The 70,420-nt window shown below is 51.8% G+C and overlaps 5 protein-coding genes across 5 annotated transcripts; 2 read left to right on the forward strand and 3 right to left on the reverse strand.

The window, feature by feature from the left end:
* Positions 1 to 2,472: 2,472 nt before the first annotated feature.
* On the reverse strand, positions 2,473 to 3,432 carry LOC135577968 (olfactory receptor 14J1-like). The gene has a single exon (XM_065048121.1). It carries the CDS (start codon positions 3,430 to 3,432, stop codon positions 2,473 to 2,475), a length of 960 nt encoding a protein of 319 aa, XP_064904193.1.
* Positions 3,433 to 16,673: 13,241 nt separating this feature from the next.
* LOC135577970 (olfactory receptor 14J1-like) lies at positions 16,674 to 17,588 on the reverse strand. Its single transcript, XM_065048124.1, has one exon. The coding sequence runs from the start codon at positions 17,586 to 17,588 to the stop codon at positions 16,674 to 16,676; it is 915 nt and encodes a 304-aa protein (XP_064904196.1).
* A 9,045-nt stretch (positions 17,589 to 26,633) lies between these two features.
* On the forward strand, positions 26,634 to 27,764 carry LOC102086266 (olfactory receptor 14J1-like). Its single transcript, XM_065048116.1, has one exon. The coding sequence runs from the start codon at positions 26,634 to 26,636 to the stop codon at positions 27,564 to 27,566; it is 933 nt and encodes a 310-aa protein (XP_064904188.1). The 3' UTR covers positions 27,567 to 27,764.
* Positions 27,765 to 45,623: 17,859 nt separating this feature from the next.
* LOC135577967 (olfactory receptor 14J1-like) lies at positions 45,624 to 46,583 on the forward strand. The gene has a single exon (XM_065048120.1). It carries the CDS (start codon positions 45,624 to 45,626, stop codon positions 46,581 to 46,583), a length of 960 nt encoding a protein of 319 aa, XP_064904192.1.
* Positions 46,584 to 57,300: 10,717 nt separating this feature from the next.
* On the reverse strand, positions 57,301 to 57,852 carry LOC135577965 (olfactory receptor 14J1-like; the record flags this gene model as incomplete). Its single annotated transcript, XM_065048119.1, has 1 exon — positions 57,301 to 57,852. A coding segment is annotated over one exon (552 nt), but the record flags the coding sequence as incomplete, so codon positions are not given.
* Positions 57,853 to 70,420: the final 12,568 nt, after the last annotated feature.

Consider the following 70,420-nt stretch of genomic DNA (forward strand, 5'->3'; position numbering starts at 1 on the left):
TGCCCAGTGCTGCTGCCCTCCCAGCAGACCAAGCCATGGTCCAAATTGCCATGTACTCGAGGACCTGTGAGCATGAAGCTTCCTCCAAGGCAAGGCTCTGTGCACACCATGCTCCCCTCTGCACAGAGCTCATCTCCAGCTCCTCATCCACCCGCCTGCCTTCCCGAGGAGCCCTGACCACCCCTGGCTGCCCTCCCACCACTGAGCTGTCCCACCAGGGCTCTGCAGTCCCCATGGGGAGCACGGTGCTGCCTGCCCAGTAGAAACAACAGTGCTGGGTGGGAAAAAGGAGAGGCAGGTGCAGGGGAAGTGTCTGGAGGTTGGCTGTGAGGTGACCCCTGGTGCCAGAAGAGGATGATGCAAGGTGAGGTGTCATGGGAGGGAGGTAGATTTTGAAGTCACATCTTTGGAAACAATCCAACTGGGCACGTGGTGAGTCTGGCCTAGTGATGTCACCTGGATGCTGGAAAACACACCCAGCAGTGCTGAGAGCCTGGGAGACGGGAGATGCAGGAGAAGGGGAAGATGACACGGCTGGAGGTGGGTTGTGATGCCACTTCTATTGCAGATACATGGGGTAGATGTAGGCCAAGCAAACATGGCCGGATTATCACTGGTGAGGTTACCTCATGACAGCAATGTGATTGGCCAGAGTTAGGCAGGTATGATGAGGTCATGAAGGACACCAGATGGGAAGGCTGCAGACAAATGACTGTGCCCCTGGTGAGGCCCTGCCCTGGGTCAAACCACCTGTACATGCCATGGGAAACTGTGGGACCTGCATGAGAAGCTGAGGGATGTGAGGAGGGACCAGCAGTGTGGGCAGCTCCGTGTGTCCCAACTGGGCCTCACAGGTGGCTGTGGATGTGACCAGGTTGGCCAAACAGCACAGACAGGAGCACTTCCCACAGTCTGGGCAGTCAAGTCTTGCCAGGCCATCAGTGCTTGGAGGAGCCACCAGTGATGCCGCTGAAGTCCCAGAGGAACAAGGCAATGGCATCCAAACTATCAAATTTGAGTAGAGGTGGAAATAACCTGAGCCCACTGGGGAAAAACTAACTGATGATGGTTATGAACTGGGGAGGAGACTGGGGCAGAGAAAGCTGGATCGTGGAAGAAGCAGCCTGTGGAAGGGGGAGAAGGATTCAAGGGACCAGCTGCCCATGGGGAGGTGGCTGCTCAGCACTGCTCTGGCCGAGCCCCCTGCCTGATCACCATGGTCTGTACTGCTTACTAGACTGGTTTCAGCTGGGATAGAGTTACTTATCTTCACAGCAACTTGTATGAGTCCATTTTACATTTGTGATGGAAACAGTGTTGATCCCACCCCATGTTTCAGTCATTGCTAAGCAGTGCTTGCACAGTATCAAGGGTTTTTAGGGTTTTTCTGCTTCTCACACCAAACCCACCAGCATGGGGGCCGGGGATGCACAAGAAATTGGGAGGGGACATGGCTGGAACAGCTGAACCAAACAGACCAAAGGAATGTTTCACAACATGTGATACCATAGTCAACAATAAAATCTGGGAGAGGAAGGGAGGGGAGGACATTCGGAGAGATGGTGTTTGTCTTCCCAAGTAACAGTCACGTATGATGGAGCCCGTCTTTTCTGAAGACAGTTGAACACCCTCCTGGCAATGATGCAGTGAATGAATTCCTTAGTTTTCGCTGACTACATGCATAGATTTTGCTTTACCTATTAAACTGTCTTTATCTCAACCCATGAGTTTTCTTCTGTGTTTCCCATCCTCTGCACCATCCTGCTGTGGGGCAGTAAGTGACTGACCGTGTGGTGCTGAGCTGCCTGTCAGCGTTAAACTACAGAACTAATTAAACTGCTCCTGGCTCTTTGCTGTGTGAGTGGGCTCACTAGTGTGTGTGTGTTTGGGGGTGATGGTATGCTCACATCTTCTTGGTCAATTCTAAGAGGCTAGCAAGAAGGAGGAGGGCCCCAGGATCTGGAGAAACCCAGGGTTAGGATGGCTAAATGGGTAATATCTCTGAGTCTGGGCTGACCCAAACCCCAGGTCCACACTGGAGGGACCACAGGAGCATGTGTGAGACTGTGGGTAAGTTCTACCTGGGATGTACAGACCACTCGTGCAACCTTCACACCAGACCAGGGAGAACTGGACACGGTCAGTACTGTTGCTCATGGTTGTGTAAGTGCTGCTGTTGGTGTGGTGGCCCTGAAGGTGCTGTTGCCTGTTGGAGCTGGTCTGCGTCAGATTGTCTGTGTCCATCTTTGTTTCCCTGAAGATACCTGGTTTAGCGTGACAAAGAGGATTTTTCTCTGGCTGTTTTTGAGGTGAAACTCCTGGGCTTGTTGTTGATATCAGCTTTAAAACAACAGTCAAATCTAGAGGAAATGCAAGGGAGAGAGATCATTTTATTACAGAGAGGCAATGAAAGGAAATAAAGAGGATAAAACAATAAATAGAGTACAGGTCTGCACTGGGATACAGTAGAAGTCATTTGTGTAGAGTCATTGAAAGTTTATCAGCATCAACAAACACCCATGAAATCCCTTTCCTAATGGACTCCTTGAGCTCCTGGTTCCTCATGCTGTAGATGAGGGGGTTCACTGCTGGAGGCACCACCGAGTACAGAACTGACACCACCAGGTCCAGGGATGGGGAAGAAATGGAGGGGGGCTTCAGATAGGCAAATGAACCAGTGCTGACAAACAGGGAGACCACGGCCAGGTGAGGGAGGCAGGTGGAAAAGGCTTTGTGCCGACCCTGCTCAGAGGGGATCCTCAGCACGGCCCTCAAGATCTGCACATAGGACACCACAATGAACACAAAACAGCCAAAACTGATTAACAGACTAAACACGTTAAGCCCAAGTTCCCTGAGGTAGGAGTGTAAGCAGGAGAGCTTGAGGATCTGGGGGATTTCACAGAAGAACTGGCCCAGGGCATTGCCCTTGCACAGGGGCAGTGAAAATGTATTGGCCGTGTGCAGCAGAGCATGGAGAAACCCAGTGGCCCAGGCAGCTGCTGCCATGTGGACACAAGCTCTGCTGCCCAGGAGGGTCCCGTAGTGCAGGGGTTTGCAGATGGCAACGTAGCGGTCGTACGACATGATGGTGAGAAGAGAATACTCTGAACCAAGCAAGAAACAAAAAAAGAAGACCTGTGCAGCACATCCTGCATAGGAAATGACCCTGGAATCCCAGAGAGAATTAGCCATGGATTTGGGGACAATGGTGGAGATGGAGCCCAGGTCGAGGAGGGCGAGGTTCAGCAGGAAGAAGTACATGGGGGTGTGGAGGTGCTGGTCCCAGGCTATGGTGGTGATGATGAGGCCGTTGCCCAGGAGGGCAGCCAGGTAGATGCCCAGGAAGAGCCAGAAGTGCAAGAGCTGCAGCTCCCGTGTGTCTGTGAATGGCAGGAGGAGGAACTGGGTGATGGAGCTGCTGTTGGACATTTGCTTTTCCTGAGCACGGGGCGCTGTCATGAGGAAAAAAAAAAAAGACAGTGAGAGTCCAGGGCAGAGTTCTCTGACAAAAATCAAACCAACTCCCATAGACCCTCCCCTGTCACACACAGACACTCTTGTGTTTTTCTAGGAGCACCTTTTTCAGCACTGCGGGTGCAGCCCTGCTTGGGGCTGGAAAATGTGCAACCAAGAGCAGGGCCTCTGCCCATGGGCCATCGATAAGTCAGCCCAGCTCTGCAGAAGTGGGGCCACAGGAACAGTGGGGACTGTCCTGGTTCTGCTAACACAGAAGGGCTGTCAGCACTTGCTTTCCCATTGAAAGGGAACAGAGAAGGTGAAGGCAGTTTAAGAGTTGAAGGTTTTTTTACACCTCCCCCCATATTCACTGCAGAGTGTTGCTGGGTGTCAGAAACCATCAGCATTTCTGCTGCACTCAGGGAGAACAGAGCGAGTCCTGCGAGACCAGAGGTGCCTGTGGGTCAGTGCAGAGTGAGGGCAGCTGCTCTGTCCCTCTGTCTTGCTTCATCTGCCCTGGGCTGGCACCTTTCTGAGATGGAGGGTGATCACACTCCCATGTTACCCTGAAAAGCCACCAGACACTGCTGAGAGCAGAGGGATCCACCTCAGACCATGACAGGTCTCACCCTTTCCTGAGGTCTCAGCAAACCACATTTAGCCCAGGACACACACAGCTCATTCCCCAGCCCCACAGACTGCATTGCCCACAGCCCACAGGTCAGAGCAAAGCTGGGACACGTGTGCCCATGGACACACCTGCAGGAAAGGACTCACAAGCTCAGGCTGTGACTCTGCAGCTGAAACTGCCATCCCCAGAGAGCCTGACAGCAAGAACAAGATCCCAACAGCAGTGACCCAGAGCAGGGGAGCAAGAAGGAAAATGCGGTGAGGGTGGGTGTGAGAGAGGCCAGGGCAGAGGCAGCCGGGCACTCAGACAGCGTCACCCTTTCCCAGCTGTGCAGCCACCTCCCAGACACCAACACTGCCGGGCAGCTGCTCTCAGCCCCTGTGCTCTGCAGAGGAACTGGAGCTCTGGCTGCACAGGAGCTGCTTCATGCCTTGGAGCCCCCGGCCCTGAGGGCAGAGGCTTTGCTGGGTGGGACAGGAGCCCAGGGGGCTGCTCACAGGAGGGATCTGCACTGCAGGGGATCACAGGACTTTTCTCTCTTCTTCCTCCCATAACCATTCTGGGTTTGGTTTCCTCTCATTTCTGATCATTTCCCTGCTGCCTGAAGATTCTCCCCTGGGAGGTGTTTCTCTGTCCATGTCTCTTCCCTGTCAGTGCTCACAGACCATCCCACCCTCTGTGGCCTCCCCCTGGCCCTACAGATCCTGCCTGTTCACAGGGCACTGCATGGGGGCATCTTCCTGTTTGCAGGTTGGAAAACAGATTACAGATTAAGTGTAAGGTGTCCAGCAAAGGTGATGCTGGTTCTGCATAGGCAGAGGAGAGGCAAGGCATGTCAGGGTTCTCTTGAAGACCTACTGCAGTTCATGTGTCTCAAGTATTTGTTTAAAATTAAGAACTGCCTTAATCACCACCCATTCCCCAGAGGAGGAGACTGAAAACACAGACTCAGGGAGGTTCCTTATCTTTGTAGTACTCTTTGTCTTCTTCTCCTTGAAACCTCCTCTTGTCAATATTCTGGAATGAGCTGGAGCTGTGAGCAGCCCCGAACCACGGAGAACCCAGCAGCAGAAGGACCCTGACCTGCCGGGGGTCGCTCATCCCCCCACAGCTTCTCCCCTCAGTGTTGCCGGGCTCTCCCGGGCAGGCTGAGCGCTGACCCTGGCAGGTGGCAGAGTCGCTGCCCTGCACAGCCCTGGGGTGCAGGGACCCTGCTCTGCAGGACAGCCCTGGGCACCCCTGCCTGCACATTTACATTTACACCCCACAGCCACCCTGGGGAGAACGCAGCATTCACGTCTTGTCTCTGACAGTGCAGAAGGCAATCCCTGCTCTGCGGCACATCCTCTCCTCTGATCAGAGAATCTCTGAGAGCTGTACTTACATCTCTCGCAGGCTCTGCAATGTGACAGCTTTCTGAGATCCTACCATGATTTGCAGATTCAATGCCCTGCAGCCACAGGCTTCATATCTGAGAGGATTTCATTTCCAGTGAACTCTCAGCATCCTCCCAGCCCAGACTGCGTTTCCCTCTCTGTGCCTGGTCCTGTGCCCTCGGTGCTGCAGGCAGAGCCCTTAGCCCTGCTGCGTGTGCAGAGGAGCTGCTCCTGGGCAGAGCTGTCTCTCTGCAGCGCTGCCGCTGCCATGAGCTCCCTGTGTCCCAGGAGCCCAGCCCAGCTCAGCAGCACAGGAGCAGCCCATGATGTCCCTTTCTCTGTCCCCTCTGGGCTCCTCCAGGTGTCCCTCAGGCTCCAGGGGCACATCCTTTGAGACAACCTCAAGTAATCAGTATTGTTAGTTGGTCTGCTCTGCAGAGATACTTCTTGCCAGCATTGTATTCTTGCTAGTAAAAAATATTTTGGTATGAGAATATTCCAGGTGTGGTCTCCCCAGGGCAGAGCAGAGGGGCAGGAGAACCCCTCTGAGCTACTGACCACCCCCTTCTAACCCCCCCTGGTCCCATTGGCCTTCCTGGCCACAAGGGCCCAGTGCTGGCTCACGGTCACCCTGCTGTCCCCAGGACCCCCAGGTCCCTTTCCCCTACACTGCTCTCCAACAGATCCTTTCCCAATTTATACTGGAACCTGGGGTTCTTCTTGCCCAGATGTAAGACTCTACACTTGCCCTTGTTCTATTTCATTACATTTTCCCTGCCCAACTCTCCAGCCTGTCCAGGTCTCTGATGGCAGCACAGCTTCCAGTGTCAGCCACTCCTCCCAGCTTGTGTCACCAGCAAACTTGCTGACAGTCACTGTATTTCCTCATCCAAGTCACTGATGAATTTATTGAATAGTACTGGCCCCAGCACTGCCCCCTGAGGCACTGCACTGGATACAGGACTCAACTGGACTCTGCCCCGCTGACCACGACCCTCTGGCTTCTTCCCTTCAGCCAGTTCACAGTCCACCTCACTACCAGCTCATCCAGCCCACACTTCCTGATTTTAGCAGCAAGGATGCTGTGGGAGACTGCCAAAGGCTTTACTGAAGTCAAGGTAGACCACATCCACTGTTGTATCATCATGTATCCACCTCGTTATGTCTTCATAATAGTCAATGAAGCTGGTCAAGCACGACTTCCCCTTGATGAAGCCATGCTGACTGCCCCTAATGACCCTCTTATCCCTGATATGCCTTGAAACGGCACCAAGGCGAAGTCCTTCCATCAGTTTCCCAGGGATGGAGGTAAGGCTGACCGGTCTAGAGTTCCCCGGGTCCTCCTTCTTGCCCTTTTTGAAGACTGCAGCGACATTTGCTTCCCTCCAGTCCTCAGGCACCTCTCCCATGTGCCACAACTTAGCAAAGATGATGGAGAGCGGTCCAGCAATGACCTCAGCCAGCTCCCTCAGCACCCGCGGGTGCATCCCATCTGGACCCATGGATTTATGGATTTACCTTCAAGCAGCCTTGCCCACGGGATTTCCCCCAGCAATTGCCTGAACAGGCCAAAGTTTGCCTTGCTGAAATCCAGGGTTGCAATTCTGCTTGCTATCCTGCTCCTGCCACAGGAGATCCTGAACTCCACCATCTCATGGTCACTGCAGCCAAGGCAGCTCTCAACCTTTACCGCCTCAACCAGCCCCTCCTTGTTAGTGAGGATGAGGTCCAGCAGCTCCTCTCCTGGTCGGCTCCTCCACCCTTTGCATCAGGAAGTTCCCATGGATGCACTTGCTGAACCTCCTGGGCTGTGTCTGGCTGAGTCGTCCTTCCAGAAACATCAGGGGAGTTCAAACCCCCACGACAAGCAGGGCCTGTGACTGAGGCCGCTCTCAGCTGCTGGAGAGGCCTCGGCAACGTCCTCACCCTGAGCTGGTGGGTTGTGATGGGCACCCACAGCAGTGTCACCCTAATGCTCCTAGTGCTCCCAGTAACCCTCCCACTGACCCCACCTGTGCCCCCAGTAACCCACACTAACCCCTCCAGTGCTCCCAGCAACCCCTCCAGGGCTCCCAGTAATACTCCCACTACGTCCTCCAGTGCTCCTAGTAACCCTCCATTGCTCCCAGTAACCCCCACTAACTCCTCCAGTGCTCCAAGAAACCCTCCCACTAACACCTCCAGTGCTCCCAGTAACCCCTCCAGTGCTCCCAGTAACCGTCCCACTGACCCCTCCAGTGCTCCCAGTAACCCTCCCATTAACCCCTCCAGTGCTCCCAGTATCCCCCAACTAACCTTTCCAGTGCTCCCAGCAGCCCCCATTGTTCCCAGTAATCCTCCAAGAACTTCCAGTTCACCCCCAGTGCTCCTACTAACTGTCCTTGTGCTTCCAGCAGGCCCCCACAGTGCTCCCAGCAACCATGTTGTGTTCCCATTAACCCCCCACTAATCGTCCTACTGTTTCCAGTAATCCTCCCAGTAAACCTCCCAGTGCTCCCAGCAACCCGCCCAGTGCTCGCAGTGAGCCCCAGCAACCCCCTCATTTCTCCCAGTAATCCCCCACTAGCCCTCCCAGTGATCCCAGTAACCACAGAGTGCTTTCATGTGAGCCCTCTGCAACCCCCACTGTCCTCAGTAATGCCTCCCAGTGCTCCCAGTAACCCCCCACTAACCCCTCCAGTGCTCCCAGCAACTCCCATTCTTCCCAGTAATCCTCCAAAAATTCCCAGTAAACCCTCAGTGCTCCCAATAACCCTCCCAGTGCTCCCAGCAACCACCTAGTGCTCCCAGTAAACACCCATCAACTGGAATGTTCCCAGTAACCCCCACAATGTTCCCAATAACCCCGCACTAAACCTTCTAATGTTCCCAGTTACACTCCCAATAACCCTCCCAGTAAAGCCCCAGCAACCCCCAATGTTCCCACTAATCCTGCAAGAACTCCCAGTAAACCCCCAGTGCTCCCAGTAACCCTCCCAGTGTTCCCAGAAACCCCGCACTAATAAACCGACTGTTCCCAGTAACCTTCCCAGTGCTCCCAGTAACCACCTAGTGCTCCCAGTAACTCCCCAGCAACCCCCAGTGTTCCCAGACACCTCCCCAGAGCACCCAGTGGACCCCACTAACCCCTCCAGTGCTCACAGCAACCCCCATTGTTCCCAGTAATCCTGCAAGGACTCCCAGTAAACCCCCAGTGTTCCCAGTAGTCCTCCCAGTGCTCCCAGTAACCATCTAGTACTCCCAGTAACCCTCAGGCAACCCCACATGCTCCCAGTAACCCTCCCAGTATTCCCAGTACTCCCAGTAGCGCCCAACTAACCTTTCCAGTGCTCCCAGCAGCCCCCATTGTTCCCAGTAATCCTCCAAGAACTCCCAGTTAACTCCCAGTGCATGAGTACGCAGTACTCCCAGCATGAGTACGTAGTAACCCCCACTATCCTGTCCAGTGATCCCAGCAACCCCCATTGTTCCCAGGAAACCTCCAAGAAGTCCCAGTAAACCCCCAGTGCTCCCAGTAAACCTCCCAGTGCTCCCAACACTCCCCCACAAATGTCCATCCTGGGGCCCTGGGCAGCATCCTCTGGGCACTGTGGGGCAGGGGCAGGGTCGGTTGTACACAAGTGGGTCAGCTCTCCACTCGGGTGGGGAGAACTGCTGGGTGAAGCTGCCGGCCTGGCTTACACGAGCCAGACAAGACCTTTGCTGGTTATTCAGCATCGATGCGCCCAGTCTTTCCTGTCACTGAATCCTAGAATCACAAAGTAGTTGGAGTTGGAAGTGACATTCACAGCCCGTCTGGTCCAACTCCCCTCGGCCATCAGGGACATCTTCAGCAGCTCAGGTTGCTCAGAGCCCCGTCCAGCCTGGCCTGGGATGTCTCCAGGATGGTTCATCCACCCCCTCTCTGGGAAGCCTGTCCCAGTGTTTTACCACCCTCGGTGTAAAAAATCTCTTCCTCATTTCATTCCTTGACTCTCCCCTCTTCTAGTTTAAACCATCACCCCTTGTCCTGTCGCAACAGCCCCTCCTCTAAAGTCTGTCCCCATTGTTCTTATCGGCCCCTTTTCGGTCCAGAAAGGCTGCAATAAGGTCTCCCAGGAGCCTCTCTTTTCCAGCTGAACACCCCAACTCTTCAACAGGCAAACTCATGACATTTTAATTTTTCAATACACTGGTGTTACAAAAATATGAGCACATCTTTTTCTATAGCATTTTATATAGCATCTATAGTCCCCCGTAGAGCCCAAATGTCACCAGTGGTACAAAGTGCCCACTGAGCCAGTTACCAGTGGGATCCCTCGGGGACCAGCACTTGGGCCAACACTGTTGAACGTCTCTATTCTCCCCCTGTATGATGTGACGCAGTGAACCTTCAGCTCCTTAGTGGATGGTGCAAAGCTGGGCAGAGGCCTTGGACAACCTCACCTGGGTCACCCTGCCCTGAGCAGGACAGTGAGACAAGATGATGTTCACACCTGAGTTGCTCTGTGATTCCAGGAATCTTGCCCTTGGAAAGGTTTTGGAAGAAGGAAGAGGTGGAGGAACAAGAAAATAAAAATACAGGCAGAGGAGGAGACCTCAAAGGTGTCAAATAAACAGAGCAGTTCTGTGAAGAATGTTTCTCTGCTCAAACTGTTAGCAGGAAATCTATAACCAGCTCCCCAAACTCCCTGTTCTGCTCATTGGCCCCTGGGATCTCCAGCACATTTCTTTACATCAGATTCTGCACTGAAGTTTGCACTGATTGTTACAGCTTCTTCGCAGGGTTGCTTCATGTTTCCTTAGAGAACTGGATGTAAACTGGCACCGGGGAATTTTTAATTAGAGGAAACAACAAAGGAAAAAAAAAAAAGAAAACACAATAGAACTTAATGATGTTTCTCAGTTCTGTGGTTAAATTAAGTAGTTTCCAGCGAGGCCCATTGCCACAATTGAAGAGTTGCCTATAGGGAGTAGGAGAGCAACTGCTGAAAGACTTGACCTGCCTGAAGCTCAAAGCAGAGTGAGAGCTGAGAGGCTCTGAATGAGCCAAGAGTGAGAGGTGAAGAACCTCTGGGGAGCGATGGAAAGTGCAAATGTCCAGACAGGCTTCTGAAGAGATGAGTTCAGACACGGGGAGCTGGGTAAGGACAGGTGGAAACTCCTGGATGTGCAGGGGATTAAATACACGTAGTGATAGACAGAGTCCTGGCTCTGCAAGCACAGGGAAAGGCCAACGTTTCATCTCCCACAGTCCGTACACATTCTGAAAATTCATATTTTGGCAGGATAGAAATTCCACAGATATTTTATTGGAAATTTTGAATTATTTCATCTGATGAAAAAAAGAGTAGTGGGTTTTTTTGTTCTTTTTGTTGTTGTTGGTTTGGTTTTTAAGTTTTGAGGGGAATTCTCAGGTTTTTGTGCTGAGCTCCATGGTCTCACTATAAGCACCCAGTGCAAACCTCGAGAGGCCCCGTGTACCTGAGGTGTTTGCCTGGGACTGGCGGGTATCAGACCAGACTGATAGAGCGATGGTGCTTTCATCATTTACAATTAGTATTCAATACTTGTGCATCTAATTAGCTAAGCTTCAGGACTGTAGGTGAAGAGGCAGATATGTGAAGAGCACTTAGAAGATGTGATAGAAGAATATTCCAGTTGATAATAGAGAATCATAGAATTACTTCAGTTGGAAGAGACCCTCAGGACCATTGAGTCCAACCACAACCTAAATGTAGAACTAAACCGTGTCCCTAAGAACCTCGTCTAAACATCTTATAAACCCCTGCAGGAATGGTGACTCCCCCACTGCCCTGGGCAGCCTGTTCCAATGCCTGACAACCCTTTCCAGGAAGAATTTTTTTCCTAATATCCATTCTGAACCTTCCCTAGCACAATTTGAGGCCATTTCCTCTTGTCCTATCACTTGCTACTTGGGAGAAGAGACCAACCCCCTCCATGTTCAACCTCCTTTCAGGCAGTTGTGGACAGCGAGAAGGTCTCCCCTCAGCCTCCTCCAGCTGAACCCACCAGTTCCCTCACCTGCTCCTCATCACACTTGTGCTCCAGCCCCTCAGCAGCTTTGTCGCCTCCTCTGCACTCTCTCTAGTGCCTCAATGTCCTTCTTATGATGAAGAGCCCAAACCTGAACACAGGATTCAAGATGCGACCTCATCAGCACTGAGAACAGTGGCACAATCACGCTACTCCTGCTGGCCACACCAATCCTGATACAAGCCAGGATGCTGGTGGCTCTTTTGGCCATCTGGGCACACACAGGCTCATGTTCAGCTGCTGTCAATCAACACCCCCTGATCCCTTTCCACCAGGCAATTTTCCAGCCACTCTTCCCTGAGCCTGGGGTTGTTGTGACCCAAGTGCAGCACCCGGCACTTGGTCTGGTCAAACCTCATACAAATGGCCTCAGCCCAATGATCCAGCGGGTCCAGATCCCCCTGCATGGCCTTCCCACCCTCCAGCAGATCAACACTCCTAGCCAAGTTGGTGTCATCTGCAAACTTAATAAGGGTACACTCGATGCCCTCATCGACATCATTGATAAAGCTTAAATAGAACTGAGTCAAATACTGAGCCCTGGGGACACCACTTGTGACCGGATGCCAACTGGATTTGGCTCTGTTCACCACAATTCTATTGGTCTAGCCCTCCATCGCACATACACCCATCCAGGCCACGAGCTGCAGCTTCTCCAGTAGATGCTGTGGGACACGGTGTCAAAGGCTTTACTGCAGTCTAAGGACACAACACCCACAGCCCGTGTGGCGGATTCACTCCCCACGACAGACTTTCCCTCATCTGCTCAGCTGGTCACCTTGTCACAGAAGAGATCAGGGTGGTCAAGCAGGACCTGCCTTTCATCCAGCCATGCTGATTGGGCCCGATTGCTCGTCTTGTCTGTGTGACCTCACAGTCCTTTCCCAGCCATGTTCCTGCTGTTGGCCAATCCCCTGCAGAGGCAGAAGTGACCTCACAGTCCCCTCCACAGCCATTGGCTTCCTACTGGACTATGAGTTCCTGAGACACAAGTGACCACACGGCATCGTACCCACCATCACCCTCCTTGTGGTCCAGTGTGTGAGTAGATCAAACTAAGCTGCTTTCATCAAATGTATCTGATAGATTTCCTATCAAGGGTTTGAGTGGAGAAACGTTCCTCAGAGGAGCTGCTGTTTTTACTCTGAGGCATTTTATATCTCTGCTTCTGCACCTAATTTTCTTCTTCTTCTTTCTCTGTCTTTTCTGAGATGAAAAGCTCTCCAAGGAAAAGATTCATGGAATCCTACAATAACCCATGTTGGAAGAGACCCCTGAACACCATGTCTGTCCCACTGACCTTTATGGCACACCAAGAAATAGCTGATGGCATTTGTGCTCCCTTGGGTTCATCTCACCACATGCACACAGTGGACATGCACATGATGTGTATGTTTACAACTCATTTGCACAATGAAAACATGGACATTTGACCTAGTATTTCATAGAATCAATGAATGTCCTGAGTTGGAAGGGATCTACAAGGATCATGGAGTCCAACTCCTGTCCCTGCACAGGACACCCCACAGGTCACCCCGTGTGTTTGAGGACGTTGTCCAGTCTCTTCTTGAACACTGTCAGGTTGGGGCCGTGACACCTCCCTGGGGAGCCTGTTCAGTGTCCAGCACCTCTGGGGGAAGAACCTTTTCTTCATGTCCAACTGACCCTTCACTGGCACATCTTCCTGACATTCACTTGGGTTCCTTTACTGGTCACCACAGAGAAGAGATCAGTACCTTCCCTTCCTTCTCCCCTTGTGAGGAAGCTGTAGGCACCATGAGGTCTCCTTTGAGTCTTTTCTTCAGCTCTGATGCTCAGAAACCCCTTGGTTTGCTTTCTGAAGCAGAAAGGAGGAGCCATGACCTCCAGGCAATGGGAAGGGGGATCCTGTCCCTCACACACGGCTCAGGGCTCTTCCTGGGACCGTGGGATGTGGGTGTGCAAGGCCCAGGGAAGGACAACACTGGTACAACATCCTCCAGCTTCCCCATGGGGCTGCAAGGAGGCACCGAGGCCCCAGTGCCATGAGGACAACATGTCTTCTCCTGGGCCTCAGTGGCAGAGACAACTGCCATGGCCAAGGGGACAGAGACCTGGGTTCTGTGGGTCCCTTCCAGCCTTACAGCGCCCTTTGCCATCTCCACCTCAGGCTGTTCTACACGGTGCTACCCCTGCCCTTCTTTCCCTGCAGGCTGCAGACACCCATCTCGCTTCCCCACCTGCTCTCACCCCAGCACTTCTGCACCTTCACTGCTGTGTCTGCACCCTCACTGGCTTCTCTTTGAAACACAAACCATGGGCTGATCCAGCTCCCTCTGGGTCACCTCTTGCACCACAGCACTGCCCTTCCAGTGATATTTCTTACTACTGATCTCCATCTTCCAAGTTGCACTTTGTTACTATTTTTTATCTCTCTTGTTTTCTTTCTGCTACTAAGGAAAACTCAACCATCTCTAAAATTGTTCTTCATGCAGGGAACGCAACCCGTTAGGCTTCTTGTGGTTTTTTACCTGACCAGAGAGAGGCAACATCACCATGATCTTCTAAATCCCAGGACTGCCACTGGCCTTTCAGCTTCTCTGACAGACACGACCGTGTCCCTGCTGCTGTCCCGTCATGTTCTCAGGTGGGATGGACATGACAACCCATCTCCAAGGGCTCTTCCTGGGTAGGGCCTGTGGGCCCTTGGGCAGAGGTTCTTTCCCAGCCATGTCCCTGCTGCTGGGCTGTCACCTCCAGACACAGAACTGACCCCACTGTCCCCTTCACAGCCACACGCTTCTGACTGGATTATGAGTGCCTGAGACACAACTGACCTCATAATACCACACCCGTCCATCCCCCTCCTTAGCACCCAGGACCTCACCAGACTGAAGCATGTCCTACTCATTCCTACACCTGCCCCTCTTCCCACAGGCTGTAGACACCCATCTCGCTTCCTCACCTTGTTCAAATTTGTCAAATATATTTTCTACTAACACTGTGAGTGAAAAGCACTACTCACTGGAACTCCTGTACTTCCGTTAACACCTTCCATATCTCTTCTTCTGCCTTACTTTTTTTTTTTTTCCTATTCCTCTACCTGTTCTCTCTCCTGAAACCTCTCCAAGGAAAAATTCTGTCAAATCACAGAATAACTCAGGTTTGCAGAGAGCCCTTGTCTCACTCATCTTGTCTCACTCTCCTGCTGGGTGAACCAGGTGAGGCTGCTCAAGGCCTCCACCCAGGTTTGCATCATCCTCAAGGCACTTAAAGTGCTGTCTCTTATATCTTGGAAAGGGAGAATAAAGACGTTCAACAGTGTTGTCCAAGTGCTGGTCACTGAGGGATGACACCAGTAACTGGCTGCATGGAGGACTTTGTACTACTCATGACATTTGTGCTGGATGGTTCAGCCAACTTCCCACCCAGCACATGCTTTTTGAGCCCCATCAGCACCACTCTGGCCAGAAGGAGACCATGTCTGAGCCTTGCAAATGCCCTGTACACAACATGCCTTTCTTTCCCCTGTCCATTTGGGTTCAGCAATCCCTTCCTTGTCACTCACATTCCTGGAAATGGCTGCAGGAGGACGTGTCCCATCCCCTTCCCAGGGAGGGAGGAAGGGTGGCCAGCCTGTAGTTATCCCAATTCCTATTCCTGCTCTTCTTGAAGATGGGTTTGAGGTCTGCGTTTCCTTAGGACCCCGGAACCATTCTGGTTTCTAGGGCAGTTTTGAGATCACAATCTGGAATGACAAGAAAGGGTGACAGAGCAGACAGGAGCACTTGCAATGATCCTGTTCAAGGCAGCTGAGACGAATCTCACTGATCCAGTGGGGTTTGTTCCTGGAGTCACACACAGAAATGCCAGGGTTCCATCAGGCATCCATATCTGAGTTGGTCTCAGGACCCCTTCTGCACTCAGGGATGCTCAGAGACAGAGTCTGTCCCTTTTACACACAGAGGCAGGAGTCACAGTGTCCCTCTGGCCTCCTGTTGCCACTCCCAAAGGACGGGACACATCTTAGCCCTGTGGTGTGTCACCTGCTCTGCACTCACCTGAGATGTCCAGCGTCATGAGGAATGGACACAGGGAGCTCAGTTAAAGGAAGCACAACCCAGGGTGATTTCCCATGGGTTGTTCCTCCCAATATGAAGTGATCTCAAGACCTCGTCTGTCTCACAGGCCTTCACGGAATGGAAAAGAATAATTGATGGTGTTTGTGCTCACTCAGGTTCATGTCACCTTACGTACATGATGTGCATGCTCACATCTCATCTGTACAAGGCAAACATGGACAGCTGACCTGCTCATTCAGTGTCCGTCCATGGAGAGAAAACAGCCTCTGTGGGTGAAAGGCCAGTCCTGGAAATGGTGGTTGTGAGGGGCCAGTGCATGGTGATTGACCTGGGGCTCCTTCTATGGGGTGTCCAGTGCACAGGGGCACAGCCCAGCCCCTGCTCTGCTGGTCCTGCAGGTCTCTGGCAGGAGCCTGGCTGTGAGAGGACACTGCTGTGTGCCAGCCCTGCACACACACAATATTCAACTGTAAACTGTTGGTTGCATCTGCGGCCACTTTTGTGGGAATGTTCTTGAGATAAACTTTGTAAGAAGACATAAACCTCTGGACCTGCCTGAGGAGATCACCTTTCTATCTGGAAAGGCTGTTGTGGGGCCAGCTCTGTCACAGCAGTGCCCATTGCCTGTCCCTGCCTGCACCCACAGCACTGAAACACAGCAGGACGGTGACCAAGCTGCCAGAGCACTCAGGCCTTGCACCAACACCAGGGATGAGAAGGAGAGTGTGGGAGTGGAACCAGAACAGCTCTGGAAGAACAAGCGCTGCTGCTCCCTGGCAGGGCTGCCATGATGGACTCTTTTACCCTTCACCCATCACAGGAACTGTCCCTGAACATGCAAAAAGGCCTTGCAGGAAGGACATAGTGAAAAACAAGTCGCTAAAGGAATCTTTATTTTGTTTAGAGACAAGAAGTGTACTGTTCCTCATTTAAACAGTCAGTGGCTCTAAAGGAAAAGCAGACAGTGGATTAGAAAGGGGCTGAAAACATCATTGCAATAAGAAAACAACAAATAACAACAGAAAATCCAGATGACAGGTTGAGCCTGTAATTAGCTACATTAAAACTCCTGTGTAGAAGCAGATGGGCAGTTTATTGCTTCAGAAAACACTAAGATATGAGTTTCCTCAGGGCATCCTTGAGCTCCTGGTTCCTCATGCTGTAGATGAGGGGGTTCACTGCTGGAGGCACCACTGAGTACAGAACAGACACCACCAGGTCCAGGGATGGGGAGGAGATGGAGGGGGGCTTCAGGTGGGCAAACATGAGAGTGCTGAGGAACAGGGAGACCACGGCCAGGTGAGGGAGGCAGGTGGAAAAGGCTTTGTGCCGTCCCTGCTCAGAGGGGATCCTCAGCACGGCCCGGAATATCTGCACATAGGACACCACAATGAACACAAAACACATGAAAACTAAACAGGCATTAACCACAATAAGACGAATTTCCCTGAGGTAGGTGTGTGAGCAGGAGAGCTTGAGGATCTGGGGGATTTCACAGAAGAACTGGCCCAGGGCATTGCCCTTGCACAGGGGCAGTGAAAATGTATTGGCCGTGTGCAGCAGAGCATTGAGAAACCCAGTGGCCCAGGCAGCTGCTGCCATGTGGACACAAGCTCTGCTGCCCAGGAGGGTCCCGTAGTGCAGGGGTTTGCAGATGGCAACGTAGCGGTCGTAGGACATGATGGTGAGCATAGAATACTCTGCTGTTATCAAGAATGCAAATGAAAAGAGCTGTAGAGCACATCCTGAGTATGAGATGGCCCTGGTGTCCCAGAGGGAATTGGCCATGGATTTGGGGACAATGGTGGAGATGCAGCCCAGGTCGAGGAGGGCGAGGTTGAGCAGGAAGAAGTACATGGGGGTGTGGAGGTGCTGGTCCCAGGCTATGGTGGTGATGATGAGGCCGTTGCCCAGGAGGGCAGCCAGGTAGATGCCCAGGAAGAGCCAGAAGTGCAAGAGCTGCAGCTCCCGTGTGTCTGTGAACGGCAGGAGGAGGAACTGGGTGATGGAGCTGCTGTTGGACATTGGCTGCCTGTGGGCATGAGGACCTGTGCAAGGAGGAAAGACAGATACATGTTAGGGGAGACTTCTCTGAGGAAAATAAATAGGCTGTTTCTCATGGAAAACCCCCTTTCTGATGATTGGATGTTTCTGCTCATTCTCTCTTTCTACCAATTGAGAAGAACAGTTCATCACAGTTTAAAATGCAGCTTGGGCATCTGGTTTCCATGAACACACCTACGGGTTAAGACTCCCTGTGTTGGTGTCAGAACAAAAATTAATCCTCACTCCCACCCCAACCCCAGAGAGCAAGAGCACCAGGGACAGGTGGAGAAACAGGGAAGGACACTGCAGTGCTACCAGAAAATAAAGCAAGGACAGAAAGGCAGACGGGCATGCTGTGGAACCTTCTCCTGACCCGGCTGTGCTGGAAACCGGCTGTGCAGGAACCCTTCACCTGTAGGTCCAGCTGCTGAGGTGGAGACTCGTGACCTGGACCCCATGGCTTTGGGGCAGAGGGTCTGCTGGGGAGGAGAGGAGACCAGGGGTTGCACTGGGAAATGTGTCTGCACTGCAGGGTATGGCAGGGGGTTTCCTAAATCCTGTCCCTGGCATATCTGGTCACAGATCCTTCTCCCTTCCCATGTCTGTGCTGCCTGCAGCTGTGTGTCTGTCCCTGGTCTGCTCCCTGTCAGTGTCACAGACCAGGTCCCACCCGCTGTGTGCTCAGCTCTGTCCTGCTCACACCTTCTGGCACTGCCCAGGGGCAGCTCTGTGTGTGCAGGGGCTCAGGAGCAGCTCAGACCAGTCCTAACGAGAACTGGGGTCTCAGTGTCTTCTCCAAAGAGAGAAATAAATCCCCATCTCCCACTGCACACCCAGCCAACCAAGAGTGGAAAACTGAAAGCACAGACTCCTTCCCTTGCAGCTGTTCCTGTGTTGATGTCGTTGTTCAGAAGGACCTTCTGCCATGTCTGTGGGGGGAACTGGAGCTCTGAGCAGCCCGGACCCACAGAGACCCCTTCAACCCCACAAGCTCCCTGCCTGCCCTGCCGGGGGTCGCTCCTTCCACCCACAGCTGCTGCCATGGGATCTCCCGGGCAGGCTGAGTGCTGACCCTGGCAGGCGGCAGAGTCCCTGCCCGGCACAGCCCTGGGGTGCAGGGACCCTGCTCTGCAGGACAGCCCTGGGCACCCCTGGGTGCTCACCCGGCTTCACAGCTCTTCAACATGGCCTGACAAGAGCCCCGTCCTTACAGACCCAACAAGCTGTGCCTGTGCCAGTTTTAGGAGATGTCTCCAGGAGCTACAGCTGCACTGCCCTGCGCCCAGAGACTTACCATGGCAAGGGCTGCAAAGGTTTCTCCTCCAGTGAGCTCTCAGTCATCCTCCCAGTCCTGACCACCTTTAATCTCTCTCTGCCTTGCTCGTCTCCTGAGATCCCCAGGCAGAGCCCTCAGCCCTGCTGCGTGTGCAGAGGAGCTGCTCCTGGGCAGAGCTGTCTCTCTGCAGCGCTGCCGCTGCCATGAGCTCCCTGTGTCCCAGGAGCCCAGCCCAGCTCAGCAGCACAGGAGCAGCCCAAGGCGCTTTAATGACCCCTCTGGTGGGTTTGGTGCTGAGTCCATGGACCTCAGACCCTGAGGGGAAGCTGAAGAAACTTCTCAAGAAGTCAAAGTCAGATGGAAACTCCAAAGTTTCTTGTAATGTTAACTGGTCACACTGAGGGACGCAACTGAGAAACTGTTCCCAGGATCTGGTTAGAGAAGAAAACTGGTGGCAATGATGACAGGTCAGGAAAAGGAAAGTAAAGGTATCTCTGATGCTGCGTAACCCTGGATGTGTTTCATTAAGCAAAGGGCCAAGTCCTGACACCCAACCCTGGGGAGTCAGATCCTGTTCCTCCCACGTTGCCCAGGGCCCTTCATGGGACAGTGTGATGTGGGGCTGTGCAAGGCCAAGGGCAGGACTATGGTCCCACACCTCCCAGGTTCCTGGCTGGGGACAAGGAGGGTTTGGAGCCCATTGACAACATCTTCCTGACATGGGTGACTGAGGAGTCAGTGGGGTGAGGTGCCCTGTGGGACTTCACACTTACAAACCAGAAAGAGTTGGTCAGGATGGAACAGTCAGGGATGGAAAAGTGGAGCTGAGGCTCCTGGGAGATGAGAACAAGGCCAAGAGCAGGATTTCAGGAGAGCAAGCTTTGGCCTGCTGAGGGACCTGCTTGGGTCCTATGGGATAGGACCTTGGTGTCTGCAGAGCTTTTCTCTCCCATTTCCTCCCTTCTCTCTCCCACCTGCTGTTGTGCAGCATTTTTTACCCTTTCTCAAATACAATATCCCAGAGGTGCTGCCAGCATCACTGAGTGGCTCAGATTTGGCAAGGAGTGGGTCCATCTTGGAGCAGCTGAAATCGGCTCTGACATCAGTCAATCTCCTGTTGTCTTCTCAGAGAGGTAGCATTACAGAACAGGATATGGGTCGCTTAACCAGCTCCCTGAACACAAGTATCACTGTGCTGTGGCACCTGAGATTCCCAGGGACACCCACCTCTTGGTCCAGAGGTGTCTGACTCCTCTTAAGGTGTCCTGCACTATCTCCTGATTCACATGGTGATTTAGGCACCCACTTTTCTGACTTATTCAGTCTTTATCAGGAGACGCTCCATACGGATATGAACTGGAATCTGCTGTTACCACCTGTTCTGGAAAGGGAGGGAAGGGAGAGCAGGGAAGGGAATAGAAGAAATTTGGCTTTATTGCTATTTATTATGCAAACACTCTCTGTTTGGATGTTCCTGAATTCTCCCTAGTCATCCACACCAGCCTTGAAGCCTCTGGGAAAATGCTGCACAGAGCCTTGGCTTGTAAGAGCATTTTAGATGGTAGTAAGCCCTCTGGTGCCATGATCCTGAACTGCAGATACTGAAAGAATGAACAACCTCTGATGAAGTGAAAAGCAGAAGCAAACCCCAAGTTTCTGAGGGTGTTTGGGACCCCACGGAGGGCCATCACTGACACAGCTGTGAAGGAAAAACCAGTGCAGGTCCCTGTCCCTGGAGGCTGGTGAAGGAAAGACTTGGAGACAGTGGTTACAGGTGATGAGGGCCATGTGGAGGTGGCTCTGATGCCATGTCAGCCCTTGATGCTTGTTCATCACCAGAATGGCTGAGCCCTGACCCCTGGGACCTGGTAGATTTTTCTCAACTGATTTTCAAGGCTTTTCCTGTGGTCAGTGTGAGTGTTCTGTGCTTTGGTGGTGAGTTTGATGCCAACTGATCTTGCTTTAATGTAAGGCTCTGGTTTTCTGCAGAGCTGGAAATGCCTGTGAGTTCCTCACAACACCTCCAGCTTCTTTCATACACCTGGCAATGGTCACCAATCGCCTCAATGTCCCACTCCAAAACTTGCTTGAATCCTCTGTTTGGATCCATACCCCATCATTCCAGGAGGTTCATGCATTTAGCAGGTTCATGGATGATTTCATGTGGGCAGCTTAAGAGAAATGCAGATCAAGGCCATGACTGAGCACAGCCACCCCAGCAGCAGCCGTTCCCCATCTCCCAGGCACAGCCATGCCCACAGCATGCAAATGTCACTGCCATACATGATTAGCCCAAGAGAGGCCTTTCTTCCTTCCATATTCCCAGGAAAATCTTCCTCCTTTTCCTCCTCCACCTGCAGACATCAACTGCTTTCCATTTCTGGGCTCAGACATGGCTGGAAGGGTTCACTGAATCCATCAGCCATCTCATTGCTTCTCCCTGACATGCCCTGACCCTCTCCCACACCTGCAATGGCCAATCACGGCTGCTCAGGGCCTCCCGCTCTTCAGAAGAGGCCTTGAGCTTCTTGGTTGTTCTTCTTGTTATAAACTTATTAACTGCTTATTATGAACTTCCTCGCTCTCTCCAGAGTTCATGGTGAGCTTTCTCGTCCATAACAGCCCCTTTATGACCATGTCCTACTAAATGGTTGTGTTTGTATGATCATTTGTGCAGAAAGGGCAGTCACAGGACAGCACCCAATATGTCAAACTGATGCCCAGTGAAATGCCGCAAAGCCCTGATGAGTTCCCCCGTGTCTGTGTCTCTCCTGGAAGGAGTCTGTCCCGAGAAGGGGATCCAGCTCCTGCCACTCTCTGCAGAGGCACATGAGCAGTGTCCATCACCTGGGGACACAAAGGGTGACCTTTGCCAGACCACCCTTCATCTGAACCACTGAGATGTGTGCTTGTGGATGAGGTATGGAGCCTTATAGTGCAAATACCTATTTAATTGTCATTGCCAGAGGGGCTACCAGAGATGCAGAGTACTATTTTACAGATATGTAAATATAAGCATATACGACTGACATTCTTAGACAAATTACACAAACACTTGAAGGATTATTCATGCCTTTTAACATGATTATCCACAAAAGTCCACCAGCTTTGCATCTCAGGAAATGGGATCCAGAGTCCAAGGGCAGGATGGTTTGGGCTCTGTGCTGGGATCTGGAAACTGAAACGTGCTCCCATCTCCCAGCCCCCTGCCCTCCTCAGTGAGGGTGTGAGACATTCTGCCAGCGAGGGCTGAACTCACAGCCATGACCAGTATCTTATGTCCAATGTAGCCAGTGGTGTCCTGCCAGCTCAGCATTGGAGCTTCCATTGCTGGACGTGTTTAGAAGACGTGGAGATGTGGCGATTAGGGATATGGTTTAGTGGTGGACTTGGCAGTATTTGATTTATGGTTGGACTCCTTGTTCTTAAGGGTCTTTTCCAGCCTAAATGATCCTATGATTCTATGATTTGGGTTGAAACCATTTCAGTTCCATCACCTCCAGCTTCCCTCAGAGGCTGCTGTTGTGTGGCACAACTGTCCTGGCTCTCCAGGCAGGTTGGGCACTGGGTTGGTGTCTGCATTGGCAGTTTTCCCCTTCCTGGGGTAAAAGGCTGTTGAGCAGAGACAGTTGTAGAGATTTGGGTCACAGGGGTTTGCGGCAATCCTGTCAAACTCTGAGCAGGATGAGCTTTGGAGCCCAGGAAAAATGGAGATGCTCTGAAGGATGTTTGTGAACAGTGGTGCTGTCACTGATAACAGTAACAGGGAACTCCTTATTCTCACTGATGATTATGATGATGAACTAAACCTCTTTAATTTCATTCCTAACAGTCATTCTTACTTTTCAAAACATCTCCTATATCTCAGTAGCTGTGTCTTGCAAGAAGTTCTTAGAACAAGGATTTTTCTCTCACTTTTTTTTAAAAATCATTTAAAGACTACAACTCTTGGACAGAATTACCCCAAAATCAACCTTCTTTCATAACTTTTCTCCTTTTTTTATCCTGGTGTGCAGTGGAGGTGGTGTAGGGGAATAGTTTCTTTTTGAGACAAAGAAGGCCAAGGAACAGATCCCAGGTCAGTGCAAAGGCACAAAGGAAGCCAGAATCTGTATGTGTGTGCACTGACACACACTGTCACCTGCATTTCCAGTCTCTGCAGTCCCAACCGTGCAGCAGAGTCTGGAGTTCTGAGCTCCCTTCATCTGCCCCATGTGACACGTGTAAAATGGAACTACCCCAGTGCAATGGCTGGTTTTGATTCTCTTCACAGCCTGAAGCACCACATGGGTCAGGAGACAAGCCAGGATACCCAACCAGGACTCACATGCTCTGCACTTACAGTTCAGGCGTTCCCGGGAATCTCAGCAGACATGTCACGCTGATATCTGGGTGCAAGGATCTGATCAAGTGTTTCATCTCCATTTCTGTAACGATGGCTTTGCTGCCTGGCTGCTGTGCAGACTCTGTACATGGAGGCTGACAGCTCTTGAACAACCTGCTATGAACAGATTAACAAAGGGGGATGTTCTTTCTGCAAGGGGATTAGACCCTGGATTGGGGCAAATGAAAAGGAATGCAAAAGTTGTGGTCAGGACTGTTTAGGGGTACCTGCAAAGCAGTCCTGCACATGTGAATTATTCCTGTGCTCAGGGAGCACCTGAGAGCTGTCCCTAAATTGAAAACATGAAGGGGAAGGAAGGACAGTGCCATTCAGGCTCAAAGGGACCTCAGGAGGTGTCTTGACCAACCTCCTGCTCACAGCTGGGTCAGACCAGATTGCTCAGGGCTTTATCCAAACACGTCTTGGTCACTTTCTGGGACAGAGTGAGTGCGCACTCCTGGGAAACAGCTTCCAGTGCTGGACTGTCCTCAGGACTGGAAAGTTTCTCCCTTTCTACAGCACCTTTCCAAGCCCAGCCATCCAGACTGGTTTTTACCCATCTACTTACACACTGACACAGACCAGAATATCCTACTTTGAACACAAGAATATTGTGGGGCATGACACCGAATGCCTTGCTGACTTCCAGGTAACAGACCACCACTGCTCTGCCCACATCCACCACCCTGTCCTTTCCTCACAGAAAAAAAAGAGGATGGACAGGCACAACCTGCCCTGGGCAAACCCCGTCACCTTCTCTTCCAGACACCCAGAAATGGGGTCCCAGTGGACATGCTCTGGGGCACAGCCCTTAGTTCCCCTGCTCACCCATTGGCCATTTTGAAAAGTGCACACACTGTGTGAGAGCTGCCAGTGGTCAGGGAGTCCCCCCAGTCTCCATGAGCTTTCACAGATGGTGGAGAGTGGCCTCGCTGTGACATCGTCCTGCTGTCCCAGCTCCTGAGATGCTGCCCCTGCTGTCCCATAGACTGGAGAGGATTGTGTTAGTTCCAGTGACCCCTGACTTGATCCCCATCCACTGCTGTATGTTCTGACTCCAGCCACAGAGGCCTGGGACACATGACTGGTGAAGAGGGAGGACAAGAGAACACAGGGATTCTCACCTCTTTCCCTTATTAAATTAATCAGTGGCCACACAGGGTCTTTGTTTGTCCTTTAACTCTTCCTGCAGTAGTAACAGCTCATTATGGGGCCCTTGAATTGCCTTACAGCTCTAGACTGAGTTCTGATCTGGACTGTTGCTGTGCTTGGAGGCTGCTGTCCTTGAGACCAGATGAACTCACTCCTGCCGCCCTGCCTGGCAGTTCATTCCATCCGTGTCACAGCTCTGTCTGCAGCACTGACAGCTCCAGCTCCCCCAGTCAGGTCCTTGGCTGAGGACATTGCCTCACATCTGGGCTGAGCCACCCCAGCTGTGGCACCAGCCCAGCTCTGACCTGCCACAAGAAACCTGGTACCAAGTGTCCAAGAGACCATGTGTGCAAAGGCTTTGAATCAGAGCACAGACATGACATGGCCAAAGATTGATGAATGTCTCTCTAGGCCTAGGAGTATAAAACAAGAATAAAATGCCTGAACTCATTCAACTGAAGATATTCCTCCCCCAGCTTTGAGGAATTAGATCCTTTGCTGTAACATTCCTGGTGTCCTGTCTAATGATGGGACAAGAAAAGTTGATTCTCATACTAATTCATTGTTTTATACAAAGAACACAATGATGTGTCTCTTCAGAGGAGAGAGAATCAACATCACTGATTACTCCATGTTGTTTCAAAGGATGTGCCCCTGGAGCCCCAGGGACACCTGGAGGAGCCCAGAGGGGACAGAGAATGGGACATCAAGGGCTGCTCCTGTGCTGCTGAGCTGGGCTGGGCTCCTGGGACACAGGGAGCTCATGGCAGCGGCAGCGCTGCAGAGAGACAGCTCTGCCCAGGAGCAGCTCCTCTGCACACGCAGCAGGGCTGAGGGCTCTGCCTGGGGAACTTGGGAGACGAGCAATGCAGAGAGAGATTAAAGGTGGTCAGGACTGGGAGGATGACTGAGAGCTCACTGGAGGATAAACCTTTTCAGCCCTTGCCATGGTAAGTCTCTGGGTGCAGGGCAGTACAGCTGTAGCTCCTGGAGGCAACTCCTGAAACTGGCACAGGCACAGCTTGTGGGGTCTGTAAGGACGGGGCTCTTGTCAGGCCATGTTGAAGAGCTGTGAAGCCGGGTGAGCACCCAGGGGTGCCCAGGGCTGTCCTGCAGAGCAGGGTCCCTGCACCCCAGGGCTGTGACAGGGCAGGGACTCTGCTGCCTGCCAGGGTCAGTGCTCAGCCTGCCCGGGGAGATCCCAGCAACAAGGAGGGGAGAAGCTGTGGGGGGAAGGAGTGATCCCGGGCAGGACAGGGTCATTCTGCCTTTGAGAGGGTGCTGTGTGGATCAGAGTTGCTGACAACTCACCCCCAGGGACATTCCAAGAGGCACAACAAGGCAGGGATTATCTGACAGGGAAGCAATTATTGCCTTTTGTCCTCTACTCTTGGCTGGCTGGCTAGGAAAGGTAAGGTGGAAATATGTCTTGCAGTTACGGAGAAAGTGCTGAAACTCCAAATATTGATTTTTCTCTGAGAGCGCAATTCAACACTCTCTGGCTCACAGAGCAGCAACATCTCCTTTCCAGCCCCTTTAGGGCTGGTGTGATGTTCTCAGCAGAATCCGCACACACACAGAGATGTTCCTGGGCAGTGCTGAGCTGCCAGGAGGTTTGTGCAGGGAAGAGCTGAGCACACAGGGGGTGGGACAGACTGACACTGAGAGCAGTGACAGGGAGTAGACATGGGGACAGAGAAACAGCTCCCAGCAGGAGATGTCTCTGTGGGAGCAAATTCCCTAAGCCCATCATGCCCTGTGGGGCTCTGGGATGTGCGACGTGTGGGGCTGGGGAATCAGCCCATTCTGTCCCAGTCAGAACGGCTTTAGGACATCCCAGTTCTTCCCTGGCATGATATTGTGAATTATGATTACGATATAAGTAGATTATGCTTATGTATAAACACAAGAACTCCCCCCCTTTCCCAGGTCCCGGTGCTGTAGGGCAGGGTTGACTCCTTGGGAGCCCACAGGAAGAGGCCCTGATCCTCACAGCACAATCAGAAAGCACAAACCAGTGCTCCAGCCAGGGAGATGACCACAGGGGCTGCCAAAAAGGAGAGAACAATTTGCATTTCTGTATGTGGTGGCACAGGTGGGAGTAGAAGAGGGATGTTGGTCGAGGGGGGGAAGAGATTTTCTGGGAGAACTCTGTCCTGATTTGTCAATGTGCTCTCCTGTTTCCACAGTGCCCCATGCCCACAGGCAGCAAATGTCCAACAGCAGCTCCATCACCCAGTTCCTCCTCCTGGCGTTCACAGACACACGGGAGCTGCAGCTCTTGCACTTCTGGCTCTTCCTGGGCATCTACCTGGCTGCCCTCCTGGGCAACGGCCTCATCATCACCACCATAGCCTGGGACCAGCACCTCCACACCCCCATGTACTTCTTCCTGCTCAACCTCGCCCTCCTCGACCTGGGCTGCATCTCCACCATTGTCCCCAAGTCCATGGCAAATTCCTTCTGGGACACCAGGAACATCTCCTACACAGGATGTGTTGCACAGCTCTTTGTCTTTACCTTCTTGGTAGTAGGAGAGTATTGTCTCCTCACCATCATGTCGTACGACCGCTACGTTGCCATCTGCAAACCCCTGCACTACGGGACCCTCCTGGGCAGCAGAGCTTGTGTCCACATGGCAGCAGCTGCCTGGGCCACTGGGTTTCTCTATTCTCTGCTGCACACGGCCAATACATTTTCACTGCCCCTGTGCAAGGGCAATGCCCTGGGCCAGTTCTTCTGTGAAATCCCCCAGATCCTCAAGCTCTCCTGCTCACACTCCTACCTCAGGGAAGCTGGGTTTCTTGTAGTCAGTGCCTGTTTAGCATTTGCGTGTTTTGTGTTCATTGTGGTGTCCTATGTTCAGATCTTGAGGGCCGTGCTGAGGATCCCCTCTGAGCAGGGACGGCACAAAGCCTTTTCCACGTGTCTTCCTCACTTGGCCGTGGTCTCCCTGTTCCTCAGCACTGGCATGTTTGCCTACCTGAAGCCCCCCTCCATCTCCTCCCCATCCCTGGACCTGGTTTTGTCCTTTCTGTACTCGGTGGTGCCTCCAGCAGTGAACCCCCTCATCTACAGCATGAGGAACCAGGAGCTCAAGGATGCCCTGAGGAAACAGATGACTGGATTTCTTCTGAAGCTATAAACTGTCTCTAACTTCTTCTACATAAGAGTTATAATCGAACTCATTGCAGGTTCATCCTGTGTGCAGTATTTTTTGTTTCTCTTTGTGTTTGTTTATTGTGAAAATATTTTAATTCCCTTTGTAATTCACTGCCTGCTTTTCTTTTCTCACTGAGTGGCTGTGTCAGTGACAAATTCATGCTCTCTGTGTTTAAGTAAAATAAAGGGACCTTCCACCGTTTTTTTTCTACTGACATCGTAACTCCAAGGCCTTTCTGGAGCTGCAGGGACAGTTCCTGTGATGGGTGGCGGGGAAACGTGTCCATCCTGGCAGCCCTGCCAGGGAGCAGCAGCGCTTGTTCTTCCAGAGCTGTTCTGGTTCCACTCCCACACTCTCCTTCTCACCCCTGGTGTTGGTGCAAGGCCTGAGTGCTCTGGCAGCTTGGTCACCGTCCTGCTGTGTGTCAGTGCTGTGAGCGCAGGCAGGGACAGGCAATGGGCACTGCTGTGACAGAACTGGCCCCACAACAGCCTTTCCAGATAGAAAGGTGATCTCCTATGGACAGTACATGATGGTTTATGTCTTCAAGCATATGAGTACAAAAGTGTCCCACAGATTCAGACACCAGTGTACAGCTGAACAGTGTGTGTGTGCAGGGCTGGCACACAGCACTGTCCTCTCACAGCCAGGCTCCTGCCAGAGACCTGCAGGACCAGCAGAGCAGGGGCTGGGCTGTGCCCCTGTGCACTGGACACCCCAGGGAAGCTGCCCCAGGGCATCATCATGGACTGGCCCCTCACAACCACCATTTCCAGCCCTGGCCTATCTCCCCAGCTCACAGAGGTTCTTTGTTCCTCCTTGGAATGACACTGAACGAGCAGGTCAGAAATCCATATTTGCACTGTTCAGGTGAGATGTGAGCATGCACATCATGTATGTGAGGTGACATGACCCTGAGTGAGGAAAAATTCCATCAGCTATTCCTGGAGGTTCCATGAAGGCCTGTGGGACAGACAGTTTCTTGAGGTCACTTCACATTGGGAGTAACAGCCCACGGGAAACCACCCACTGGGATCTTCTTCCTTGAATTGAGGTCCCTGTGTCCATTCCTCATGATGTGGGACATCTCAGGTGAGTACAGAGCATGTGACACGCCACAGGGCTGAGGTGCATCCCGACCCGTTGTAGTGGCAACAGGAGGCCAGAGGGACACTGTGACTCCTGCCTCTGTCTGTAAAAGGGACAGACTCCGTCTCTGAACATCCCTGGGTGCATAAGGAGTCCATTAGGTCTGGTCATATATGGATGCTTCATGAAACCCTGACATTTATGTGTGTGACTCCAGGAACAAACTCCACAGGCCCACTGAGATTCATCTCAGCTGCCTTGGAAAGGCTCATTGCAAGTGCTCCAGTCTCCTACCTCACCCTTGCACGTGATTCTGGATTGTGTTCTCAAAAGTGCCATAGAAACCAGAATGCTTCTGGGGTCCTTAGAAAACGCAGACCTCAAACCCATCTTCAGGAAGAGCACAAACAAGAACTGGGATAACTACAGGCTGGTCACCCTTCCTCCCATCCTGGGAAAGTGTTGGGACATGTCCTCCTGCTGCCATGTCCAGGAATGTGAAGGACAAAAAATGGACTGGTGAACCCGAATGGACAGGGGAAAGAAAGGCATGTTGTGTACAGGGTGTTTGCAAGGCTAAGACATGGTCTCCTCTGGCCAGAGTGGTGCTGATGGGGCTCAAGAAGTGGATGCTGGGTGGGAAGTTGGCTGAACCATCAAGCCCAAATATCATCAGTGGTACAAAGTCCTCCATGCAGCCAGTTACTGGTGTCATCTCTCAGTGACCAGCACTTGGACCAACACTGTTGAACGTCTTTATTCTCCCCTTCTATGATGTAACAGAGAGCACTTTCAGCGCCTTTGAGGAAGATGCAAACCTGGGTGGAGGCCTTGATGAACCTCACCTGGGTCACCCTGCCCTAAGCAGGAGAGTGAGACAAATGAGTGAGACAAGGGCTCTCTGCAAACCTGAGTTATCCTGTGATTTGACAGAATTTTTGCCTTGGAGAAGTTTTTGGAGAGAGAATAGGTAGAAGAATAGGAAAAAATAAATAAAAGAAAGGCAGAAGAGGAGATACAGAAGGTGTTAACGGAAGTACAGGAGTTCCAGTGAGGAGCGCTTTTCACTCACAGTGTTAACAGGAAATATATTTGACAAATATGAACAAGGTGAGGAAGCGAGATGGGTGTCTACAGCCTGTGGGAAAGAGGGGCAGGTGTAGGATGGTGTAGAACACACTGCAGTCTTGGTCAGGTCCGGGGTGCTGAGGAGGGGGATGGACGACTGTGGTATTAGGAGGTCAGTTGTGTCTCAGACACTCATAATCCAGTCAGAATCATGTGGCTGTGAAGGGGACTGTGGGGTCAGTTCTGTCTCTGGAGGTGACAGCCCAGCAGCAGGAACATGGCTCGGAAAGAACCTCTGCCGAAGTGCCCACAGGTCTTACCCAGGAAGAGAGACGGATTGTCATGTCCATCCCACCTGAGAACATTATGGGACAGCAGCAGGAACATGGTTGTGTTTGTCAGAGAAGCTGAAAGGCCAGCAGCACTCATGGGACTTAGGAGATCATGGTGAGGTGACTTCTCTCCAATCAGGTAAAAGACCACAAGAAGCCTAACGGGTTGGGTTCCCGGCATGAAGGGCAGTTTTTGAGCTCGATGAGCTTTTCTTGATAATGGGAAAAAGCAGAAGAGGGAAAAAATATCACAAAGTGCAATTTGGAAGGTGCAGACTGGATATCAGGAGGGAGAAATGTCACTGGAAGGGCAGTGCTGTGGTGCAAGAGGTGACCCAGAGGGAGCTGGATCAGCCCATGGTTTGTGTGCCAAAGAGCAGCCAGTGAGGGTGCAGACACAGCAGTGAAGGTGCAGAAATGCTGGGGTGAGAGCAGGTGGGGAAGCGAGATGGGTGTCTGCAGCCTGCAGGGAAAGAGGGGCAGGGGTAGCACCGTGTGGAACAGCCTGAGGTGGAGATGGCAAAGGGCGCTGTGAGGCTGGAAGGGACCCACAGAACCCAGGTCTCTGTCCCCTTGGCCAGGGCAGTTGTCTCTGCCACTGAGGCCCAGGAGAAGACATGTTGTCCTCATGGCACTGGGGCCTCGGTGCCTCCTTGCAGCCCCACGGGGAAGCTGGAAGTTGTTGTCCCAGTGTTGTCCTTCCCTGGGCCTTGCACACCCACATCCCACGGTCCCAGGAAGAGCCCTGAGCCGTGTGTGAGGGACAGGATCTCCCTTCCCATTGCCTGGAGGACATGGCTTCTCCTTTCTGCTTCAGAAAGCAAACCAAGGGGTTTCTGAGCATCAGAGCTGAAGAAAAGACTCAAAGGAGACCCCATGGTGGCTACAGCTTCCTCACAAGGGGAGAAGGAAGGGAAGGTACTGATCTCTTCTCTGTGGTGACCAGTAAAGGAACCCGAGTGAATGGCAGGAAGATGTGCCAGTGAAGGATCAGCTGGATGTGAAGAAAAGGTTCTTCCCCCAGAGGTGCTGGACACTGAACAGGCTCCCCAGGGAGGTGTCACGGCCCCAACCTGACGGTTTTCAACGAGAGACTGGACAACGTCCTCAGACACACGGGGTGACCTGTGGGGTGTCCTGTGCAGGGACAGGAGTTGGACTCCATGATCCTTGTGGGTCCTTCCAACTCAGGACATTCATTGATTCTATGAAATACTAGGTGAAACATCCATGTTTTCGTTGTGCAGATGAGTTGTAAACACACACATCATGTGCATGTCCACTGTGTACATGTGGTGAGATGAACCCAAGGGAGCACAAATGCCACCAGCTATTCCTTGGGGTGCCATAAAGTTCAGTGGGACAGAGATGGTGTTCAGGGGTCTCTTCCAACCTGTGTTATTGCAGGATTCCATGAATCTTTTCCTTGGAGAGCTCTTTCACGTCAGAATAGACAGAGGAAGAAGAAAAAAGGCAGAAGCAGAGATGTAAAATGCCCCAGAGTAAATACAGCAGCTCCTCTGAGGAACGTTTCTCCACTCAAACCCTTGATAGGAAATCTATTGGATACATTTGATGAAAGCAGCTTAGTTTGATCTGCTCACACACTGGACCACAAGGAGGGTGATGGTGGGTACGATGCCATGTGGTCACTTGTGTCTCAGGAACTCATAGTCCAGTAGGAACCAATGGCTGTGGAGGGGACTGTGAGGTCACTTCTGCCTCTGCAGGGGATTGGCCAACAGCAGGAACACGGCTGGGAAAGGACTGTGAGGTCACACACACGAGACGAGCAATCGGGCCCAATCAGCATGGCTGGATGAAAGGCAGGTCCTGCTTGACCACCCTGATCTCCTTCCATGACAAGGTGACCGGCTGAGCAGATGAGGGAAAGTCTGTCGTGGGGAGTGAATCTGCCACACGGGCTGTGGGTGTTGTGTACTTAGGCTGCAGTAAAGCCTTTGACACCATATCCCACAGCATCTCCTGGAGAAGCTGTAGCTCATGGCCTGGATGGTGTATCTGTGATGGGTAAAGCACTGGCTGGAAGACATTCTGTCCCCTGGAGCCATTTGTCCCCTTCCTGTTCACATGGGCATCCCATGAATGCATCACTTCTCTAGCCCAGTGTAGACAGGCACAAGGCCTTCTCCTCCTGGACCTCTCACCTCACCTGTGCCACTGGTTTCTACAGCAGCCCCATCCTGGACTGTGGGATGCCCAGAACAGCCCTTGCAAGACAGTTTGACAAAGCTTTTTTCTACACCATCCCCACGTCCCTGCTCAATCCCCTCATGTACAGATCAAGGACCAGAAAGGTTGGGTACAAGTGGGACCTTGAGAAAAATGGTCAGGAAAGCTTAGAGGTGCACAGAGAGCCCATCAACATGTTTGCCTGCTGTTCTCTTCTGAACAGGCCCAGAGGACCTGGACAGCATTTGCTGTGTCCCAGAAACTCACCTGGAAGGTTGGGATATGAAGAAAAGGTTTGGTCTGGGAAGGGACAGACAGGCGCTGGTGGAACTGGCTGGTGTGACCATGAGACATCTCTCCAACACCTCAGAAAAGTCCTGGCTCTCAGGGAGGCTGCATGGTCCTCTGAGAAAGAAAATAGCAAAAATGACTTATCATGGAATCATAGAATAATTGTGGCTGGAAGAGACCCTTAAGATCATGGAGTCCAACCGTAACCCAAATATGGCACTAAACCATGTCCCTAAGAGCCTCATCTATCTGTGTTTTAAACGCCTTCAGTGATGGGGACACAACAACCTCACTGGGCAGTCTGCTCCATTGCTTCTAAACCCTTTCTCTGAAAAATTTCTTCTTAATATCCAATCTAAACTTCCCTGTGTGCAACTTGAGGCTATTTCCTCTTGTCCTATCCTCCTGTTCTCAGGGCTGAACAGCCCCAGCTCCCTCAACCGCTCCTCGTCAGACTGGTGCTCCAGACCCTTCACCAGCCTTGTCACCCTCCTCTGAACTCTCTCCAGCACCTCAATGTCTTCCTTGCCATGAGTGGCCTAAAACTGACCCCAGGATTCAAGGTGCAGCCTCACCAGTGCCCAGTACAAAGGGATGATCACTTCTCTAGTCCTGCTAAAGCTCTGATTGAATCAAGGCTTGAACACCTTGGTGTGACCCAGTTGGTGACAGGTTGGACTGCAGACTCCTGAGGTCCCTTCAACCTCAGTTCTCTCATGAACCCATTGTGATGTTGGGCTCTGTTTCAGACTGGAGCAGAGCAGGCGATGATGGGGCAGGATCCACCTGTGCTGTAGGTGACCATCTAAACCAACATCTCAGCCAGTGAACCAGCCAACACCTCAGTGTGACTCGCTCTGGGCAACGTGTGAGGAGTCCTGGGCAGGGAAGGTTCAGAGGGCATGGGGCGCTGTGCAAGACACAACATGATCTTGGCTTCATGCCTGCACGCCCATCAGATGTCGGTTAATGTCAATGAAAATTAAAATAAGAGGAACTGAAGACAAAGATCCAAAGCAGAGGAACGCGTCAACCTTCTTTTTCTTTCTTTGTTTCTTTGTTTGTTTGTTTGTTTCTTTCTTTCTATTTATTCATGTATGTATTTATGTATTTATTTATGTATTTAAGTATTTATTTACTTATTTACTTACTTATTTACATATTTATTTACTTATTTAGTTAGTTAGTTAGTTAGTTACTGATTTATTTATTTATTTACTGATTTGCTTATTAACTTATTTATTTATTTACTTTTTTAAACTTATTTATTCATTTATTTATTTATTTATTTATTTATTTTAACATCTTTGTAGGGGAGTCTCTTTTCTTTGGAAAGGAAAGAGTTCTCCAGAACTGGGCAAGGGTTTAGGTCACAAATGTCTTCAGCTCCAGGGACACAAACACCTGGTGCCAGTGTAGATGCCCCGGGAACCCCTGCCCAGGCTCCACCTGCACTGCAAGGTGCTCTGGTCTCCCCAGGTCCTGTGTGATAGATGCCAATCCCAGGCCAGCACCTCAGGTACACTGGGCCCCTAAAGTGGCCCTGGCTGTTTATGGTGAGACAGCTGATGACTGATGTCTGTCTGGAAACATCAACTTTTTTCTTGTTGTTTTTTTGTTTTGGGATTTTTGTTTGTTTGCTTCTTTGGTTGGGTTGGGTTTTGGTTTTGGTTGTTGTTCTTGGTTGGTTGGTTTGGTTTTTGTTTTGCTTTGTTTTTGTGGGTGGTTTTGTTTATTTTGTTTGGTTTGTTATTTTCTTTGATTGGAGATTTTTGTTTAGTTGTTTTTTTAACATATTAAAATTTAAAAGAAAAAAGCCAAAAAGGGAATTATGGGGAAGTTTAATAAGGGAAGGAGAAGAAATATTGGTCTTCCCCTGTACTTCTATTACCAACACTCTATTATTTCATCTCCCTCGTCATTCAGGAGTTCCCACCTCTCCTGATTAAATGTCCCTGCCCAAGGACAACTTTCCAGCACTGTCTGGACGTTTGCCCTTCCCAGTGCTCTCAGGTTTCTCCTCCACTTGCTCTTTGGTCATTCAGTGGCCTCTCAGCTGTCTGGTTTCTGCTTTGAGCTTCAGGGAGTTACAAACTTGCCCCATTCTTCAGAGCTCTAATTAACATGGCAGTCAACACGTTCATTGTGTTTATTTCTATCCTCTCCTATCTCTCTGTCTAAACCAGTTCTTGTGTGGGTGTCCCTTTTGGATGCTGGACTTCATCAGATCCAGCTTACACACACAGCTGAGGAAAGTGTTTTGCTGTTTATTAAACTGATGTAGGAAAAGTGATGCAATCTGTGGTGGCCAATGAGGGAACCGGCAGACAGGGGGTGGGGGTGAGGAGCCAGGTTGTCCATACAGTGTTCCTTCCCTTTCTCCTGCTCCCTTCGCTTTCTCCCTCTGTCCCATATCTTTCTTCCCGACTTGTCTGTATGAGACTTTGGGCCACTTTGGCCCCAAGTCTGGCCATGGTTTGACCAGTTTTCAGAGGCCAGGCTGGTGACAGCAGGGACAGCAGGCAGTGACAGGCCCGGGGCTGACAGGCTCCCCCTCCCCTAGGGGGCGCTCGGCTGCCACACCCAGCTGACATAGAACCTTTGTCACAATGCCCGCTACCGTGGCGAGGATGCGGTGACTCTGCAGGTGACAGGGACACTGCAGGACTTGGTGTCAGCTCAGCAATTTCTCAGTTCCCCAAAGAAGCGGAATTCTGCAAATTGCTGCCTTTGCTCCTGAAAGGATGTCATCAGGTGGGTGTTTTGGTGTAATACACTGGAAACCAGAGCAGAAATGGGGAAATATTCCCATGAGATGCATGATCCCTGCACCAAACCACCATGACGAATGTATTGCACATACAACGCCTATCCCAAATTCTGGTTACTGCCTCACAGTCATGAATAAACAAACTCTCGCAATTACTCTCAGCTAATGTTACCCTGACAACAGTATATATAACAAAATTCAGTAACCTCTGCCAACAAAACCCCCAATACAGCTAATGCTTCTGTTTGCCAGGATGAAATGCTTTCATTGAGTATTAAATCAACTCCAAATCATAAGTTCGGCTTTAATATTAGGATCAAAACTAATCGGTAAATTGTAATTATTCTTTCCAGTATCTGGAGAGAAGTTTGCTTTGAGTTCCCTATTTATAAAAGAGTGATATGTGAAACAAGAAACTGGAGCTTTTTACCAGTATATAGTGGTGGGTATATCCCTTGGCATTGTTCTGGCAAGCACAGCAAACACAGTTCCCTGATGATTTTTGGTGCAAGTTTCTGCTCTCTCAGTGTTGCCGGTTGTGTGCGTGCTGCTGATCTGGATGTCGGAGGGTTGAGGGACAAGCAGCTCCTGGGGGAGCAGGAAAGCAAATTGGAAATATTTTTTGATTTAACTTACTAAGAGGTAAAAATTGTGCAATCCAGTACTTAGAAACAGCAGGTTACAACGTGGTGCGAACAGGGTTCTGCTCTGAAATGGTGATACATTAAGTGTCAGTTTAAACAAATTATTGGTTTCTTGCTTCCCCTGTGCGATGATCTGCTGCGTAGCCTCTGTGATAGTCTCTGTGATGATGAGCTTCTGTGGATATTAGTTTTTATCTTCAAATTTTATTTACTTTTAAGGAATCTTTTAATGTCACAAACCCCATTGGACAGCGTGTGTGTCACAAACCCCCCTGGACAGCATGTGTGTCAAAAACTTATGGGATAGTGTGTGTGTCACAAACCCCGTTGGACAGTGTGTGTGTCACAAACACCCCTGGACTGTGTGTGTGTCACAAACCCCATTGGACAGCCTGTGTGTCTCAAACCCCATGGGACAGTGTGTGTGTCACAAAGCGCCCTGGACTGCGTGTTTTTCACATACTCCATTGGACAGCGTGTGTGTCACAAACCCCTCTGGACAGCGTGTGTGTCTCAAATCCCATTGTACAGCTTGAGTGTCCAAACCCCATTGGACAGCGTGTGTGTCACAAACCCCATTGGACAGCGTGTGTGTCACAAACCCCATTGGAAACTGCGTGTGTCTCCAACGCATTGAATACTGTGTGTATCACAAACCCCTATAGACAGCGTGTGTGTCAGAAGCCCCATTTGACAGTGTGTGTGTCACAAACCCCATTGGACACTGTGTTTGTCACAGACCCCGTCGGACAGTTTGTATGTCACAAACCCCATTGGACAGTGTGTGTCACAAACCCCCTCGACTGCGTGTGTGTCAGAAACCCCGTTGGACAGTTTGTATGTCACAAACCCCCTGAACAGTGTGAGTGTCACAAAACCCATTGGACAGCGTGTGTGTCCAAACCCCATTGGACGGTGTGTGTGTCACAAACCCCACTGGAATCAGGTGTTCACTTAAAGCAGTAACAGCCCCAAAAGAAATGAAATGCTTGAAGAGAATTGTTACTGAACGCCAGGTCCACCCGTGAGCTCTGCAAGAGACTCATCGTGTCACCAGCGCTGTGGCTCATTTAACCCGCAGCCTGTCTGAACTCACACGCTGCCCGCGCTGCCTCAGCTTCCCTCTGACAAACCGGAGGCGCCAGCCCCGCCGCTCCCCTTCCCGCACTCCCTGCCCGCACAGCCGCTCTCTGCTCGGCAGGGCGACCCTCGTCCGGCCCGCCCGCACCCCGAAACCGTTGTGTCTCCTCGCCAACGCCCCCGCACAACAACGCACTCGAACCCCTCACTGCGCCCGGCAGCCAATCAGCGCTGAGCTCCCGCCCCTGGCTGGCCAATGAGAAACGGCGTAAGCGCGGCGGGGAGGGCGGCAGGCGGGTGGGGGCGGGGCCGTCCGCAGCGCGGTCCAATGGGCGGGCGGCGCGTGCCCGCCGAGGGGCGGGTTTGAAGGCGGTGGCGGGGATCGGGGACAGCGGGTCCGGGGAGCAGGGGCCCCTTGGTGGGGGCGCGGGTGTTACTTGGGGGTCCCTGGACGCCTGTGTCCCACGGGAGGGTCCTCGGGGGCCCCCAGGGTGTGTGTGGGGGTTACCGCAGCTAGAGCCTGCCCCACCAGGAGCTGCACCCCTGCAGCCCATTGCCCTGCAGGCCTCTCCCCCGCCCAGTGAGTGACGGTGGGGGCGGAACTGGGGGGCCTGGGGGTAACAGGGACCCCTGGGGGGATGTGGGACACTGGAGACCCTGGGGGGATGGGGGAGGGGGTGCCAGGGACCCACTGGGTGGCACTGGGGGATGCCAGTTACCCCCTGGTGACAGCGGGGGGCTCCTGGGGATCTTCTGGGGACCACAGTGTGGGGTCCCAGAGACTCCGTGGGTGTTGGGGGGAAGGGAGCCCTGGGGCCCCCTGGGGTGATGGTGGGTGGCACTGAGGGGACCCTGGGGTAATGAGCATGGCTCCTGGGATCCGTGGGGTGACAGTGGGGAGGTCCTGAGGTCCTGTGGTCCGTGGGGGCGTCCTGGGAACCCAAGTATCATAAGTGGGGGGGTCCCAGAGACCCCCTGGGTGATGGTGGGCGGCACTGTGGGGTGTCCTGAGGACCTTGAGGTGATCGTGTGGGGTCCAACGACACTTTGAGTGGCACTGGGGGGCCCAGCTACCCCCAGTATGACAGTGGGGGCCATCCCTGAGACCCCATGGGTGACAGTGCGGTGGTCCTGTGACCCCTGGGCATTGGTGGGTGACACTGGGGTTGGTGTTGACTATGTGTGGGCGCAGGTGCTGGGTGTCCCCCTATGATGGGGTGTCCCCCTATGATGGGGTGCCCCCACCATCGTGTGTCTCTGCCCCCCGCCCTGCAGACGGACCTTCACGCTGGATGACTTTGAGACTGGGTGGCCGCTGGGGAAGGGCAAGTTTGGGAGTGTCTACCTGGCATGGGAAGCATGAAGCAAAGAGTATATTAAAAATCCTACAGCCTTATATCTCTAAAGAATTCATTATATTTAGCACTCATCTACTTAAGTTAAATGGTTAATATTAGACTGAAATTGGGCTCATCCGCTGAGCTGTGAGGAGTAAAAGCATTGCCACACAGCTCACTGATTTAGCAGGGAGAGCTCACAGTGGCTCACCCAGACTGTCGTGTTTATAGAATAAAGTGGTTGGCTCGCAGTCAAGTTGCACACAGCAGGAAAAGTCTGCACAGAACCCCCTGCGCCAACAAACACCCTGCGCCAGGGGGTTTGTGACACACACGCTGTCCAATGGGGTTTGTGACACACACGCTGTCCAATGGGGTTTGTGACACACACGCTGTCCGGGGGGGTTTGTGACACACACACTGTCCAATGGGGTTTGTGACACACACGCTGTCCAGGGGGGTTTGTGACACACACACTGTCCAATGGGGTTTGTGAAACACACACTGTCCAATGGGGTTTGTGACACACACGCTGTCCAGGGGGGTTTGTGACACACACGCTGTCCAGGGGGGTTTGTGACACACACACTGTCCAGGGGGGTTTGTGACACACACGCTGTCCAATGGGGTTTGTGACACACACGCTGTCCGGGGGGGTTTGTGACACACACACTGTCCAATGGGGTTAGTGACACACACGCTGTCCAATGGGGTTTGTGACACACACACTGCCCAGGTGGGGTTTGTGACACACAGACTGTCTGGGGGGGTTGTGACACACACGCTGTCCAATGGGGTTTGTGACACACACACTGTCCAATGGGGTTTGTGACACACAGACTGTCCAGGGGGTTTTGTGTCGCGGTTGAGACGGACAAACGACATGGACCAAGTTCTTTCAAGATGAAAGTAATAGATGCTATTGATTGCTGCAAGTGCATTTTTATACAATTCTACCAGTTCATGTGTCTTTTCACCATTGGTTACAAGTTACAGCACTAACATCTCATTAGTTAATTTTTCTATCGTCCATGTTATTCTTCTATCCCCTTCTCTCTCACGGGTACATCTCTCCTCTCTCCGGATACTCCTTTACTCCCATCCTTCTCAAGGGTAAATCTTGATATCTCAAGGCTGATCTCTACTCTCACATTTTCTGTCAAGGATTCCACAGACCCACTGCAGTTTCCCACAATTCCCCCTTTTTGTATTTGTGCTAAAAATGCTGCCCTCATTGTCCGCTGCAGGGCCCTTTGCAGCAGAGAAATCATGATGGCAACAACTGCAGTCATGGCAGAAACCAGCCCTGCAACCAAGAGAAGAGCCCTGGTAGCTGTCCCCTCTCTGCACCAGAGCTGATGTCCATGAGGCCCCACAGCGAGGAGGACCAGGCTCACAAAGCCTTTTCTGAGGGGATAACAGGATGGTTTCAACCACTGCAGCGTGGAGAAAATCCCAAGTGTGACCAGAGCCATAGGCTGCGCTGGACAGTGCCAACAGACCGCCATGGAAATAAGACTCGCTTTGAATCCATTCCCAAAGCACAGCCAGGCAAATGATGACTCTTCCCAAATGAGCAAAAAGAGTCCATTGCTGCTACTGCAGTCATGTTCCCTTTTCTACCCAAACCAAGATCCACAGTTGGCCATCTGTACAGGGGATGCAAAATGCACTTCAGCTGCAGGGTAAACCTTCCACACCTCCTGTGTGACTTGCACCTTTCTCAGAGTTATTTGCCTACCTTGATTGGTGGGAAGAGGTTCAGAACTTCTGGAAAGCCTTTAAGAGATACTCTTTTGAGTACTGAAAGAGTAAGGAAGCTGCTGCCATTTTGGACATTTGCATCAAAACTCATACACACATGGGATAGTGTGTGGTGTGTGACATGGATTTCTTTTTCTCCGTGTTCTCCTGTTTAGTAATGCCTGATATCCTTGCTTTGGAAAAAACATACCTAAATAAAAGAATCTGAGAGCAAAAGTCCTGATCAGAGAGAAGGTCCATCTGGGCCAAGACTCAGTCTCCAAAGCTGCCAGCCATCCGTGTCTACAGGGTCTTGGGGTGCTCAAAGGCCTCAGTGGCTGGGACCGGCCTCCCTGGGGACCATCTCCTGCAGGGGCCCAGGGGCCGTGTCTCAGCTCAGCCTGGGACCTCTGGTGCCTGCCTGAGCCATGTTGTAGGTGTGTGTGCCTGTCTCTGCCCCATCTCCTGGACGGGCCTGGGCCCTGCCCTGCAGAGAGCGGCTCTCCTGGATGGAGTCCTCAGGCCTGGCTCAGAGCTCATCGTGCTCCAGGCACAGCTACTGAGCACAACCATGCTGTGCTGTGCTGTGCTGCTCTATTCTGTACGCTCACAAGGAGTCCAATAAAGATGTGACTGTTTGACTGAAATGCCAGAGAGGTTTTAGATCCAAAAACAGTTTCAGGGACACGTACACAAAGGATACAACTGGAAACAGAATTTTTTTTTTTAAAATATTTATATTTATTTTATTAAAATTACAAATTTTAATAGAAGAAGGAGAAGGAGGAGAGCTGGCTCCTGCTGCAAGCTTGCCCTTGGAGAAATATCCCAAGAAAGCCAGGGCACGAGTGGTGCCTTGGAGGGCAAGAGCAGTGGGCATGAACCGAGCCAAAAGGGCCCAGAGGAGCTCTGACAGGTGGTCATGCTCAATGCTGCAGAGGAAGGCAAAAAAACCCCGGGGACCAGGGCCAGTCTGCCCCGGGGGAAAATTCCTTCCTGACCCCAACACTGGCGATCGGCTGTTCCCTGAGCATTTGAGCAAGACCTGGCTCCTCGGCCCACAGGCTGGTCATGCCTCCCAGAAGACCACAGAATAATAGAAGGATAGAATGATAGGATGATGATGTCTTCTCTTATTCTCTTCTCTTCTCTTCTCTTCTCTGCTCTGCTCTGCTCTGCTCTGCTCTCCTCTCCTCTCCTCTCCTCTCCTCTCCTCTCCTCTCCTCTCCTCTCCTCTTCTTTCTTCCTCTCCCTCTCCCTCTCCCTCTTCCTCTTCCTCCTGCTCTTCCTCCTTTTGCTCCTTCTCCTCCTCTTCCTCTTCCTCCTCTTCCTCTCTTCTCTCTTCTCTCTCTTCTCCTCTTGCTTCACCTCTTCCCTCTCTCTCTCTCCCTCTCCCTCTTCTTCTCTCTCCCTCTTTTCCTTCCCCCTCTTTTCACTAGCACTACATGCTGGGGAAATCCCTGACAAACACTTGGAACCTTGCCCAGTTTAGCCATTCGCTCCATCACTTTGTGCCAACGGTGCATCTACCTTCTGGTGGCCGGGAGAGCACCGGGCCCCCTTCAAACCACTCTGCATTCCACTTCCTACAGCTGCTGACCCTAGCTCCCCACTCCATCAGGACGGTGAGCTCTGCAGTGCTCCTCAAGAAGGCATTCCCTTCATTTGGCTACTGCTATCCAGATGAAAAGGATGATCATCCATCAGATGAACCTGGAAGGTTGCCCAGCTGGGAGATGGCCTTGCAGCGGAGAAACTCCAGCTGCCTCGTCCAGCTCTTCCTCCTTCAGACCCTGTCAAGGGATTCCACTGGCTCCTCAAGGACTTCCTCTCCAATGTCTTCAGGCTGCCTCCAGGCCAGCTCTGGCAGCAGTCACGGGACACTGCTCCCTTTTATACTGCCCCGGGGCATTGTGACCTCAGCATTGCTGGCTGGTCACACTGTGACACGGAGGTGACATGGGCCCCCAGCGTCCCACCCCGTCTGTTGCCCATGCACCCAGCACTCCTTGGAGGAAGGACTTCGGGGTGCTGCTGGCCCCGAGGCTGTCCTTGTGCCCAGGAGGCCCAGGGGGCCGTCCCTGCTCTTGGTGGTGAGATGAAGGGTGGTCTGGCAAACATCACCCTTTGTGTCCCCAGGTGATGGACACTGCTCATGTGCCTCTGCAGAGAGTGGCAGGAGCTGGATCCCCTTCTCGGGACAGACTCCTTCCAGGAGAGACACAGACACAGGGGGAACTCACCAGGGCTTTACGGCATTTCACTCGGCATCAGTTTTGCCATATTGGGTGCTGTCCTGTGACTGCCCTTTCTGCACAAATAATCATAAAAACACCTTGACTTCCGTAAAGCCTTTGACACAGTCTTCCACAGCATCCTTCTGCTAAAATCAGGAAGTGTGGTCTGGATGATTGGGTAGTGAGGTGGACTGTGAACTGGCTGAAGGGAAGAAGCCAGAGGGTCGTGGTCAATGGGGCAGAGTCCAGTTGAGGCCTGGATCTAGTGCAGTGTCTCAGGGGGCAGTGCTGGGGCCAGTATTATTCAATAAATTCATCAGTGACTTGGATGAGGAAAGAGTGACTGTCAGCAAGTTTGCTGGTGACACCAAGCTGGAGGAGTGGTGACACTGGAAGCTGTGCTGCCATCAGAGACCTGGACAGGCTGGAGAGTTGGGCAGGGAAAATGTAATGCAATAGAACAAGGGCAAGTGTAGAGTCCTACATCTGGGCAAGAAGAACCCCAGGTTCCAGTGTAAGCTGGGGAAGGACCTGTTGGAGAGCAGTGTAGGGGAAAGGGACCTGGGAGTCCTGGGGACAGCAGGATGACCATGAGCCAGCACTGGGCCCTTGTGGCCAGGAAGCAAATGGTACCTGGGGTGGGTTAGAAGGGGGTGGTCAGTAGGCCAGAGAGGTTCTCCTGCCCCTCTGCTCTGCCCTGGGGACACCACACCTGGAATATTCTCATACCAATTTACTTTTTACTAGCAAGAATACAATGCTGGCAAGAAGTATCTCTGCAGAGCAGACACAACTAACAATACTGATTACTATAGGTTGTCTCAAAGGATGTGCCCCTGGAGCCTGAGGGACACCTGGAGGAGCCCAGAGGGGACAGAAAAAGGGACATCAAGGGCTGCTCTGTGCTGCTGAGCTGGGCTGGGCTCCTGGGACACAGGGAGCTCATGGCAGCGGCAGCGCTGCAGAGAGACAGCTCTGCCCAGGAGCAGCTCCTCTGCACACGCAGCAGGGCTGAGGGCTCTGCCTGCAGCACCGAGGGCACGGGAGCCAGGCACAGAGAGGGAAACGCAGTCTGGGCTGGGAGGATGCTGAGAGTTCACTGGAAATGAAATCCTCTCAGATATGAAGCCTGTGGCTGCAGGGCATTGCATCTGCAAATCATGGTAGGATCTCAGAAAGCTGTCACATTGCAGAGCCTGCGAGAGATGTAAGTACAGCTCTCAGAGATTCTCTGATCAGAGGAGAGGATGTGCTGCAGAGCAGGGATTGCCTTCTGCACTGTCAGAGTGACAAGACGTGAATGCTGCGTTCTCCCCAGGGTGGCTGTGGGGTGTAAATGTAAATGTGCAGGCAGGGGTGCCCAGGGCTGTCCTGCAGAGCAGGGTCCCTGCACCCCAGGGCTGTGCCGGGCAGGGACTCTGCCGCCTGCCAGGGTCAGCGCTCAGCCTGCCCGGGAGATCCCAGCAACACTGAGGGGAGAAGCTGTGGGGGGACGAGCGACCCCTGGCAGGGCAGGGTCCTTCTGCTGCTGGGTTCTCCGTGGGTCGGGGCTGCTCACAGCTCCAGCTCATTCCAGAATATTGACAAGAGGAGTTTCAAGGAGAAGAAGACAAAGAGTACTACAAAGATAAGGAACCTCCCTGAGTCTGTGTTGTCAGTCTCCTACTCTGGGGAATGGGTGATGATTAAGGCAGTTCTTAATTTTAAACAAATACTTGAGACACATGAACTGCAGTAGGTCTTCAAGAGAATCCTGGCATGCCTTGCCTCTCCTCTGCCTATGCAGAAACAGCATCACCTTGGCTGGACCTGTCAGCCTTAGTCTGACCTGTCCTGTTTTCCAGCCTGCAAACAGGAAGATGACCCCAGGCAGTGCTCTGTGAACAGGCAGGATCTGTAGGGCCAGGGGGAGGGCACAGAGGGTGGGATGGTCTGTGAGCACTGACAGGGAAGAGACATGGACAGGGAAACACCTCCCAGGGGAGAATCTCCAGGCAGCAGGGAAATGATCAGAAAGGAGAGGAAACCAAACCCGGAATTATTAGGGGAGGGAGAACAGAGAAAAGTGCCTGTGATCCCCTGCAGGTCAGATACGTCCTTTGAGCAGCCCCCTGGGCTCCTGTCCCACCCAGCAAAGCCTCTGCCCTCAGGGCCGGGGGCTCCAAGGCATGAAGCAGCTCCTGTGCAGCCAGAGCTCCAGTTCCTCTGCAGAGCACAGGGGCTGAGAGCAGCTGCCCGGCAGTGTTGGTGTCTGGGAGGTGGCTGCACAGCTGGGGAAGGGTGACGCTGTCTGAGTGCCCGGCTGCCTCTGCCCTGGCCTCTCTCACACCCACCCTCACCGCATTTTCCTTCTTGCTCCCCTGCTCTGGGTCACTGCTGTTGGGATCTTGTTCTTGCTGTCAGGCTCTCTGGGGATGGCAGTTTCAGCTGCAGAGTCACAGCCTGAGCTTGTGAGTCCTTTCCTGCAGGTGTGTCCATGGGCACACGTGTCCCAGCTTTGCTCTGACCTGTGGGCTGTGGGCAATGCAGTCTGTGGGGCTGGGGAATGAGCTGTGTGTGTCCTGGGCTAAATGTGGTTTGCTGAGACCTCAGGAAAGGGTGAGACCTGTCATGGTCTGAGGTGGATCCCTCTGCTCTCAGCAGTGCCTGGTGGCTTTTCAGGGTAACATGGGAGTGTGATCACCCTCCATCTCAGAAAGGTGCCAGCCCAGGGCAGCTGGAGCAAGACAGAGGGACAGAGCAGCTGCCCTCACTCTGCACTGACCCACAGGCACCTCTGGTCTCGCAGGACTCGCTCTGTTCTCCCTGAGTGCAGCAGAAATGCTGATGGTTTCTGACACCCAGCAACACTCTGCAGTGAATATGGGGGGAGGTGTAAAAAAACCTTCAACTCTTAAACTGCCTTCACCTTCTCTGTTCCCTTTCAATGGGAAAGCAAGTGCTGACAGCCCTTCTGTGTTAGCAGAACCAGGACAGTCCCCACTGTTCCTGTGGCCCCACTTCTGCAGAGCTGGGCTGACTTATCGATGGCCCATGGGCAGAGGCCCTGCTCTTGGTTGCACATTTTCCAGCCCCAAGCAGGGCTGCACCCGCAGTGCTGAAAAAGGTGCTCCTAGAAAAACACAAGAGTGTCTGTGTGTGACAGGGGAGGGTCTATGGGAGTTCGTTTGATTTTTGTCAGAGAACTCTGCCCTGGACTCTCACTGTCTTTTTTTTTTTTTCCTCATGACAGCGCCCCGTGCTCAGGAAAAGCAAATGTCCAACAGCAGCTCCATCACCCAGTTCCTCCTCCTGCCGTTCACAGACACACGGGAGCTGCAGCTCTTGCACTTCTGGCTCTTCCTGGGCATCTACCTGGCTGCCCTCCTGGGCAACGGCCTCATCATCACCACCATAGCCTGGGACCAGCACCTCCACACCCCCATGTACTTCTTCCTGCTCAACCTCGCCCTCCTCGACCTGGGCTCCATCTCCACCATTGTCCCCAAATCCATGGCTAATTCTCTCTGGGATTCCAGGGTCATTTCCTATGCAGGATGTGCTGCACAGGTCTTCTTTTTTTGTTTCTTGCTTGGTTCAGAGTATTCTCTTCTCACCATCATGTCGTACGACCGCTACGTTGCCATCTGCAAACCCCTGCACTACGGGACCCTCCTGGGCAGCAGAGCTTGTGTCCACATGGCAGCAGCTGCCTGGGCCACTGGGTTTCTCCATGCTCTGCTGCACACGGCCAATACATTTTCACTGCCCCTGTGCAAGGGCAATGCCCTGGGCCAGTTCTTCTGTGAAATCCCCCAGATCCTCAAGCTCTCCTGCTCACACTCCTACCTCAGGGAACTTGGGCTTAACGTGTTTAGTCTGTTAATCAGTTTTGGCTGTTTTGTGTTCATTGTGGTGTCCTATGTGCAGATCTTGAGGGCCGTGCTGAGGATCCCCTCTGAGCAGGGTCGGCACAAAGCCTTTTCCACCTGCCTCCCTCACCTGGCCGTGGTCTCCCTGTTTGTCAGCACTGGTTCATTTGCCTATCTGAAGCCCCACTCCATTTCTTCCCCATCCCTGGACCTGGTGGTGTCAGTTCTGTACTCGGTGGTGCCTCCAGCAGTGAACCCCCTCATCTACAGCATGAGGAACCAGGAGCTCAAGGAGTCCATTAGGAAAGGGATTTCATGGGTGTTTGTTGATGCTGATAAACTTTCAATGACTCTACAGAAATGACTTCTACTGTATCCCAGTGCAGACCTGTACTCTATTTATTGTTTTATCCTCTTTATTTCCTTTCATTGCCTCTCTGTAATAAAATGATCTCTCTCCCTTGCATTTCCTCTAGATTTGACTGTTGTTTTAAAGCTGATATCAACAACAAGCCCAGGAGTTTCACCTCAAAAACAGCCAGAGAAAAATCCTCTTTGTCACACTAAACCAGGTATCTTCAGGGAAACAAAGATGGACACAGACAATCTGACGCAGACCAGCTCCAACAGGCAACAGCACCTTCAGGACCACCACACCAACAGCAGCACTTACACAACCATGAGCAACAGTACTGACCGTGTCCAGTTCTCCCTGGTCTGGTGTGAAGGTTGCACGAGTGGTCTGTACATCCCAGGTAGAACTTACCCACAGTCTCACACACGCTCCTGTGGTCCCTCCAGTGTGGACCTGGGGTTTGGGTCAGCCCAGACTCAGAGATATTACCCATTTAGCCAACCTAACCCTGGGTTTCTCCAGATCCTGGGGCCCTCCTCCTTCTTGCTAGCCTCTTAGAATTGACCAAGAAGATGGGTGCATACCATCACCCCCAAACACACACACTCTAGTGAGCCCACTCACACAGCAAAGAGCCAGGAGCAGTTTAATTAGTTCTGTAGTTTAACGCTGACAGGCAGCTCAGCACCACACAGTCTGTCACTTACTGCCCCACAGCAGGATGGTGCAGAGGATGGGAAACACAAAAGAAAACTCATGGGTTGAGACAAAGACAGTTTAATAGGTAAAGCAAAATCTATGCATGTAGTCAGCGAAAACTAAGGAATTCATTCACTGCATCATTGCCAGGAGGGTGTTCAACTGTCTTCAGAAAAGACGGGCTCCATCATACGTGACTGTTACTTGGGAAGACAAACGCCATCTCTCCGAATGTCCTCCCCTCCCTTCCTCTCCCAGATTTTATTGTTGACTATGGTATCATATGTTGTGAAACATTCCTTTGGTCAGTTTGGTTCAGCTGTTCCAGCCATGTCCCCTCCCAATTTCTTGTGCATCCCCGGCCCCCATGGTGGTGGGTTTGGTGTGAGAAGCAGAAAAATCCTTGATACTGTGCAAGCACTGCTCAGCAATGACTGAAACATGGGGTGGGATCAACACTGTTTCCATCACAAATGTGAAATGGACTCATACAAGTTGCTGTGAAGATAAGTAACTCTATCCCAGCTGAAACCAGTCTAGTAAGCAGTACAGACCATGGTGATCAGGCAGGGGGCTCGGCCAGAGCAGTGCTGAGCAGCCACCTCCCCATGGGCAGCTGGTCCCTTGAATCCTTCTCCCCCTTCCACAGGCTGCTTCTTCCACAATCCAGCTTTCTCTGCCCCAGTCTCCTCCCCAGTTCATAACCATCATCAGTTAGTTTTTCCCCAGTGGGCCCAGGTTATTTCCACCTCTACTCAAATCTGATAGTTTGGATGCCATTGCCTTGTTCCTCCGGGACTTCAGCGGCATCACTGGTGGCTCCTCCAAGCACTGATGGCCTTGCAAGACTTGACTGCCCAGACTGTGGGAAGTGCTCCCGTCTGTGCCGTTTGGCCAACCTGGTCACATCCACAGCCACCTGTGAGGCCCAGCTGGGACACACGGAGCTGCCCACACTGCTGGTCCCTCCTCACATCCCTCAGCTTCTCACGCAGGTCCCACAGTTTCCCATGGCATGTACAGGTGGTTTGACCCAGGGCAGGGCCTCACCAGGGGCACGGTCATTTGTCTGCAGCCTTCCCATCTGGTGTCCTTGATGACCTCATCATACCTGCCTAACTCTGGCCAATCACATTGCTGTCATGAGGTAACCTCACCAGTGATAATCCGGCCATGTTTGCTTGGCCTACATCTACCCCATGTATCTGCAATAGAAGTGGCATCACAACCCACCTCCAGCCGTGTCATCTTCCCCTTCTCCTGCGTCTCCCGTCTCCCAGGCTCTCAGCACTGCTGGGTGTGTTTTCCAGCATCCAGGTGACATCACTAGGCCAGACTCACCACGTGCCCAGCTGGATTGTTTCCAAAGATGTGACTTCAAAATCTACCTCCCTCCCATGACACCTCACCTTGCATCATCCTCTTCTGGCACCAGGGGTCACCTCACAGCCAACCTCCAGACACTTCCCCTGCACCTGCCTCTCCTTTTTCCCACCCAGCACTGTTGTTTCTGCTGGGCAGGCAGCACCGTGCTCCCCATGGGGACTGCAGAGCCCTGGTGGGACAGCTCAGTGGTGGGAGGGCAGCCAGGGGTGGTCAGGGCTCCTTGGGAAGGCAGGCGGGTGGATGAGGAGCTGGAGATGAGCTCTGTGCAGAGGGGAGCCTGGTGTGCACAGAGCCTTGGTTTGGAGGAGGTTTCACAGGTCACAGGTCCTCAATTACATGGCAATTTGGACCATGGCTTGGTCTGCTGGGAGGGCAGCAGCACTGGGCACAAGCAACCCAGGAGGCTCCTGCAGGTGTGGAATACAGCATTTTGAGACAAACATGGACGAGCTGACTAGGGCTGGTCTCCTACTGACAGCAAGGTGGATCAGGCCAGGGATCTGAAGGATGAGAGCAGCCATGGCTGCAGTGACCATGAGATGGTGGAGAAGCAGGACAACTGCAGAACAAGCGTGCAGTCCTGCAGGAGAGCTGATTTCATTACTGGAGGATCTGCTTTGGCTGTCCTGGAGAACAAACAGGCTGTGAGTCCCTGTTCAGGGGCAGTGTCCTCAGAGCCCAGGAAGAAACCAACCTGATGGCCAGGGAGTCCAGCAGGGCCTGGCAAGAGGTCAGCATGGATGAACAGGGACCCCCTGACTTAGGAGATCAAACAGCAGAAGGACGTGCAGGGAGGCTGGAGGGGAACAGGCTGCCCAGGAGACAGACAGACAGATAGACACCTGGCCTGGGGGTGCAGGGATGGAGCCAGCAAAGCCAACACTGAGCAGTGGCTGAAATGGCCGTGCAAGGGGAGGGCACCCAGGAGGGCTTCTCCAAAGATATGGTCAGCACAAGGAAGGCGGCTGAGGGCACCCTGGTCCCAGTGGCCAGTGGGGCAGGGGACAGGTGACAAAGACAATATCAAAACAGCAATTGCTCTAAAGAAAGATTCTTCCTTGGAGAGTGCTGGTAGGAAATGTTACTGGACACACAGACATTTTACTATGTATTTACCAACACATAAATATAACTTTTTCCTTATGACAACATAGAAAGACAGACAACACAGGTCTGTTGAGATCACTGTCAACATGGCCATCTAAAAAGAGAACAGTTCAATTAAACTTTTTATCCCTCTTTCCTCCATCAGTCAAGAGTGGCCAACAGCTTCCAGCATGACTCACTGTGTGCCAAGGGTAAAAAGTGGCACTGACAGCCCATGGCTGTGCATACTTTGGTGCCTTCAACTCTGAAAGACACAAGGATTATCTTTCTTAATGTTGTAGGGTTTGGTAGGATAGAAATCTAGAGAACATTTCTTAAAAATGGAGGGAAAATTAATCCAATTGAAAGATGTAGAGTGGAGGAAATGTGTTCTTGCAACTTTAAACATCAAACGTTGTTGGTGTTGTAATTCTCCTTCCTTTGTTTTGAATACTCTAAATATCAGTGTTTTCCCATTAAATCAAAATGAGACTTTTCAGGATGTGCATTAAGAACGAGAGGAGAACTTCTGATCCTCCACTACATTTGCCTTCTCAGCACTCTCTGTGTTATCTGTGCATCTCATCTCCCTCATCCTCCAGGTATTTCCTCCTGCCCTGACTGAACTGGCAATGTCTGAAGTCCCATTTCCAGCAGCTGATCTGCATACAACACTTGCGATTGCTCTCTGGGTTTCCCTTCCTCTTACTGTTTGATCACTCAGACACTTGTCAACAACCCGGTTGCTGCTTTCAGCTTCAAGGAGTTAAAAGCTTCCTTGTCTTTCATTAGTCTGTCTAATTCTGTCTTTAGCCAACTCTTTTATTGTGTTTATTTTATAATTTCCTTTCTGTCTAAAACATTTCTTGCATGGTTCTGCCTTGGAGAAGGTGAACCTCAGTGGTGGCAGCTTGTCCTTGGTGTACAGTTGAGGAGTGTGTTTTCTTTTAATCATGACTCATCAGTTGTGTTTTGTTTGTTCAAGGGTAAAGCAAAGTCCCTGTTTCCTGTGTGCACTTGGGTCTGCAAGGAGAGCAGGTGGGAGCTGGTGCAAAGGAGCTGGCACATCCAGCTGCAGACTGCAGTGAAGTCTGGTGTGAGGAAAAGGGATGCAAGGCCCAGGGTCCAATGAGAGAAACGATGGGGTTGGGGAGGTGAGGAGCAAGGTTGTCCACACGGTGTGAGACCTCAAGGGACATCTCCAGCCAGTCCAGACCTCCTTAGGAGAGACCCTGGATCAACATCAGATAATGCTGCAATCGCATCTTCTCCAAACCGAAAAGGATTAAAATACACCCTTTACAATAGAAAGACATTTTTTATCAGAACCTTTTTGAAATCTTTCTCCATAATTACACAAAGAAAACTCTCTAATTAACTATACAAGATTGGAAGGACATTACAAGAAGAGACATGGTTTGTTAGACCTTTCTTGAGTGTAATGAGCCCCATGGTGCATTGGGTGCTGAGTCCTTGAACATCACTCAGGTGCTGAGAGGAAACTGCACAAACCTTTCCAGAAGTCAAAGCCAGAAGAAAAAAGTACTAAGTTCCTTGAAGTATTAATGAGTTCCACTGAGGGCAAGTACCAGCAAAGCCTCCCCAGGGACTCGTTAGAGCAGAGAATTGGAGGCCATGATGGCAGATAAACAAAGGGAAGCGTGCAGGCAGCTGAGGTGCTGAGAAAACCCTGGTTTAGTGGGATGAAGCAGAGAGGCCAAGGCCTGACCCCCAGCCCCTGGGAAGGCAGATCCTGTCCCTCACACATTGCTCAGGGCTCTTCCTGGGGCAGGGGATGTGGGCTGTGTGGTGCTGAGTGAAGGACAATGGTGTGACCGTTCCCAGCCTTACTGGGGTGTGCAAGGAGGCCATGAGGTGCCCCAGTGCCTGAGGACAACATGTCTGCTCACAGGCCTTGGTGGCAGAGGCCATTGCCACAGCCAAGGTGACAAAGACTTGGGTTCTCCAGGTGACATCCAGCCTTGCCAGTGCCCTTTGCCATCTCCACCACAGGTTGTCCTACACTGTCCCTCATCTGCTTCTGTTTCCCTGCAGGCTGTAGACACCCATGTCGCTTCCTCCCCTTGCTCTCACCCTGGTATTTCCATACATTGACTGAGGTGTCTCCACTCTCATGCTCTGTTCCTGGAAACACAAGTACATGGACTGATCTCCTGCTCCTTCTGGATGATTTCTCGTACCACAGCACTGCCCTTTGAGTGACATTTCTTCCTCCTCATGTCCAGTCTCCACGTTTTAACCTGCGATGTGTGGCAGTGTTTCTCTGCTGTAGAAAGAAGGACCCTGAAAACTACTGACCTGTCAGCCTCTTACCTGTGCCTGGGAAGATCATGGAACAGATCCTCCTAGAAGCTGTGCTAAGGAACAGAGAATGGTGACTCAACCACTTCCCTGGGCAGCCTGTTCCACTGCTTCACAACCTTTTCCATGACAAAATGTTTTCTAATATCAATTCTGAACTTTCTCTGGTACAAGCTGAGTCCATTTCCTCTCATCCTCTCACTTGCTACTCAGGAGAAGACCAACACCCTCCATGCTACAACATCTTTTCAGATGGTTGTATAGAGCAAAAAGGTCTCCTCTCAGCCTCCTTTTCTGCAGGATAAACAGCCTCAGAACCCCCAACTGCTCCTCAGCAGACTTGTGCTCCAGACCCTCAACAGCCTTGTCCCCCTCCTCTGCACTCACTCCAACACCCCAAGGTCTTTCCTACAGTGATGGGCCCAAAACTGAACCAAGGATTTGAGTTGTGGCCTCACCAGTGCCGAGTACAAGGGGATGATCGCTGCTCCGGTTCTGCCCACTACACTATTCTTGATGCACATCAAGCCATTGGCCTTTTTGGCAACCTGGGCACACGCTGGCTCATGTTCAGCTGCTGTCAGTTAACAACCCCAGGTCCTTTTCCACCAGGCTGCTTCCCAGCTACTCTTCCCCAAGCCTGTAGTGTTGCAGGGCATTGTTATGACCAAAGTGCAGGACCTGACACTTGGCCTTGTTAAATCTCAGACAAATGGCCTCAGCCTAATAAAGCAGCAGCTCTAGATCCCTCTGTAGAGCCTTCGTACCCTCCAGCAGATCAACACTCCCACCCAAATTGGGGTCATCTGAAAACATAGTCAGGGTGCGCCTGATCCCCTCATCCAGGTCATTGATAAAGAGATGAGAGAGAACTGGCCCCAATACTGAGCCCTGGGGACACCACTCATGACCGGCCACCAACTGGATTTGGCTCCGTTCACCACAACTCTTTGGGCCCGTCCCTCCAGCCAGTTCTTGATCCATCACAGATACACGATCCAGGCCGTGAGCTGCAGCTTCTCCAGGAGATGCTGTGGGACACGGTGTCAAAGGCTTTACTGCAGTCTAAGGACACAACACCCACAGCCCGTGTGGTGGATTCACTCCCCACGACAGACTTTCCCTCATCTGCTCAGCCGGTCACCTTGTCACAGAAGGAGATCAGGCTGGTCAAGCAGGACCTGCCTTTCATCCAGCCATGCTGATTGGGCCCGATTGCTCGTCTCGTCTGTGTGACCTCACAGTCCTTTCCCAGCCCTGTTCCTGCTGTTGGCCAATCCCCTGCAGAGGCAGAAGTGACCTCACAGTCCCCTCCACAGCCATTGGCTTCCTACTGGACTATGAGTTCCTGAGACACAGTGACCACATGGCATCGTACCCACCATCACCCTCCTTGTGGTCCAGTGTGTGAGAAGATCAAACTAAGCTGCTTTCATCAAATGTATCTGATAGATTTCCTATCAAGGGTTTGAGTGGAGAAACGTTCCTCAGAGGAGCTGCTGTATTTACTCTGGACATTTTATATCTCTGCTTCTGCCTCTTTTCCTTCTTCCTCTGTCTATTCTGATGTGAAAGAGTTCTCCAAGGAAAAGATTCATGGAATCCTACAATAACGCAGGTTGCAAGAGACCCCTGAACACCATCTCTGTCCCACTGACCTTTATGGCACCCCAAGGAGTAGCTGATGGCACTTGTGCTCCCTTGGGTTCATCTCACCACATGCACACAGTGGACATGCACAGGATGTGTGTGTTTACGTCTCATCTGTACTATGAAAACATGGACTTTTGGCCTAGTATTTCATAGAATCATAGAATGTCCTGAGTTGGAAGGACCTACAAGGATCATGGAGTCCAACTCCTGTCCCTGCACAGGACACCCTACAGGTCACCCCGTGTGTCTGAGGACGTTGTCCAGTCTCTTCTTGAACACTGTCAGGTTGGGGCCGTGACACCTCCCTGGGGAGCCTGTTCAGTGTCCAGCACCTCTGGGTGAAGAACCTTTTCCTCATGTCCAGCCTTGTTGGAGTGAAATAAGGACTCAGCAAAACAAGTCGATTCAATGTGAATCATGCTAAAGCCATTTATTACAGAAACCAGCCTCCTTATATATGCAACTATGTTCTAATCACGCGTCCACGCTCCAAGCATGGATTCGCTAAATGAGCATCATGGGCTGTCCATGCACTGGAGTCTCACTGATGATACGTCCGATGATTCACGCCACGCCAGGACCCCGCTGATTGAGGAACGCCCCTCTTTCTCACAGCAGATTCTGTTCTCAGCTTCTCGAAGTGGTCTTGAGGTTCCTTTGAGCCTGACTAATTCAGTAATAAGTCTTTATCAAAACCCCTCCACACAACCTACCCTCCCCTGACATATCTTTCTTCCATTCCCTTGGATATTGTCATTGGTCACCACAGAGAACAGATCAGTCCCTTCCCTTCCTTCTCCCCTTGTGAGGAAGCTGTAGCCGCCATGAAGTCTCCTTTCAGTCTTTTCTTCAGCTCTGATGCTCAGAAACCCCTTGGTTTGATTTCTGAAGCAGGAAGGAGAAGCCCTGAGCTCCAGGCAATGGGAAGGGGGATCCTGTCCCTCACACATGGCTCAGGGCTCTTCCTGGACCGTGGGATGTGGGTGTGCAAGGCCCAGGGAAGGACAACACTGGGACAACAACTTCCAGCTTCCCCATGGGGCTGCAAGGAGGCACCAAGGCCCCAGTGCCATGAGGACAACATGTCTTCTCCTGGGCCTCAGTGGCAGAGACAACTGCCATGGCCAAGAGGACACAGACCTGGGTTCTGTGGGTCCCTTCCAGCCTTACAGCGCCCTTTGCCATCTCCACCACAGGCTGTTCTACACGGTGCTACCCCTGCCCCTCTTTCCCTGCAGGCTGCAGACACCCATCTCGCTTCCCCACCTGCTCTCAGCCCAGCATTTCTGCACCTTCACTGCTGTGTCTGCACCCTCACTGGCTGCTCTTTGGAACACAAACCATGGGCTGATCCAGCTCCCTCTGGGTCACCTCTTGCACCACAGCACTGCCCTTCCAGTCACATTTCTTCCTCCTCATATCCATTCCTCACCTTCGGAGTAGACTTCTTTTTTCTCTTTTCTGCTTCTTCCCACTATCAAGAAAAGCTCGACCATCTCATAAACTGCCCTTCATGCAGGGAACCAAACTGTTAGGCTTCTTGTGGTCTTTTACCTGACCAGAGAGAAGTCACCTCACCATGATCTTCTAAATCCCATGAGTGCTGCTGGCCTTTCAGCTTCTCTGACAGACACGACCATGTCCCTGCCGATGTCCCGTCATGTTCTCAGGTGGGATGGACATGACAACCCGTCTCTCTTCCTGGGTAAGACCTGTGGGCACTTGGGCAGAGGTTCTTTCCCAGCCATATCCCTGCTGCTGGGCTGTCACCTCCAGAGACAGAACTGACCCCACTGTCCCCTTCACAGCCAAAGTCTTTCCACTCAATTATGAGTTTCGGAGACTCAACTGACATCATAATCCCACACCCATCCATCCCCCTCCTTATGGGCTGTGACCTGACTAGATAAAACTATGCTTGTTTTAGCAAACTGATCAAATCTATTTCCTGCTAAAGATCTGAGGGGAGAAGCATTCTTGACAGGAATGAGAAATGTTGAAACCTTTTCTATGTCCTCTCCTACCTCTTCTATTCTTTATTGTTTTCCTCCTTCCTGGTTGCTCATGGTGAATTCGCTACCTGAAGTGCAAAGCCAATCCCACACCCAGAGATGAGATCTTGTGTATTCCAGAGCTGTGCAAGTCTGGATGCTGGAATGAAACCAGCACAACAGATAGAGAAGGAACATCTATTATATACAAATCTTATCCCTACATTCACACTCTCCCAGCAGTCCTAAAGAGCCAAGTGTTCACACATTGGCATATTGGTTACATAATCATTTTACCACTACACATGCTTGTTGAGAGAGGGTCCCGGGCTGAGCCTGGGGCTCTCATCCTGGGGATGTGTGTTTTAGTATTAGAAAGAGTGTAAAAGGAGCAAAGCTCAGCTAAAGGACACTTTATGTAACCGTCTTGAGACAGATGTTAAAACAAGACTCAGCTAATTGTGCAGGCTCCAGAGTGTCTGTGCTGCAAGGACAGTATTCTTTGCAGGTTCTGATTAGGTGTTTTAAAAGTCACTTTTATTTTGTTAGAACAGCAGACTGACCAAAACTGAGAGGATTTACATATTTTAGGTTAGGTTAGCAGAGGATTTACATATTTTAGGTGGAATGGTGTTTCTGCTGACTCAGGTTCATGTCACCTCACGCACATGATGTGCATGCTCGCATCTCATATGTACAATGCAAACATGGACTGCTGACCTGCTCATTCAGTGTCCCTCCATGGAGGGAAGAACAACCTCTGTGGGTGAGAAGCCGGTGCTAGAAATGGTGGTTGTGAGGGGGGAGTCCATGGTGACTGACCTGAGGCTCCTTCTGTGGGGTGTCCAGTGCACAGGGGCACAGCCCAGCCCCTGCTCTGCTGGTCCTGCAGGTCTCTGGCAGGAGCCTGGCTGTGAGAGGACACTGCTGTGTGCCAGCCCTGCACACACACACTGTTCAGCTGTACTCTGGTGTTTCATCTGTGGCCACTTCTGTAGGAATAAGCTTGAGAGAAACATTGCAAGAAGATATAAACCATCATGCACCACCCAAAGAAGATCACTTTTCCTTGTGCAAGTACTGTTACGGAGGCCAGCTCTGTCACAGCAGTGCCCATTGCCTGTCCCTGCCTGCGCTCACAGCACTGACACACAGCAGGACGGTGACCAAGCTGCCCGAGCACTCAGGCCTTGCACCAACACCAGGGATGAGAAGGAGAGTGTGGGAGTGGAACCAGAACAGCTCTGGAAGAACAAGCACTGCTGCTCCCTGGCAGGGCTGCCATGCCAGAGCTGTTTTCCCCTCCACCCACGCACAGGAACTGTCCCTGCAGCTCCAAAAAGCCCTTGCAGGAAGGATATAGTGAAAAACAATCACTAAAGAGCCCTTTATTCTTTTTAGAGACAAGGAGAGCACTGCTGCTCCTTTAAGCAAGCAACAGTTGTAAAAGAAAAGCCAACAGTGAATTAGAAAGGGGTTGACAACATTATCACAATAAGAAAAAAAACACCACCACCAGAAAATCCAGTTGACAGGCTGGGCTTGTAATTAGCTACATTAAAACTCCTGTATAGAAGAAGATGGCCAGTTTATTGCTTCAGAAAACAGCGGGATATGAGTTTGCACAGGGCATCCTTGAGCTCCTGGTTCCTCATGCTGTAGATGAGGGGGTTCACTGCTGGAGGCACCACCGAGTACAGAACAGACACCACCAGGTCCAGGGATGGGGAGGAGATGGAGGGGGGCTTCAGGTAGGCAAACAAGCCAGTGCTGAGGAACAGGGAGAGCACGGCCAGGTGAGGGAGGCAGGTGGAAAAGGCTTTGTGCCGTCCCTGCTCAGAGGGGATCCTCAGCACGGCCCTGAAGATCTGCACATAGGACACCACAATGAACACAAAACAGCCAAATGCTAAACAGACACTAACCACAAGAAGCCCAAGTTCCCTGAGGTAGGAGTGTGAGCAGGAGAGCTTGAGGATCTGGGGGATTTCACAGAAGAACTGGCCCAGGGCATAGCCCTTGCACAGGGGCAGTGAAAATGTATTGGCCGTGTGCAGCAGAGCATTGAGAAACCCAGTGGCCCAGGCAGCTGCTGCCATGTGGACACAAGCTCTGCTGCCCAGGAGGGTCTCGTAGTGCAGGGGTTTGCAGATGGCAACGTAGCGGTCATAGGACATGACGGTGAGGAGATAAAACTCTGCTGAAATGAAAAACAAAGACAGAAAGACCTGCGCAGCACAACCTAAATAGGAAATGGCTCTGGTGTCCCAGAGGGAATTGGCCATGGACTTGGGGACAATGGTGGAGATGCAGCCCAGGTCGAGGAGGGCGAGGTTGAGCAGGAAGAAGTACATGGGGGTGTGGAAAGGACCCACAAGATCAGGCTGTGACTCTGCAGCTGAAACTGCCATCCCCAGAGAGCCTGACAGCAAGAACAAGATCCCAACAGCAGTGACCCAGAGCAGGGCAGCAAGAAGGAGAATGCGGTGAGGGTGGGTGTGAGAGAGGCCAGGGCAGAGGCAGCCGGGCACTCAGACAGCGTCACCCTTCCCCAGCTGTGCAGCCACCTCCCAGACACCAACACTGCCGGGCAGCTGCTCTCAGCCCCTGTGCTCTGCAGAGGAACTGGAGCTCTGGCTGCACAGGAGCTGCTTCATGCCTTGGAGCCCCCGGCCCTGAGGGCAGAGGCTTTGCTGGGTGGGAGAGGAGGCCAGGGGGCTGCTCACAGGAGGGATCTGCACTGCAGGGGATCACAGGGACTTTTCTCTCTTCTCCCTCCCATAACAATTCCGGGTTCGGTTTCCTCTCATTTCTGATCATTTCCCTGCTGCCTGGATATTCTCCCCCTGGGAGGTGTTTCCCTGTCCATGTCTCTTCCCTGTCAGTGCTCACAGACCATCCCACCCTCTGTGCCCTCCCCCTGGCCCTGCAGATCCTGCCTGTTCACAGGGCACTGCCTGGGGGCATCTTCCTGTTTGCAGGCTGGAAAACAGGACAGGTCAGACTAAGGCTGACGGGTCCAGCCAAGGTGATGCAGGTGCTGTGCACAGGCAGAGGGGTGGGGAAGGGATGTCATGAGCCTTCTGGTAGATGGACTGATCACTCAAGTTGCAGTTCAGGAGTCTCAGTGACTTGTTGAAGCATGAGAGCTCATTTTCATTTTATCCTTTCCTGCACCCCCCACCCCTTGGGAGAAGAAACTGAAAAGACAGGCTCAGGAAAGCTCCTTACTTGTCTGGTAATCCTTGTATTGATCTTTTCATTGGGGCATCCACGTGGAAAAATTCTGGGGGTGATCTGCATCTGTGAGCACCACTGACCCGCACAGAACCCTCTCTACAGCAGAAGGACCCTGTCATCTTGGGGGTGACTCCTTCCACCCACATCTTCTGCCCTCAGTGTTGTTGGGATCTCCCCGGGCAGGCTGAGCGCTGACCCTGGCAGGCGGCAGAGTCCCTGCCCGGCACAGCCCTGGGGTGCAGGAACCCTGCTCTGCAGGACAGCCCTGGGCACCCCTGGGTGCTCCCCCTGCAGTCACCCTCAGCAGAAGTTGTCATCATTCCCTGTCCCTCTGACAGTGCAGCAGGGAAGCCCTGCTCTGGAGTGTGTTCTTCTCCTTTACAACAGAGATACTGTGAGAGAGACCTGACAGATCCTGTACATCATGGAATGTACCAGCTTAGGTTCTCCCTCCAGGAAATGCAGCTGCATTGTCCTACAGACAGAGACTTACCGTGTTAGAACTGTGATTTGTCTCGTTGAATACTCAGCAACCAACCACCCCACATTGCCTTTACCCTCTCTGTGCCCGGCTCCTGTACCCTCGGTGCTGCAGGCAGAGCCCTCAGCCCTGCTGCGTGTGCAGAGGAGCTGCTCCTGGGCAGAGCTGTCTCTCTGCAGCGCTGCCGCTGCCATGAGCTCCCTGTGTCCCAGGAGCCCAGCCCAGCTCAGCAGCACAGGAGCAGCCCATGATGTCCCTTTCTCTGTCCCCTCTGGGCTCTCCAGGTGTCTATGGGGCTCCACTGGAACATCCTTTCAAACACCCTCAATTAATCAGTGATGTTGATTCTTTCTCCTCTGAAGAGACACATCATTGTGTTCTCTGTATTAAACAATGAATTAGTATAAGAATCGACTTTCTTGTCCCATCATTAGACAGGATACCAGCAATATTACAGCAAAGGATCTAATTCCTCCAAGCCGGGGGAGGAATATCTTCACTTGAATGAGTTTAGGCATTTTATTCTGGTTTTATACTCCCAGGTCTAGAGAGACATTCATGAGTCTTTGGCCATGTCATGTCTGTGCTCTGAAGCAACACCTTTGCACACATGGGCTCTTGGACACTTGGTACCAGGTTTCTTGTGCAGGTCAGAGCTGGGCTGGTGCCACAGCTGGGGTGGTTCAGCCCAGATGTGAGGCAATGTCCTCAGCCAGGGACCTGACTGGGGAGCTGGAGCTGTCAGTGCTGCAGACAGAGCTGTGACACGGATGGAATGAACAGGCAGGGTGGCAGGAGTGAGTTCATCTGGTCTGCAAGGACAGCAGCCTCCAAGCACAGCAACAGTCCAGGTCAGAACTCAGTCCAGGCCTGGAAGGCAATTCAAGGGCTCCATAATGAGATGTTACTACTGCAGGAACAGTTAAAGCAGAAACAAAGACACTGTGTGGCCACTTATGAATTTGATATGTGAAACAACTGATATTCTCTGTATCTCTTATCCTCCATCTTCACCAGCAAGGTCTCCCAGGCCTCTGTGACTGGAGGCAGAACAACCAGCAGTGGATGTGGCTCAAGTTGGGGTCACTGGAACTAACACAATCCTTTCCAGTCTATGGGACAGCATGGGCAGCATGCCAGGAGCTGGGACAGCAGGACGGTGTCACAGTGTCACAGTGAGGCCACTCTCCACCATCTTGGAAAGCTCATAGAGACTGAGGGGACTCCCTGACCACTGGCAGCTCTCACACAGTGTGTGCACTTTTCAAAATGGCCAGTGGGTGAGCAGGGGAACTAAGGGCTGTGCCCCAGAGCATGTCCACTGGGACCCCATTTCTGGGTGTCTGGAAGAGAAGGTGACGGGGTTTGCCCAGGGCAGGTTGTGTCTGTCCATCCTCTTTGCTTTCTGTGAGGAAAGGACAGGGTGGTGGATGTGGGCAGAGCAGTGATGGTCTGTTACCTGGAAGTCAGCAAGGAATCCGGCATCATCCCCCACAATATTCTTGTGTCCAAGGTAGGATATTATGGTCTGTGTCAGTGTGCAAGTAGATGAGTAAAAATCAATCTGGATGTTTGGGCTTGGAAAGGTGCTGTAGAAAGGGATAAACTTTCCAGTCATGAGGACAGTCCAGCACTGGAAGCTGTTTCCCAGGAGTGCGCACCCACTCTGTCCCAGAAAGTGACCAAGATGTGTTTGGATCAAGCCCTGAGCAATCTGGTCTGACCCTGCTGTGAGCAGGAGGTTGGTCAAGACACCTCCCGAGGTCCCACCCAGCCTGAATTACGCTGTCCTTCCTTCTCCTTCATGTTTTCAGTTTAGACAAAGCTCTCAGGTTCTCCCTGAGCACAGGAATAATTCACGAGGTGCAGGGCTGCTTTGCAAGTGCCCCCAAACAGTCCTGACCTCAACTTTTGCATCTCTTTTCATTTGCCCCAACCGGGGTCTTTTTTGCTGTCCTAATACCCTTCCAGAAAGAACAGCCCATGTTGTTAACCCTTTCAGAGCAGGTTGTTCAAGAGGTGTCAGCATCCATGTACCTAGTCTGCACATCAGCCAGGCAGCAAAGCCACCGTTACAGAAATGGAGATGAGACACTTGACCAGCTCCTTGCACCCAGATATCAGCGTGACATGTCTGCTGAGATGCCAGGGAACACCTGAACTGTAAGAGCAGAGCATGTGAGTCCTGGTTGGGTATCCTGGCTTGTCTCCTGACCCATGTGGTGCTTCAGGCTGTGAAGAGAATCAAAACCAGCCACTGGACTGGGGTGGTTCCATTTTACACGTGTCACGCAGGGCAGATGAAGGGACCTCAGAACTCCAGACTCTGCTGCACGGTTGGGACTGCAGAGACTGGAAATGCAGGTGACAGTGTGTGTCAGTGCACACACATAAAGATTCTGGCCTCCTTTGGGCCTTTGTACTGACCTGGGATCTGTTCCTTGGCCGCCTTTGTCTCAAAAAGATACTGTTTTCCTATTCCAACAACACCTCACAACAGGGAAAAAAGAAGGATGCTATGAAATATGCATGATTTTGTGTTAATTCTGTCCAAGAGGTGTACTCTTTGTATGATTACAAAAAAAAAAATAAAGGGAGAGAAAGAGCATTATTCTAAGAACTTTCAAGATACAACTGCTGAGGTTTAGTAGATGTTTTGAAAAGCAAGAATGACTGTTAGGAATGAAGTTAAAGAGGTTTAGTTCATCATCATCATCATCATCAGTGAGAACGAGGAGTTCCCTGTTACTGATACTAGTGACAGCACCACTGTTCACAAACATCCTTCAGAGCATCTCCATTTTTCCTGAGCTCCAAAGCTCATCCTGCTCAGAGTTTGACAGGATTGCTGCAAACCCCTGTGACCCAAATCTCTACAACTGTCTCGGCTCAACAGCCGTTTACCCCAGGAAGGGGAAAACTGCCAATGCAGACACCAACCCAGTGCCCAACCTGCCTGGAGAGCCAGGACAGTTGTGCCACACAACAGCAGCCTCTGAGAGAAGCTGGAGGTGATGGGATTGAAATGGTTTCAACACAAATCAGAGAATCAGAGAATCATTTAGGCTGGAAAAGACCCTTAAGAACATGGAGTCAAACGGTAAATCTAACACTCCCAAGTACTCCACCAAACCATGTCCCAAAGTGCCACATCTCAACATCTTTTAAACACCTCCAGCAATGGAAGCTCCAATCCTGAGCTGGCAGGACACCATTGGCTGCAGTTGGACATAAGATACTGGTCATGGCTGTGAGTTCAGCCCTTGCTGGCAGAATGTCTCACACCCTCACTGAGGAGGGCAGGGGGCTGGGAGATGGGAGCACGTTTCAGTTTCCAGATCCCAGCACAGAGCCCAAACCATCCTGCCCTTGGACTCTGGATCCCATTTCCTGAGATGTAAAGCTGGTGGCCTTCTGAGGATAATCATGTTAAAAGGCATGAATAATCCTTCAGGTGTTTGTGTAACATGTCTAGGAATGTCCTCACCCTGTGAGGTCACTTCTGCCTCTGCAGGGGATTGGCCAACAGCAGGAACATGGCTGGGAAAGGACTGTGAGGTCACACATACGAGACGAGCAATCGGGCCCAATCAGCATGGCTGGATGAAAGGCAGGTCCTGCTTGACCAGCCTGATCTCCTTCTGTGACAAGGTGACTGGCTGAGCAGGTGAGGGAAATTCTGTCGTGGGGAGTGAATCCACCACACGGGCTGTGGGTGTTGTGTCCTTAGACTGCAGTAAAGCCTTTGACACCGTGTCCCACAGCATCTCCTGGAGAAGCTGCAGCTCGTGGCCTGGATGGTGTATGTGCGATGGTGGGCTGGACGAAAAGAATTGTGGTGAACAGAGCCAAATCCAGTTGGCGTCCGGACTCAAGTGGTGTCCCCAGGGCTCAGTATTTGACTCAGTTCTATTTAACCTCAGGCTCAGGGAAGAGTGGCTGGAAAATTGCCTGGTGGAAAGGGATCAGGGGGTGTTGATCGACAGCAGCTGAACATGAGCCTGTGTGTGCCCAGATGGCCAAAAGGGCCACCAGCATCCTGGCTTGTATCAGGATTGGTGTGGCCAGCAGGACTAGCGTGATTGTGCCACTGTTCTCAGTGCTGATGAGGTCGCATCTTGAATCCTGTGTTCAGGTTTGGGCCCTTCGTGATAAGAATGACACTGAGGCACTAGAGAGAGTGCAGAGGAGGGAACGGAGCTGGTGAGGGTCTGGAGCACAAGTGTGATGAGGAGCAGGTGAGGGAACAGGTGGGTTCAGCCTGGAGAACAGGAGGCTGAGGGGAGACCTTCTCGCTGTCCACAACTGCCTGAAAGGAGGTTGAACATGGAGGGGGTTGGTCTCTTCTCCCAAGTAGCAAGTGATAGGACAAGAGGAAATGGCCTCAAATTGTGCCAGGGAAGGTTCAGATTGGATATTAGGAAGAAATCCTTCCTGGAAAGGGTTGTCAGGCATTGGAACAGGCAGCTCAGGGCAGTGGGGGAGTCACCATTCCTGCAGGGGTTTATAAGATGTTTAGACGAGGTTCTTAGGGACACGGTTTAGTTCTAGATTTGGTTGTGGTTGGACTCAATGCTCCTGATGGTCTCTTCCAACTGAAATAATTCTATGATTCTCTATTATCAACTGGAATATTCTTCTATCACATCTTCTAAGTGCTCTTCACATATCTGCCTCTTCACCTACAGTCCTGAAACTTAGCTAATTAGATGCACAAGTGTTGAATACTAATTGTAAATGAGGAAAGCACCATCAATGTATCAGTCTGGTCTGATACCTGCCAGTCCCAGGCAAACACCTCAGGTACACGGGGCCTCTCGAGGTTTGCACTGGGTGCTTATAGTGAGACCATGGAGCTCAGCCCAAAAACCTGAGAATTCCCCTCAAAACTGAAAACCAAAACAACAACAACAAAAAGAACAAAAAACCCCACACTCTTTATTTCATGAGATGAAACAATTCAATATTTCCAATAAAATGTCTGTGGAATTTATATCCTGCCAAAATATGAATTTTCAGAATGTGTACGGACTGTTGGAGATGAAACGTTGGCCTTTCCCTGTGCTTGCAGTGCCAGAACTCTGTCTATCACTACGTGTATTTAATCCCCTGCACATCCAGGAGTTTCCACCTGTCCTTACCCAGCTCCCCGTGTCTGAACTCATCTCTTCAGAAGCCTGTCTGGACATTTGCACTTTCCATCGCTCCCCAGAGGTTCTTCACCTCTCACTCTCGGCTCATTCAGAGCCTCTCAGCTCTCACTCTGCTTTGAGCTTCAGGCAGGTCAAGTCTTTCAGCGGTTGCTCTCCTACTCCCTACAGGCAACTCTTGAGTTATGGCAATGGACCTCACTGGAAACTACTTAATTTAACCACAGAACTGAGAAACATCATTAAGTTCTATTGTGTTTTCTTTTTTTTTTTTTTTCCTTTGTTGTTTCCTCTAATTAAAAATTCCCCGGTGCCTGTTTACATCCAGTTCTCTAAGGAAACATGAAGCAATTCCTGCGAAGAAGCTGTAACAATCAGTGCAAACTTCAGTGCAGAATCTGATGTAAAGAAATGTGCTGTAAATCCCAGGGACCAATGAGCAGAACAGGGAGTTTGGGGAGCTGGTTATAGATTTTCTGCTAACAGTTTGAGTAGAGAAACATTCTTCACAGAACTGCTCTGTTTATTTGACACCTTTGAGGTCTCCTCCTCTGCCTGTATTTTTATTTTCTTGTTCCTCCACCTCTTCCTTCTTGCAAAACCTTTCCAAGGGAAAGATTCCTGGAATCACAGAACAACACAGGCAGGGGGGTGACACAATTCAGGAGGGGGTGGGAGGTCTGAACTGGCAAATGCCCCAGAGAAGAAAATACCAGTGAACAGCTGAAGTGTGTGAGTGTGCAGGGCTGTCAGCATCCATGTACACAGTCTGCACAGCAGCCAGGCAGCAAAGCCACCGTTACAGACATGGAGACGAGGCTCTTGACCAGCTCCTTGCACCCAGATATCAGCGTGACATGTCTGCTGAGATTCCTGGGAACACCTGAGCTGTAAGAGCAGAGCATGTGAGTCCTGGTTGGGTATCCTGGCTTGTCTCCTGACCCATGTGGTGATTCAGGCTGTGAAGAGAATCAAAACCAGCCATTGGACTGGGGTAGTTCCATTTTACATGTCACGCAGGGCAGATGAAGGGAGCTCAGAACTCCAGACTCTGCTGCACTGTTGGGACTGCAGAGACTGGAAATGCAGGTGACAGTGTGTGTCAGTGCACACACATAAAGATTCTGGTTTCCTTTGGGCCTTTGTACTGACCTGGGATCTGTTCCTTGGCCTTCTTTGTCTCGAAAGTAAACTGTTCTCCTACGGAACCCCCACATCACACCACATCAGAAATAATTAAAAAGTAGAAAAATAATGAAAGAAGCACAATTTTGGGATAATTCTGTCCAAGAGGTGTACTCTTTAAATGATTAGAACCAAAAAAAAGTGAGAGAAAAAGCATTGTTCTAAGAAATTCTTTCAAGACACAACTGCTGAGGTGTAGTAGATGCTTGGAAAAGCAAGAATGACTGTTCAGACTGAAATTAAAGAGATTTAGGTCATCATGATCCTCAGTGAGAATGAGGAGTTCCCTGTTACTGTTACTAGTGACAGCACCACTGTTCACAAACATCCTTCAGCGCATCTCCATTTTTCCTGGGCTCCAAAGCTCATCCTGCTCAGAGTTTGACAGGATTGGTGCAAACCCCTGTGACCCAAATCTCTACAACTGTCTCTGCTCAACAGCCTTTTACCCCAGGAAGGGGAAAACTGCCAATGCAGACACCAACCCAGTGCCCAACCTGCCTGGAGAGCCAGGACAGTTGTGCCACACAACAGCTGCCTCTGAGGGAAGCCGGAGGTGATGGAACTGACATGGTTTCAACCCAAATCAGAGAATCATGGAATCATCGAGGCTGGAAAAGACCATTAAGAACATGGAGTCCAATCGTAAATCAAACACTGCCCAGTTCACCACTAAACCATGTCCCTAATCGCCACATCTCCACAGCTTTAAAACACCTCCAGCAACGGAAGGTCCAATCCTGAGCTGGCAGGACACCACTGGCTGCAGTTGGACATAAGGTACTGGTCATGGCTGTGAGTTCAGCCCTCGCTGGCAGAATGTCTCACACCCTCACTGAGGAGGGCAGGGGGCTGGGAGATGGGAGCACGTTTCAGTTTCCAGATCCCAGCACAGAGCCCAAACCATCCTGCCCTTGGACTCTGGATCCCATTTCCTGAGATGTAAAGCTGGTGGGGCTTCTGTGGATAATCATGTTAAAAGGCATGAATAATCCTTCAGGTGTTTGTGTAACATGTCTAGAAATGTCAGTCGTATATGCTTATATTTACATATCTGTAAAATAGTACTCTGCATCTGTGGTCGCCCCTCTGGCAATGCCAATTAAATAGGTATTTGCACTATAAGGCTCCATACCCCATCCACAAGCACACATCCAGAGTGGGTCAGATGACGGGTGGTCTGGCAAACGTCACCCTTTGTGTCCCCAGGTGATGGACACTGCTCATGTGCCTCTGCAGAGAGTGGCAGGAGCTGGATCCCCTTCTCGGGACAGACTCCTTCCAGGAGAGACACAGACACAGGGGGAACTCATCAGGGCTTTACGGCATTTCACTGGGCATCAGTTTGACATATTGGGTGCTGTCCTGTGACTGCCCTTTCTGCACAAATGATCATACAAACACAACCATTTAGTAAGACATGGTCATAAAGGGGCTGTTATGGACAAGAAAGCTCACCGTGAACTCTGGAGAGAGTGAGGAAGTTTATAATAAGCACCAGGAAGAACCAAGAAGCTCAAGGCCTCTTCTGAAGAGCGGGACCCATGAGGAGCCGTGATTGGCCATTGTAGGTGTGGGAGAGGGTCAGGGCATGTCAGGGAGAAGCAATGAGATGGCTGATGGCTTCAGTGAACCCTTCCAGCCATGTCTGAGCCCAGAAATGGAAAGCAGTTGATGTCTGCAGGTGGAGGAGGAAAAGGAGGAAGATTTTCCTGGGAATATGGAAGGAAGAAAGGCCTCTCTTGGGCTAATCATGTATGGCAGTGACATTTGCATGCTGTGGGCATGGCTGTGCCTGGGAGATGGGGAACGGCTGCTGCTGGGGTGGCTGTGCTCAGTCATGGCCTTGATCTGCATTTCTCTTAAGCTGCCCACATGAAATCATCCATGAACCTGCTAAATGCATGAACCTCCTGGAATGATGGGGTATGGATCCAAACAGAGGATTCAAGCAAGTTTTGGAGTGGGACATTGAGGCGATTGGTGACCATTGCCAGGTGTATGAAAGAAGCTGGAGGTGTTGTGAGGAACTCACAGGCATTTCCAGCTCTGCAGAAAACCAGAGCCTTACACTAAAGCAAGATCAGTTGGCATCAAACTCACCACCAAAGCACAGAACACTCACACTGGCCACAGGAAAAGCCTTGAAAATCAGTTGAGAAAAATCTACCAGGTCCCAGGGGTCAGGGCTCAGCAGTTCTGGTGATGAACAAGCATCAAGGGCTGACATGGCATCAGAGCCACCTCCACATGGCCCTCACCACCTGTAACCAGTGTCTCCAAGTCTTTCCTTCAGCAGCCTCCAGGGACAGGTACCTGCACTGGTTTTTCCTTCATAGCTGTGTCAGTGATGGCTCTTCATGGGATCCCAAACACCCTCAGAAACTTGGGGTTTGCTACTGCTTTTCACTTCATCAGAGGTTGTTCATTCTTTCAGTATCTGCAGTTCCGGATCATGGCACCAGAGGGCTCACTAACATCTAAAATGCTCTTACAAGCCAAGGCTCTGTGCAGCATTTTCCTAGAGGTTTCAAGTCTGGTGTGGATGACTAGGGAGAATTCAGGAACATCCAAACAGAGAGCGTTTGCATAATAAATAGCAATAAAGCCAAATTTCTTCTATTCCCTTCCCTGCTCTCCCTTCCCTCCCTTTCCAGAACAGGTGGTAACAGCAGATTCCAGTTCATATCCGTATGGAGCGTCTCCTGATAAAGACTGAATAAGTCAGAAAAGTGGGTGCCTAAATCACCATGTGAATCAGGAGATAGTGCAGGACACCTTAAGAGGAGTCAGACACCTCTGGACCAAGAGGTGGGTGTCCCTGGGAATCTCAGGTGCCACAGCACAGAGATACTTGTGTTCAGGGAGCTGGTTAAGCGACCCATATCCTGTTCTGTAATGCTACCTCTCTGAGAAATCAACAGGAGATTGACCAACGACAGACAGAGCCGATTTCAGCTGCTCCAAGATGGACCCACTCCTTGCCAAATCTGAGCCACTCAGTGATGCTGGCAGCACCTCTGGGATATTGTATTTGAGAAAGGGTAAAAAACGCTGCACAACAGCAGGTGGGAGAGAGAAGGGAGGAAATGGGAGAGAAAAGCTCTGCAGACACCAAGGTCATATCCCACAGGACCCAAGCAGGTCCCTCAGCAGGCCAAAGCTTGCTCTCCTGAAATCCTGCTCTTGGCCTTGTTCTCATCTCCCAGGAGCCTCAGCTCCACTTTCCCATCCCTGACTGTTCCATCCTGACCAACTCTTTCTGGTTTGTAAGTGTGAAGTCCCACAGGGCACCTCACCCCGCTGACTCCTCAATCACCTGTGTCAGGAAGATGTTGTCAATGGGCTCCAAATCCTCCTTGTCCCCAGCCAGGAACCTGGGAGGTGTGGGACCATAGTCCTGCCCTTGGCCTTGCACAGCCCCACATCACACTGTCCCAGGAAGGGCCCTGGGCAACGTGGGAGGAACAGGATCTGACTCCCCACGGTTGGGGGTCAGGGCTTGGCCCTTTGCTTAATGAAACACATCCAGGGTTACGCAGCATCAGAGACACCTTTACTTTCCTTTTCCTGACCTGTCATCATTGCCTCCAGTTTTCTTCTCTAACCAGATCCTGGGAACAGTTTCTCAGTTGTGTCCCTCAGTGTGACCAATTAACATTACAAGAAACTTTGGAGTTTCCATCTGACTTTGACTTCTTGAGAAGTTTCTTCAGCTTCCCCTCAGGGTCTGAGGCCCATGGACTCAGCACCAAACCTACCAGAGGGCAGAGGGGTCATTAAAGCGCCTTAGGCTGCTTCTGTGCTGCTGAGCTGGGCTGGGCTCCTGGGACACAGGGAGCTCATGGCAGCGGCAGCGCTGCAGAGAGACAGCTCTGCCCAGGAGCAGCTCCTCTGCACACGCAGCAGGGCTGAGGGCTCTGCCTGGGGATCTCAGGAGATGAGCAAGGCAGAGAGAGATTAAAGGTGGTCAGGACTGGGAGGATGACTGAGAGCTCACTGGAGGAGAAACCTTTTCAGCCCTTGCCATGGTAAGTCCCTGGGTGCAGGGCAGTGCAGCTGTAGCTCCTGGAGGCATCTCCTGAAACTGGCACAGGCACAGCTTGTGGGGTCTGTAAGGACGGGGCTCTTGTCAGGCCATGTTGAACAGCTGTGAAGCCGGGTGAGCACCCAGGGGTGCCCAGGGCTGTCCTGCAGAGCAGGGTCCCTGCACCCCAGGGCTGTGCCGGGCAGGGACTCTGCCGCCTGCCAGGGTCAGCACTCAGCCTGCCCGGGAGATCCCACGGCAGCAGCTGTGGGTGGAAGGAGTGACCCCCGGCAGGGCAGGCAGGGAGCTTGTGGGGTTGAAGGGGGCTGTGTGGGTCAGGGCTGCTCAGAGCTCCAGATCCCCCCACAGACATGGGAGAGGGTCCTTCTGAACAATGACATCAACTCATGAAAAGCTGCAAGGGAAGGAGTCTGTGCTTTCAGTTTTCCACTCTTGCTCGTCTGGGTGTGCAGTGGGAGATGGGGATTTATTTCTCTCTTTGGAGAAGACACTGAGACCCCAGTTCTCGTTAGGACTGGTCTGAGCTGCTCCTGAGCCCCTGCACACACAGAGCTGCCCCTGGGCAGTGCCAGGAGGTGTGAGCAGGACAGAGCTGAGCACACAGC

This window comes from Columba livia, unplaced genomic scaffold (assembly GCF_036013475.1).
Source record: "Columba livia isolate bColLiv1 breed racing homer unplaced genomic scaffold, bColLiv1.pat.W.v2 Scaffold_203, whole genome shotgun sequence".
NCBI classification, from domain to species: Eukaryota; Metazoa; Chordata; class Aves; order Columbiformes; family Columbidae; genus Columba; species Columba livia.

Coding starts and splice junctions, on each gene's coding strand:
- LOC135577968 (XM_065048121.1), bottom strand. CDS start 3,432: ATGTCCAACAGCAGCTCCATCACCCAGTTCCTCCTCCTGCCATTCACA.
- LOC135577970 (XM_065048124.1), bottom strand. CDS start 17,588: ATGTCCAACAGCAGCTCCATCACCCAGTTCCTCCTCCTGCCGTTCACA.
- LOC102086266 (XM_065048116.1), top strand. CDS start 26,634: ATGTCCAACAGCAGCTCCATCACCCAGTTCCTCCTCCTGGCGTTCACA.
- LOC135577967 (XM_065048120.1), top strand. CDS start 45,624: ATGTCCAACAGCAGCTCCATCACCCAGTTCCTCCTCCTGCCGTTCACA.